At 35.8% G+C, this 69,132-nt stretch overlaps 5 protein-coding genes and 1 pseudogene across 18 annotated transcripts; 4 read left to right on the forward strand and 2 right to left on the reverse strand.

The window, feature by feature from the left end:
- Positions 1-13,390: 13,390 nt before the first annotated feature.
- Positions 13,391-16,734, reverse strand: LOC108992423 (probable beta-1,3-galactosyltransferase 14). 2 transcript variants are annotated; one of them, XM_018966982.2, is made up of 7 exons: positions 16,165-16,734; positions 15,594-15,746; positions 15,427-15,509; positions 15,220-15,319; positions 14,672-14,785; positions 14,294-14,436; positions 13,391-13,766 (listed from the first exon to the last, which is right to left on the reverse strand). In XM_018966982.2, the coding sequence occupies exons 1-7, from the start codon at positions 16,503-16,505 to the stop codon at positions 13,681-13,683; spliced, it is 1,020 nt and encodes a 339-aa protein (XP_018822527.1). In that variant the 5' UTR covers positions 16,506-16,734; the 3' UTR covers positions 13,391-13,680. The 2 variants fall into 2 exon arrangements, with proteins under 2 accessions (XP_018822527.1, XP_018822536.1); XM_018966991.2 differs by lacking the exon at positions 13,391-13,766 and adding an exon at positions 13,773-14,171.
- Positions 16,735-22,673: 5,939 nt separating this feature from the next.
- Positions 22,674-26,941, forward strand: LOC108992444 (cold-responsive protein kinase 1-like). 8 transcript variants are annotated; one of them, XM_018967013.2, is made up of 8 exons: positions 22,676-22,910; positions 23,117-23,232; positions 23,479-23,628; positions 24,552-24,667; positions 24,759-24,969; positions 25,047-25,284; positions 25,549-25,699; positions 26,349-26,941. In XM_018967013.2, the coding sequence occupies exons 3-8, from the start codon at positions 23,556-23,558 to the stop codon at positions 26,742-26,744; spliced, it is 1,185 nt and encodes a 394-aa protein (XP_018822558.2). In that variant the 5' UTR covers positions 22,676-22,910; positions 23,117-23,232; positions 23,479-23,555; the 3' UTR covers positions 26,745-26,941. The 8 variants fall into 8 exon arrangements, with proteins under 8 accessions (XP_018822594.2, XP_035550155.1, XP_018822558.2 ...); XM_018967005.2 differs by having other exon boundaries at positions 23,507-23,628; XM_018967022.2 differs by having other exon boundaries at positions 23,117-23,209.
- Positions 26,942-28,550: 1,609 nt separating this feature from the next.
- LOC108992477 lies at positions 28,551-31,563 on the forward strand (annotated as a pseudogene).
- Positions 31,564-32,920: 1,357 nt separating this feature from the next.
- Positions 32,921-42,310, forward strand: LOC109018383 (UBP1-associated protein 2C-like). 6 transcript variants are annotated; one of them, XM_019000535.2, is made up of 3 exons: positions 32,921-34,347; positions 35,423-35,464; positions 35,571-35,820. In XM_019000535.2, the coding sequence occupies exon 1, from the start codon at positions 33,042-33,044 to the stop codon at positions 34,344-34,346; it is 1,305 nt and encodes a 434-aa protein (XP_018856080.1). In that variant the 5' UTR covers positions 32,921-33,041; the 3' UTR covers position 34,347; positions 35,423-35,464; positions 35,571-35,820. The 6 variants fall into 6 exon arrangements, with proteins under 6 accessions (XP_018856080.1, XP_018856081.1, XP_035549940.1 ...); XM_019000536.2 differs by having other exon boundaries at positions 35,428-35,464; XM_035694047.1 differs by lacking the exons at positions 35,423-35,464; positions 35,571-35,820 and adding an exon at positions 42,238-42,310.
- A 4,715-nt stretch (positions 42,311-47,025) lies between these two features.
- On the forward strand, positions 47,026-51,053 carry LOC108992489 (malate dehydrogenase, mitochondrial-like). The gene is made up of 7 exons (XM_018967084.2): positions 47,026-47,395; positions 47,924-48,097; positions 48,419-48,587; positions 48,968-49,029; positions 49,205-49,326; positions 49,786-49,903; positions 50,490-51,053. The coding sequence occupies exons 1-7, from the start codon at positions 47,132-47,134 to the stop codon at positions 50,628-50,630; spliced, it is 1,050 nt and encodes a 349-aa protein (XP_018822629.1). The 5' UTR covers positions 47,026-47,131; the 3' UTR covers positions 50,631-51,053.
- An 8,627-nt stretch (positions 51,054-59,680) lies between these two features.
- LOC118349440 (zinc finger BED domain-containing protein RICESLEEPER 2-like) lies at positions 59,681-61,313 on the reverse strand. The gene is made up of 3 exons (XM_035693875.1): positions 60,650-61,313; positions 59,812-60,306; positions 59,681-59,724 (listed from the first exon to the last, which is right to left on the reverse strand). Exons 1-3 carry the CDS (start codon positions 61,311-61,313, stop codon positions 59,681-59,683), a joined length of 1,203 nt encoding a protein of 400 aa, XP_035549768.1.
- Positions 61,314-69,132: the final 7,819 nt, after the last annotated feature.

Below are 69,132 nucleotides of genomic sequence, written 5' to 3' on the forward strand. Positions count from 1 at the left end.
TATGTATGTCAATACATTGTATTTACTGCTTTCCTTTACTTTCTGATGTGTTCTATTTCGAGTGTCTTGTTAATCTGATGTGCTGGCTTGATCTCTACCGTTGGAACTGTTAATCAGATTCACTTGATGCACGTGAGAGGAGCTCGTGACTTCTTTAGACGGTGCTAACCCTAGTCCTTTGGATCTTGACACGTGGCTGAATCTGTTGCAAGATATATATATATATCTCTTTTGCCTTGTAACCCTAGAGTGAATTTTTATTCTTGGTTGACGGCTGGTTTCGAGAGAGAGTGAGAGCAGAGAGAAGGGTGAGTTAGGGTTTGCTTCTGGGAAGAAATCTGTGCGATTTCTTGGGTTTCCAGTGAGGGCATTGTAACTCTAATGTACTGAGGCTTCTCTGTGAAGTACTGTTCATCAATAAAGATCTCTGTGGCTTTTCTGAGGCCATTCCTGCCGTGGACATAGACCATTAGGGTCGAACCACGTATATCGGTGTGTTATTTCCTTTATCTCTATATTTTCTTCATTCTTGCTCACTGATTATGATTATTGATATGTTTATGTGTATATTGTGATATATTAGCAAACTGTACAGAAAAGGTGGTGTTGATGTTTCTTCGGTTGTGATCATTATCAAACTGCGATCCTTGTGATTTTATTATCTTCTGTTTGGGTGAATAAAACTGGTTGTTTTATCATAAAAGAAACAAAACCTTTTATCACAAAATATTGAGTTTATTCGTTATAAATAAATTCTTTTATAACATTTTATAACAATTGGTATTAAGAGCTCGGTTCATGGGGACTATGAGGTTTGATATAGAAAAGTTCACTGGGGATAATGATTTTGGCCTATGGAGAATAAAAATGAGAGCACTGCTAGTCCAGCATGGACTGCAGGATGCTCTCCTTGGTGAGAAACAGAAGGGCTCTTCCTCGAAAGAGGAAGAAAAGGGGGTTGTTCACAAGGACATCCTCCAGAAAGCCCACAGTGCTCTTATACTCTCTCTTGGGGACAAAGTTCTAAGAGAGGTGGCAAGTGAGAGCACTGCTGCGGGTATATGGCTAAAATTGAAAAATTTGTACATGACTAAATCCCTTGCAAACAGACTGCACAAGAAAACCAAACTGTACACTTTTAAAATGATTTCTGGAACTTCAATTGGGCAACATCTTGATGAGTTTAACAGAATTATTTTAGACCTTGCTAATATAGATATTAAGGTGGAGGATGAGGATCAGGCTATTCTCTTGATGAGTTCTTTAGACTCATCTTACCTAAACCTAAAAGAAACCATGATGTATGGTAGAGATTCCTTGACTCTTGATGAAGTACAATCTGTACTGCATACTAGAGAACTTCAAAACAGAGGTGATACCAAACAGAGTCATGGGGAAGGTTTATCTATTAGAGGCATAACTGAAAAGAGAGAAAAGAAGGGCAAGAATGAGAACAAGAAATTCAGGTCTAAGTCAAAGGGAAAACAATTTAAATGTTTTCACTGCCATAAAGAATGGCACTTTAAAAAGGATTGCCCTGATAGAAAAACAAATCTATGGAATAAAACTAAAGAGGCAGGGGATGCCTCTGTAGTTTTAGAAGGGTATGAAAGTGCTGACGTTCTCACTGTTAGTGAGGTTGATTCTAAAACAGAGTGGATTATGGACTCTGGTTGCTCTTTTCATATGTGTCCAATCAGGGATTGGTTTGAGTCATTCTCTGATTTAGATGGGGGACATGTAATTCTAGGAAACAATAAATCCTGTAAAGTCATGGGAATAGGGTCTATTATACTTAAAATGCATGATGGGATGGAACAAGTGTTGAGGGAGGTCAGATTCATTCCTGAGTTAAAGAGAAATTTAATTTCTCTTGGTATGCTTGATTTGGCTGGATATACCTTCAAATCTGAGTCTGGGACTCTTAGAGTTACAAAAGGTTCCTTAGTTATTATGAAAGGGGTTATTAAAAATGGCTTGTATACACTTCTTGGAAAAAAACAGTAGTTGGAGAAGCATCTCCAACTCAGAACATAGTTGAGAATAGAGCTGTGTTATGGCATAGGAGACTTGGGCATGTGAGTCAAGGGGGACTGTTAGAACTACAAAAACAGGGTTTACTTAGTGATCAAAACCTAGGGAACTTACCTTTCTGTGAAGATTGTATCTATGGAAAGGCTAAGAGGGTTAGTTTTAAGTCAGCTACACACAACACTAAGCAAACCCTTGACTATGTTCATTCTGACCTATGGGGACCTGCAAGGGTGAAATCACACAGTGGAGGGAGCTACTTCCTCTCCTTGGTTGATGATTATTCTAGAAGGGTCTGGATTTTTATCCTCAAAAATAAGAGTGACACTTTTGAAAAATTCAAGGAGTGGAAGACTCTAGTGGAAAACCAAGTAGGTAGAAAACTCAAGATCCTGAGAACTGACAATGGGCTTGAGTTTCTGTCCAATGAGTTCAACATGTATTGTCAAAGGGAATGAATTCTTAGGCATAAAACTGTGAGAGAAACCCCTCAACAGAACGGTTTAGCTGAAAGGATGAATAGGACCATTTTAGAAAGGGTAAGATGTATGTTGTCAAATTCAGGGCTGCCCAAAACTTTCTGGGCAGAAGCTGCCACTACTGTTGTTCACCTTATAAATAAATGTCCTTCATCTGCTATAGGTTTCAAAACTCCACATGAGTTGTGGTTTGGGAAACCTCCCAGCTATGACTATCTAAGAATTTTTGGATGTGTTGCCTATGCACACTCAAAAACTGACAAACTGGAACCTAGGGCCCTTAAGTGTATCTTCATAGGATATCCTGAAGGTGTAAAGGGTTATAAACTCTGGGTAGAAGGACCAGGTAGGTATAAATGCATTGTGAGTAGAGATGTGACTTTTAATGAGTCTCAGATGGCTCGGGTTCAGGAGGACAATGCAGACCTAGAGGTGGATAAAATCTCAAAGGGGTCTCAGATTGAGGTGGAGCATCTTGATGCCCAATCTGAACCTGGAACAGGGAAAAATAATGACCCTGATGGAGGAGACTCAGGGGACATTGATCAAGGTGGTGATAACTCTTACAACCTAGTTAGAGATAGGCAAAAGAGAGTCATCAAACCACCTATAAGATATGGGCAGGCAGAAACTCACTATGTTTGCTCTTACAGTAGCTGATGAAGTGATTTATCAGGAACCTAAAAGTTATAAAGAAGCAGTAACTAGTAAAGATTCTGCTAAATGGATTCTTGCTATGCATGAGGAAATGGAATCTCTTAACAAAAACAAAACCTGGGTTTTAGTGCCTAAACCTAAAGGGGTTAAACTTGTTGGATCCAAATGGATCTATAAAAGAAAGGAAAGCATATCAGGGATAGAGGGGACCAGGTTTAAAGCTAGGCTTGTAGCAAAGCGGTTCACACAGAGAGAAGGGATTGATTTTAATGAAATCTTCTCCCCTGTGGTTAAACATAGCTCCATTAGGCTATTGCTAGCCTATACAGCTTCAGAAAATTTACATCTAGAACAGTTAGATGTTAAAACTGCTTTTCTGCATGGAGAACTTGAAGAAGAAATTTATATGCAGCCTCCTGAAGGTTTTGCAAATAAAATTAATATTGATCAAGTGTGTCTCCTTAAAAAATATTTATATGGCCTTAAACAATCACCTAGGCAGTGGTATAAAAGATTTGACACACACATGATTAATAATAATTTTAAAAGAAGCTGCTATGACAGTTGTGTTTATTACAAGGAAGAAAATGGAACTTTTGTTTATCTTCTATTGTATGTTGATGACATGTTGATAGCTTGTAAAGACACTGTGTTAATTGAACAAGTTAAAATTATGCTTAAAGCAGAATTTGAAATGAAAGATCTGGGTCCTGCTAGAAAAATTTTAGGGATGGAAATTGAAAGAGACAGAAGTGCTGGAATGCTATACTTGTCTCAAAGAAATTACATCTCTAAAATCTTGAATAGATTTGGTATGGAACATGTGAAACCTGTAAGTACACCTTTAGGACAGCATTTTAAACTGTCTTTAGATCAGGCTCCTAAAACAGATCATGATATTAATTTTATGAAACAAATTCCCTATGCAAGCATGGTGGGAAGTATCATGTATGCAATGGTCTGCTCTAGACCTGATTTGACCTATGCTGTGAGTGTAGTTAGCAGATTCAAGGGAAATCCTGGAAAACCACATTGGCAGGCCATTAAATGGGTACTTAGGTACCTTGCTGGTTCTTCTGGTATGTGCCTCAGTTTCGGGAATGATGTTAAAGAGGGTTCTGAAATCACTGGTTTTGTAGACTCTGACTTTGCTGGCAGTATAGACACTAGAAAGTCTTTAACTGGTTATGTCTTTACTGCTTTTGGGGGAGCTATTAGCTGGAAATCACACTTACAATCTGTGGTAGCTTTGTCCACCACAGAAGCTGAATATATTGTTTTGACAGAAGCTATTAAAGAGGCTAGATGGTTAAAGGGTATTGCAAGTGAGTTAAATATTTTCAATGGTAACATTACAATCCACTGTGACAATCAAAGCACACTGCATTTAGCTAAAAACCAAGTCTTTCATGAAAGGTCCAAGCATATTGATGTAAGACTTCATTTTGTAAGGGATGTTATAGAATCAAAAATAGTTGGTGTGGAAAAGGTTCCAACCGAAGATAATTCTTCAGATATGATGACCAAATCTGTTCCCTGTTCTAAGTTCAGACACTGTCTGAACTTAATTGGTATGAAGTCAAGAGTCTGTTCCCATTAGGGGAAAACTGCAGGAATGTGCCAATGATGAGAGTCAATTTTTTTTTATATGGGGCAAATACATGTTTTGCCAAGGTGGAGATTTGTAATATGTATGTCAATACATTGTATTTACTGCTTTCCTTTACTTTCTGATGTGTTCTATTTCGAGTGTCTTGTTAATCTGATGTGCTGGCTTGATCTCTACCGTTGGAACTGTTAATCAGATTCACTTGATGCACGTGAGAGGAGCTCGTGACTTCTTTAGACGGTGCTAACCCTAGTCCTTTGGATCTTGACACGTGGCTGAATCTGTTGCAAGATATATATATATCTCTTTTGCCTTGTAACCCTAGAGTGAATTTTATTCTTGGTTGACGGCTGGTTTCGAGAGAGAGTGAGAGCAGAGAGAAGGGTGAGTTAGGGTTTGCTTCTGGGAAGAAATCTGTGCGATTTCTTGGGTTTCCAGTGAGGGCATTGTAACTCTAATGTACTGAGGCTTCTCTGTGAAGTACTGTTCATCAATAAAGATCTCTGTGACTTTTCTGAGGCCATTCCTGCCGTGGACGTAGACCATTAGGGTCGAACCACGTATATCGGTGTGTTATTTCCTTTATCTCTATATTTTCTTCATTCTTGCTCACTGATTATGATTCTTGATATGTTTATGTGCATATTGTGATATATTAGCAAACTGTACAGAAAATGTGGTGTTGATGTTTCTTCGGTTGTGATCATTATCAAACTGCGATCCTTGTGATTTTATTATCTTCTGTTTGGGTGAATAAAACTGGTTGTTTTATCATAAAAGAAACAGAACCTTTTATCACAAAATATTGAGTTTATTCGTTATAAATAAATTCTTTTATAACATTTTATAACACTCCTTATATCTTAAGTTTGGATTTATAAAATCTTTCATTTTATCTTATTTTATTTTATTTTATTATTATAATTTTATTAAATTTTTATATAAAATATAAAAAATAATTTAATTTTTTTAATTTTTTAAATAATAATAATATTAAAAATAATATTTTATTAATATTTTATTTAATTTTTAATTTTAATTTAAAATCACCTCATTTTATCTTACTGTCTAAACTAATTCTGATAATATTTATATTTTAAATTATTAATAATCATGATAAATTTTATAATAAATAATTTGATATTTAATATTTAAATGACATGTGGTATTTAATATTTAAATTAAAAAAAAACAGTTTGCTGACTAATATATGATACTTGGAACATGGAAATTATTACAATTTAAAAAGGTTTTTTTTTAATACATTTAAAAGGGGGCTTTCGAACTCTAAATTTTTATTTTAAAGATTGAAAATTATATCAATCCGATCACATGATTTTAACAATTTAAAAAGGTCATGGATAGTGTAGGTTGGTTTAAGAAATAAAATAATATGTAGCGGTAATTAATATTTTTGAGAATTTTCAGGACAATGTTTTTCATGTGTACAGCATTAATTAGTAATGGATGCATCTGGATCCAATATGTTGTATAGCTTGTTGTCGACATGTTCTTGGAGTTAATTGGAGGTTGTCATGTGCCGCCTTCTTTGTTCTTTTGGTGTTGTATTTGTACATCTTCTTTATTGCAATTAAATCCATTCATCTACCCTTGAAAAAACAAGCAATCGTCTGAATCTGAATCATTTTAAGAATTTACAAAATAAATATAATGATTGCACCCCAAGAAAAAAAATTATTAAGCTTGCCTGTGTTTGAGACCAAATCAAACATACATCACGAGGCAAAAACAATAAACAAACTTAGGAGCTTAGGATAATTAATACATTATTATAAGTTAATAATACCTATAATTAATCAGTAATTTTGTGTGCAACCAAACCCTTAATTCTAACGATGAAAAATGATTAAATGCTTTGATTTTTTTTTTCCCAGTTATCATGTTCTAAGCACATATCTACATGCACAGAGCAGCATATCGAGATGATTGGTGTTGTACTTCGGGAAAAAAAACGTATCACATCGTATTATTTAATTTCTTTATTGCTTGCTTGTAGCTGACGTTCAGCATCGTTGATTCTCCAAGGAAAATATTAATAAATATATGGAAATAAGAAGACCAACTTCATGATCCTTATTGAGTTGAGCAGGACTTTTCTTGAAACCCAATTTTCAGTAAATAATTCAATTTTTTTAAATTTTTATACAAAATAAAAAACTCTCGCATCACTATTCAAATTGGGTTTCAAGATAAGTACTGCTCAATCAATAAGGATCATGTTAATAGTTCCTAATATGAAGGCTCACGGCCTGCATCTTAATTGGCTGCCGATCACTTAATTCATTATGCGAAAAATCTGGTTGGTTAATTTCCTGGTGTATGTATAATTAATAGTATGATAAATTAGATACTTACCAGGAAAAAAAAAAGTATAGTAATTCAGTATGAGATATTAATGGGTTCCAGAATTATTTTTCCTCAAAGCATTTTAATCTTCTAGGGGAAGCTTCACTGTACTACCCACAGAGATGCATCCTGTAGGGGCTTTTCTCATGTCTAATATATTTTCGTACATAAATACATGTAGGATATATATATATGTCATGAGAAATTATATTTGTATTTTTGAAACTCACGTTAAAACAAAAAGTTATATATATATATATATATAAATATAGCCGGCCACCAACTTTGGAATATTGGGTTCACTTCACCCACCCCAGCCATCACTAAATTTTTATGAGGGGCCTTTATATTTTTATACAAGCTGTATCAGAATTAGGTGCTCTTGTAGTTGTTGCCCTTGATGACACTTTGTACAGTCAGAACCATGTAATCATGCCTTTGGATTATGAATCTCTAAATTTTTATATGAATTTTATAAGTGTAAGAGGTAGATGAATACCTCTTGCAATTTGTATTAAACTTCAAAGTTATTCAAGAGATCCATACAGATAATAATGATAAATGAGACAATACAATATTACAATACAATTAATTTCCTTATAGTGTAGTATTTGCAATTTCCAAGGATCTGAGTTCCCACGAGGGATCAAGTGACAAGGAAGTGTAGCGGCAACTAAGAACGTCTCGGACTTTGGAACCTCAAGAGTACTGTTACATATATAAACCCTAAGGAGCTTTATTGCTACCTCATAATCATGGGGGTCAGAATTTGCATGTTCATCGCATGAGAGTAATGTTTTACAAAGAAGGGATGAAGAGATGGATTTTCGTCATGGTCAGTCAAAAGCTTGTTTATCTACATTTTTCTGCACCTTACTTTATTGGCAAAATGCAGATCCAACCCTATAAAGTTTAACTTTGTGTTGCGAGTTCTGGGCCATACTAATTGAAATTGTCGTGGAAACTGGCAGTGCAGAGCCAAAAAAGGAGCTCAATACCGCATCTGTGCCTCTCTCTCTCTCTCTCTCAAGAATAATGTTTGTGGATAAGGGACTTCGTCCTAGAGTAGCAAGGGCACGTGATGGTCTTGTGGGGGAAGGACTTTGGCAGAGTGGAATCCTTTTCTAGAACTCTGTCTCTGTCCAACTGGGATTCCCATTTCTCATCTCCTATCCACCTTTTTTTTTTATTATTATTATTGAAATTAGGCCTTATCATTGCGCTGTTTCTGGAAGTTCTATAAATTTTTCAATGTCCAATTGATTGCTAAGCACTACTATCATGCCATGCTCTAGTTTTCCTTTCAATTATATTGACACGAAAGCTTCTTCTGCAAAATGTTGACTTTGTGTTACCATTTGCAAGCTTCCTGTCCTGTCCACCACATATTCAATATGGGAGAGAATCCACATGGCAATGATAAAAGAATTAGGAACATGTGTTGCACATGTAGGACATAGTAAATGAATTTTTGATCAACGGTGCTGATCAAGTTTTCAAGTAATGATGGCTCTTGTTGCCTAATGGGTACTGCAGAAACCCTCTGGGGGACATACATACATACATAAATTGAGCCATCTCGATCATTATTTAATAGGAACATACAAGAGTGGAAGCATGAATAGTTGTGACTTTACTTAAAAGCACACCAATTTAAATGCATGCATAAAAGAAGATGAAGAAGGTATATAAATTATATGAGGGTGGAGAGAACCTCCGATTTCCAGGAAGCTCGAGTGCCATGTGAGTGATATAATCCAAGACTACTAGAAACCAGAATGTCTACATGTGAGGATCCTCAAGTTGTAAGAGTAAGGATAAAAAAAAGGTTGTATGAGTACGGATCGCATAATTTTAGGAATTTCCAGACACAATGATCGCAAGTGTCAGTCATCAGAACCATTTCAAGGATCAGTTGATATCAGATTGGTTTGTTTCACAAAGAAAGCAAGACATCTCACATTTTAGGCTTTGATATCTCTACACTCGAGCAAAGGAGCGCAGCGCCTCAATGAAAAACAAAATCATATATTTAAGGCTATAGATTATCTCACTTATTTTCAAATATCTTGCATGCTTGGCAAACCAGAAAAAGTTCAAGAAAAAATATGATTATATATATATGTAGACTGGATGACATTACCATAACCAAGGGCACGCACCTTGGATTCCTGCCCTAACAGCGAAAGGGTTTCGATGAGTTCCTCTCATGGCTGCGCTGTTATTTTGTCCTGTGCTTATACGGTTTAGTCATTGTTTTCACTCTTATAAGGTTTCCTTATCTTCTTTGGATCTTTGTCATTTCTTTATTAATCTTTCTTTCAAGAGGTTTTTGCTGAGTTTCTTGACAACCAAACAGCCAAATATATACATATTCCTTCCTTATATATATACAGGGAGATACAAGGAGTCCGGAATGAAGAGTTAAAAAGTGACGCTTCTAGTTTGTACAGCCAATGATGAATGAAGATTAGTAAGGGAAATTCAAATATTAATAGAGTAGAGAAAATCAAAACGAAATACGTATATTCCATTCAAGGCGGTGCACGTTTGGCAGGATCTTTACGTTGACACTTCATTCCATTTTGGTGTTGTAGACCCGTGACGGTGCATGATTTGTGTGAGATTCCTTGCTCATGTGTTGTGGACCTTGGCTGCATATTGCTGTAACTTTCTCAGAAGGTGGTTTATTTTCATTGTATCCATTTCGTATTTTGATCATTTTATATGAACAGCCCGACAACATAATGGCAGGGCCGCTCATCTCTAAGAGAATCGAGAAGAGATGGCGAGTTCCTTAGAAAAATTATGTGAAACGTAAGCGTAACAAAAGAATTTCACAAAAATAAATTTATAAATTGACGTGGCTTATTAGAATATTTTAAATATACTATAGAATAAAATTATTAACTTTACAATCTGACATACCACATTAAACAAAGTCAGTTTGTGAGTTTATTATTGTGTAATCACGTTGTAGTTAAAGTATTTCTCTAACGAAAAACCCACAAAATTTAAAATTTTGCTCAACCTACTGTACACGGTTAGCAAATAAAGCATACCGGCCAGGAACTGCTATTATCAGACTTTGTAATAAGGAACTGGCAGAGTTTATACATCTGTGTCTGCGAAAAACAAGGAGTATATACTCAGTATTTGGTCATTGAAACTTGAAAGAAAAGAGGAGCTCCAAGGGCATCTGATGGCCATTGAGTTAGGAGGTCAAACAATCATATTGGAGACTTCTGCAATTTAAAGTGTGAACAAATTTAGAAAGCCTCCCTCTCTGTGTCGTTGAAATGCTCAAAGTTTTGACCCCTTGCACAGACCATGCATGTAATGAAGTGGAGACCACTAAGATCAGTGGTTCTTTTACAATCACGTTTGTATTTCATTGACTCCCCAGAATCTTATCAATGATGGTTTTAGAAACATCTTACTTTCGGGATTTTATAGCCAGAGGGCATCAGTTGCTTTCTGCAGACACCAAAAACACAAGACCTGAAAATTAGCAAAGCAAATGTAACTAAAAGTAAGTTCGAGAATTGAGTAATCCTCTCTAGACTTCCTGTTCTTATCTTTATTTTCCCCCTCTTGGCATTGTTTGTAGTTTTTATAACAATGCTTATGACAATGGATTACACATTAAAATGGCCCTAATCAATTATAATTTTCAGAAGTGCTGAAGTTTAGTATGGGTTGTATCTGACCCAAGCTCTGCATTTTTGTTGGTATATGTCTGTTTCTCAGAAAATACACAGTACTTGAAGGTCGCTACATTAAAGTCTAGCAACGAACTTTGTGGCTCCGAAGGCAATCTAAATATACAAGGCATCCTCCAACGAACTGGTTTTCCTGTACTGCTCCTAATCTTTGGTCCTTTTTCATGATTTCAGTTCTCAAAACCTTGATCCTCCTCACATTAATGGCTCTCTTTCATTTGGGTTTGTTTTCTTTAGGAAAATCCTAGAAGAAAATGCAGATCCACCCTGACTGCAAAAAAAAAAAAGACTGACTACCTGTTGATCTAATGCATTGGTTCCCAATATAATAGAGTCGAACCTAAAGTGTGTGCTCCAACCTGCATAAGCAAGCTATTATTATCACTATTTATGTATTTTGGATAAGCTTTTTCAGATACTTTATTTGATAATTTCCCAATAGAATTGTGAGAATCTCCTTCACAAACAGTAGACAAGTGTCACATTAGAATTTGAAATGATTTTCGTATGGTCATAATCCTCAGCTGAAAAGCCTCTTGACCCCAACATTTTTCTCCGACAACAATGTTATGTTCCCTAATGATTGGGTAGAAAATATTACTCGATGGGTCCTGCATGATTGCTTATTGATGGACAAATCAAAGGAGCTATAATTATAGAGAGGCCCTTTTTCCCTTGAGCAGCACTCTTTCACTCAACTAGTGCACTAATGATTTGGAAATAACTAGAATATCATTCAGCTCCTTTGGAGTTGAAAACTTCACTTCAACTACATTCTTCTCAAACACTCAAAAGATAAATATTTAAAGATGATTAGCTTTGATTCCAAAGTAGGTCCAATCCTTTTTCGATAACTTTTCATCATGACGATCTGGATTCATTATCCTTTTTCTTTTTTCTTTTTTATCCATGGCATGGATCCCTCACATCTGAACTTGTCCTGAATTTGCTTATTGCCCATCAAACAATCCAAAGAATTTTCATGCAGATTGATCAATTCAGAAGTCACCCACATTCAAAATTTTCTGATACTTCTTGAATTTAGTTACTAGAACCATAGTTGGATCAAAATTCTTGTTACTATTTTAAAGTTTGCAAAACCAGAATAAAAGATAAAAGATAAAACTCATAGGACATGGGTTTTACATGTCTGTTCCAGAAGCTGCCAATTCACAAATCTAATGCAGAGTATGAGACGAAAAAGTGTTTTCCTTTCCCATTCGCTTGGGAAAGCATCAAATGATGATCTTCAATTAAAAACAGCAAGAGAAAAGAGAAAGAAGAGAAAAAAATTATTGTAGCAGTTCCATGTTTTAAATGCATCATGTCTGTTGGGGACCATGAAATGGCGGTTGGGAAGCATAGCAGATATGGATTCTAAGAATGTCAACCGCATGCATCTAACGAGTTTGGGCCTATTACATAAAAATAATTACTGGCAAGCATATCAACCGCATAAATTGGCATATCAGGATATGATGCATATATAGTGAAATAGAAGCATTCATGAACTGTCGGAACATGGGCACCCATAACATGGAAATGAAAATGGATGAGACACGGATTCGCATTTTCACATGGGGCTCAAGCCTCAGAGTAGCCCCTTTCTCTAAACTTCTGAGTCTCATGCTCATCAGTCATCCCAAGGAAAGTGGAGCTGTGTTTGGATTGAGTCCCCCCACAAAAAAAAAAAAAAAAAAAAAGGAACTTGGAACATGTTTGGTTGTGTTTTCAGAAAAATATTAAAAAAAAAAAAAACATTTTCAGAGCATAAAGAAAAGGCACAAAAAAAAAAAAAAATGATAATCTGCTATGGCTTTCGTCTGATCAATCTTCTTATGTGCATTGGCTACTTAGCTCAACTACAAAAAACCCGTAGCATGGTGCTTGAAACATCGAAATAATTTGTTTGCATCTTTTCCATAGTCAATATAATTTTCACCGACCAACTAACAAGCGTTACACTTTACACCTAAAACTAAACACACACACACACACACACACACACACACATTACACCCTCCAATTACCATTGATATCTAACAAAGCCTTTTGGGCTTTTGTTAAAACCTGACGGTTGAGATTGTATTATCTATTTCACAGTTTTTTAACATCTCAAGATTTGGCACTATCACCAATTCCATTGAAGGATAGTTTTTATATTTTTGCGGTCTGTCTAAGATTAGTGGGGCCACATGTGTTAAGGAAAACCTTCTTGTATATAAATAACTGTTGGACTTTCTCAAAAAATAAGAATAAAAATAACTGTTGGTCCAGCCTCATTTAACTATATTTATGTAAGCTATACATCGAAATTGAGAAATATAGTATATCAACTTCTTGAGAACAAAGATTTTTTTTTTTTTTTTTAATGCCGGGAAGCTCTCCAAGGCAAGACCCTTCAGACCCATCCCTATAGAGTAAATCTCGATTCCGTGCACCGCACTCTCGGGAGAACAAAGATAATATTAATCACAACAAAAACAACACTTAAACAGCACAGTATTATGGAAGCTGATGCAAGCTACATAAATTTTAAAAGAATGATATTTGATTTAAATAAATGAGAGTTTACAGGGGTCATCTCATCTCTAATGCTACCTGTCTTCCTACACTATAACTTTGACTCTCACGGAAGATTAGGTCTAAAGCCGTATAGTACAAAATTCTATTTTCTTTTACCATCTAGAAAGGATAGATTACAAAACCAAAGATAAATAAATAAATAAAAAGGTGGAAAGAACAACATCCAGTACCGCAGCAAGACCTTACAGGAGCAAGCAATTCTTCAAACTACCTCCTCAGTTTACGGGTGCTAGTAATCAGATGCCAGAGTTGGGCTCTTTGAGCAGCTTTCCTTTTGATGAAGTTCTAGCAGTTTCTTTTCCGGATTACAGAGCCCTGCATGAAGAGCGATATCATGAATAATATTATCCTCATTCTCGTGAATTCTCTGATGTTTTCTACAGCATGTGAAAATATGAAACTAAGATTGATCTTGCACCAAAGGCTCGTGTCTTTATCATGCACAGATTTGTTGTTACATTATATCAAGAAAAAGGTCACTCAAAACTTTTTCTAATCGTTCTTTGCAATGACTCAAACTTTCTGTAATGATTACTTTTGTTCTTACTACTATTATAACCTATCAACTGCGTGCCAAAGGATAGGTGCCTCAAAAGCGACCAATTTTATCTCCATCAGAATCCAAATCCTCGGTATACTGTTATTTATTATAGTCAGTTAGTCAGCCAGCATCAGGTGGACATGTTTGAGGGATCTACACAAATCATGAAATTTGAGCATCTGCAGTTAAATTTGAAGTGGAAGTGAGGAAATGATATACGCTACAAGAATAAAACCTTGACCTTGGCTTTTCTTCTTCAATAGTAAATTCTATTGTTTATTTGGAAAGGGAGAAAACCAACCTGAACACTTGGGAATATCCCAGACGGCAATAGATGTTTGTGTACACTCTGGTTCACACAGTGCTTTATTGTTCTCGAGGTTGACATTCATTGCAAGCATCCATGCCCCAATTGTAACATCCTCATTGCTGAACATCCTAAAACTGTAACATTGAACAAGATGGAGAAAGCAATATACAAGGTAGAGATTTTTTTTTATCGGTAGACAAAATTTTATTGATCATATACAGGAGCCCAAGTATACGAGACATATACAAGAACAATGCCTAAGCGTGCTACACTAGTTTTTCTTTTCTGAACAATGGTATACAGGAGAACTTTAAGGAATGGGAAAGGCCTGTCATTAAATGGGAGTATCAGAAACTGATCAAAACTTACCTGTTGTTTCTAAGAGCAACCAAGCTCGCAACAACATCGGCAGAGAGTGCATATATGGGGCCATAAGCATGAAGAAAGTACTCCATACCAAGCAAATAGGATAGTGGTTCATACCTGCATTAAGTTAACTGATTTGACAAGATCCATATTTGATAACAAGAAAATAAAAACAAGGTACTAGCAGATGCAGCATGTATAATTTACACAGAAGATGCAAGTTATGTATCATTGCAGATATAGCCTCTTCAATTTAAATCATATAATTTCAAAGGTAGGCTAATACATGCCTAATACAGAAAGCTTGAAGATCTGCATCATTAAGATAATGTCATAAGATTTTTGCGCATCCACTTTCTTATATGCAGCAGCATAATGTAGTTACTATTGCAATTGATCACTCTTGCCCTGTGTGTGTGTGGTATTTCCGTAAATGAGCAGCAAGATATTAGGAGGACAAGAAAGAGGGGTTAACAATCTCCCAGACATGAGGTCAAAATGCAGCCAAATGTAATCAATCATGGACCTCAAATGAAGAAAACAGGACTAACCATTTGAGTTTAGGGTCAGTGAAAACAGGGCCCTTTTTCATGCACCCAATGTACGTCTGAGAATGAGTGCGTTCTCTTGCCAAGAGCAGTGAGAGGCGATCTGAAAATTAATCAAGTGATTAAACAAATGCAGAAAAAATCCATAAAAGAAAATCCCAGAAAAAAAGCATATAAATATATTTAGATAAGCCTTATCAAGCCAGTCACCTGGCCTCAAATATATGTCATCGTCCGCTTTAACATAAAACTCAGAATCAAAAAGTGCATATGCAGCTTTAAAGAAAGCTAACCTGTAATGAAAAAAGAGGATTTTGATTTCACAGTAATCAACTAAAACCATTGGCGATATCCATTATATTATTGTTTGCACTAACGTTTTGTATGGAAGCTTACTATACTCCTCTTCAATATCCAATAGCACGAAATCATCATATTCTTCTACCTCCTTCTTAAGCTCTAACATCTTCGATTTATCATTGGTTCTACCAATGATAAACCTGAAAGCCAAACCAGTTGCTTCTTCTAAGCTGCAAGCCATAATCCAATCCATAAACTGATTAAAATCCTCGGGTAAAAGAATGTTTTCTATCTCACCAAAAGATACGGATATTTATTCATTTATGCTCCTTTCCAATAACATTACAAAAATTAAAATTTGCCTCATAGAAGCACAACAATTTTTTTTTTTTATAAGTATTAATTTTTATTCATAGTGCTACAGCGGATTATTCACTCACTCTAAATAGTCATAGGTCTCTTCAAACTTTGCTGCCCATCCATCCATCATTGCCCCATAATTTTATACCAATAGTTCTAATTTTACTTTTTTGAATTTAAAAAGATCATGGAATTTTTCTGGATTTTAAAACATGTGTCCCTACACCTACAGATGATTTTGAATACTTAAAATTTAAAAATTGATATCAGAGGAATATAAGACAATACCGCTTAAGCCCTTGACGATCGGACGGCATCCAAGTCTGGCGCAAGGACCGCCTTCGACCCACTGATCCGAACCCAGTCTGAATGCCAACGAACCCCATCACCCTGTGCCTCTTCGGATCCCCATCACCAATCCCGTTGTCAATCCTACCGCCACCGCCTCTCTCCCAAACCACTCGGACAGACCCTGGTTCGGCGTTAGAGCATCTGTACGACGCACTACTCGAGCTGAGGATCGCCGCGATGCCAAATACGAACCCGGATATACCGATCAGGAGGCAGGACGCGAGAATGAGGACCCTCGATCTGCGCGGGGACGGCGATGTGCGATGCTGATAAGGCATGCTGGTATTGAGAGAGAGAATAAACCCTAGACTAGAAGAGGTGTAGGTCTAGTTTCATGGCAAAGCAAATGATCGAATCAGTTGTATCGGAGAATTGAAGCTTGGAATCATACTCCGGTTACCGGCAGTGGCAGCTAACAGTATGCATCTTTGGATCCGGATCCTCCGCCCGAAACTTTATTTGGATCGGGTTCGTTCTCGATAATCGACGCTAGATAACCATATATTAAGATAAAAATCTTAAAAATCAAATCAATATATCTCGAAAACGAAAATTAAAATTTTATCTATACTTATTTAACACACATAACCTACTGATGTGTCAGTGTTATTGAAATAGTGAAAATTCTAAAATCTGAATTAAAAATTTGATATTAATGAAACATATATTCAATATGTATAATATTATGAATGTACATATAACACTATTTAAATAAAAAATAAAAATAATCAATATTACATCATTTTTGTACAACAGTTCGGTAAAACATTAATTTTTTAAAAAAACATTTCACCTTTTCTTTTGATTCAATGTGTTTAAATTCAAAAAATATATTTTTATGAAATAATTATAAATAGTTGTAACCTTATCACTTCTCATTTTATTTTTTAAATAAGATATGCATGCAAATAGGATATTTGTTTTGTGCCAAACTTCAAATACTACATATATTTGCTACATACAATTATTTTTACATATTTTTTATACATTTTACTAATGTGAGTGACTGCATCAATTTTTTTAATATACTATTAATCACATCAGTAGAGTGCACAAATAATATACAAAAATGACTGAACATAATTTTTGTTAAAACTACAATATTATCCTCGCAATTTCTTTTTAACAAAATTTCATCAAATTTTTTTATTAAATTATATTAAAATGGTTAATATATTAAAAAAACTACCTAGAATTATCCTAAAAGGTCTAATATAAAATAAGATATTAATTACTGGTTCTATTTGATAGTTTTATTTAATAGTCAGTCCTATTTACCAAAAAGTTGTGCTACACAGAAACTTCACACTCTGCACACCCACTTAAAAACATGTGATTTTATTTTTTTATCCTCATATTCCATATTGAATTTAATATGGAATATGAGGATAAAAAAGTAAAATCACATCAGGGTGTGAGGCTTATGTTTAGAATTTTTCTTTACGAGTAGGTTTTTAAGTGCAGGGTGTGGGGCTTATGTTTAGAATTTTTCTTTACGAAAATGGAACGAGGTAGAACTTGATATACTATTGACTGCTTGGCTTCATGTTTTCCATGTGGCATGAAAAATAATAGTTTAAGGGATTGAAAAATAAAGAGAAAGATGCACATTTGATGCATAGTTTTACCGTCATCCTAGATTTGCATCTTTGCTCACATTTAATTTTAAATTTTGGAAGAGTAAAGTAATAAAAATGTGACCGATTCTGTTTTGGATCGGCGGAAATTCATACCATTAGATCGTTTTAATAGTATCATAAACTCCTGAAAGAAAAGCTTCATCCTCGTAAATTTACTACTTTGATCACATTAAATTTTCACATCCTTGACATGTTTAGTATGAACTTACACGTTTATAAATATATATTTTTTTGTTCATTTTAAAAAATTTAAGTGGGGTCATGTAAAATTAACGTTTTCTTTTTCTTTATCGTGTCCTTCCTTAATAAATATGAAGTGTTAGGACAGATTTGGAGGTAGAATGAGACACAAAATTCTCATCTCATCTCATCTCATCTCATCATTACACATTTTTCAAATCTTCATACAAAATATAATAAATAATTCAAATCTCAATACAATAATAATATTAAAATATAATATTTTAAACATTAAAATAAAATACAAAATTTTCATCTCATCCCCAAACTTACCTTTTAATTTCTAACAATATTTTTCTTTCCGTTGGTTAACGGCTTGTCTTCGTTTAGCCGTTTGTTAGGGCCTTTTAATTTACTTCATTAAGCCCTCATTACATCCTGGACGTTGGCTTTGTCCATTTGTTATATATGTGTGCGTTCATTTGGCCTCTTGGATGTACAGGAGAGATAGAAAATAAAAATCAAAGGAAGCTTACCGTATAGCATTATGAGTGCTTTGAGATATTTTTTTTTTTAAGAATTTTTCATATAAAAGAGATATGTTTTTTTGGTAGAGTTTTGAGTTCAATCATTTATATAGAGTTAGTTCAGACTACACGACGATCGGTTGAACTGTTATATCTTGGAGGAGTCAAGTTAAAAAGAGTTCTGTTGTACCAGTTAATTTGAGACTTTGTACATCGCAGAGGGCTTGAATCTCCTTAAAGATAGCGATATTTTCGTGCCTCAGTCCAAACTAGTTTCGTTTGAATATTAATTTTATTGTAATTTTTATTATATTATTATATATTTCCCTAACATTTTTAAGGAGATTTCAGATTGAGCCTACAATCAAAAAATGCACGGAAAGTGTTGGAGATCTCAATAAACCATTTCAATTTGTTGAAGGATGGTGGGCAGATTCTGTTGCCAATAGGCATATCTGCTATGATAAATGTTTGTTTAAAAATTATACTCCCTTTGAAGTAGAGAAAGAAATTATACTTGGTGATTATAGTAAAACCAAGGTTGTTGGGAGTGGTGAGATTGAATTGAAATTCACCTTTGGGTGTATATTGACGCTTAAAGATATGTTTTATATAGCATATATGAGGAATAATTTGTTGTCAAGTTTTTTACTCAACAAAACGGGTTTCAAATAAACTATTAAATCCGATAATTTTGTTATAATGAAAAATTGAGTTTTTGTGGACACTGACTATGTTTGTGATGATATGTTCAAATTGAATGTTGAGAGTAAAGCATCAAATGTTTTTGTTTACATGCTTTCTTCTTTAGATTTTTGGCATACACGTTTATGTCATATCAATAGTAGATATGTTGTTATCGTGAGTATCTTATGATTAATTCCCAAACTGACAAAGGATTTTAAAAAATGTGAAGTTTGTAGTCAAGCAAAAATAGAACGTTGATTGAGTTGACGAATGCTATGCTTATTGATTCAGGCGTTCCTTCAAAAATTTAGAAAAAATAATTTTTCTGAAGCTAGTTCTTCTACTCCTCTAGAAAGTGTATAAATTTTTGAATTAAGAAGGAGTAAGAGAATTAGAATTGAAAAATATTTTGGTTCCAACTATTATATTTACAATATTGAAGAAAATCCAAAGAATTTACAAGAATCTTTAGCATTACCTAATTCTGTATTTTGGAAAGAGGCCGTGGATGATGAGATGGATTCGCTAATTTCTAACAAAATTTAGAAATTAGATGAATTACCATCGGGTTGCAAATCCATAGGTTGTAAATGGGTCATTAGAAAAAAATTTAGACTAGATGGAATAATTGAAAAATTCAAAGCCAGACTAGTTGCAAAAGGTTTTAAACAAAAAGCTAACCTTGATTTTTTTTGACACTTTTTCTCCATTAGATTATTGATTGTCATTGCAACAATTTATAATTTAAGGATTTATCAAATTGATGTTAAAACAGCTTTTTTAAATGTGAATCTAGATGAAAAAATTTATATGGATCAATCCGAAGGCTTTGTAGAGCCTGGCCAAGGAAGTAAAGTGTGTAAGTTGACAAAATCTCTATTTGGCTTAAAATAGGCCCCTAAATAATGGCATGAGAAATTTGATTCTTGCATGATTGAAGATGGCTAGAAGTCAAATGAAAGTGATAAATGTATTTATCATAAATCTTGAAAAAATTCACATGTTGTTATTAGCCTATATGTTGATGATTTATTGATATTTGGTTCTAATTTGTATGTCATAGATAAAACAAAAAGTATGCTGTAATCATTTTGCTATGAAAGATCTCTGTAGGGCTAATTTTACTTTGGGTATGAAAATTACCAAAACATGTGATGGTATTTTTCTTGATCAATCGCATTACGTAATAATTATTGAAGAAATATAATTATGTTGGATGCAAGCATGTTGTTACTCTTTTTTATTCTAGTGTTCATCTATTTTCTATTAAAAATGATGATGATGTAATTAATCAAGATGAATATGATAGCATGATTGCGAGTTTACGTTATGCGACTGATTGTACTAGACCTAACATTAGTTATGCGGTATGAGTACTTAGTAGATTTACTACCAAGTCTGGAAGAGACCATTGGTATGCAATGGATCGGATAATGAAATATTTATCCAGTATAAAATATTATGGCTTGTCTTATAAAAGGTATCATGTTGTACTTGAAAGTTTTAATGATGTTGATTGGAATATCTTGTCAGGTGATTATCTTTCAACTACTGGTTATATCTTTACCTTGGATGGTGGTTTTATATGTTGGAAGTCTAAAAAACAAACGATTATTGCTAATTCAACCATGAAAAATGGTGCCATAATCTGTTGGCTAATAAAACTCATGTTAACACCTGGATTATTGTGTGTGAGTAATAATTATTTATTTCCCTTAAGTAGTTATAGTTTAAGTTTGAGACTACTACCGACTCTGAAAAAAAAGTTTTTATTTCATTAAGTAAGAATTTAATGCAGAACATTCCTTCATGATGCATAATAATTTTTCTTTTGTCTTAAAATATCTCTTATATATATTTTTTATTATTATTAAAATAAGTGTGAGAAATGTTAGTGCTTTTAATAATATTTTTCTTTCCGTTGGTTTTAGTAGCGGTTGGTTAACGAGCTTAATTGTCTTCATTTAGCCATTTGTTATGGCCTTTTAATTTACTTTATTATTTTTTATCGTTAAGCCCTCATTACATCCTGGACGTTGGCTTTGTCCATTTGTTATATATATATATATATGAAAAATTCTATACATAATATAAAATATAAAACATGAGGATAAAATAGTAAAATTATATATTTTTTAAATAGTATGCAGAGTGTAGAGCTTATGTATAACACAACTCTCTCTATATATATATATATTATGTATGTGTGTTTGTTTGGCCTCTTGGATGTACGAGAGAGAGAGAATAGAAAAATCAAAGGAAGCTTATCGTATATCATTAAGAGTGCTTTGAGATATTTTTTTTTGTTGAGAATTTTCAAGTCAAGAAGTGTTTAATTTGAGACTTTATATACTGCATATGACTTAAATCTCCTTAAAGAGAGATATATTTTCGTATTTCAGTCCAAATTAATTTCATTTTAATATTAATTTTATTATAATTTTTATTATATTATTGTGTATTTCGCTAACATGGAGTCCTATCATCTCTCTATCGTCCACCTTCTCTGCTCCTGTCACTACCCCGCCTCTAACTTTCCACCCTTCTATAGTTTAGACTGAAACACGAAAATATTGCTAACATGGAGTCCTATCACCTACTATCCCACCTCTAACTTTCCACCTTTCTTACTTTGAAACGACCCCAAATGAGGAATGGAAATTATGGAATAGTATATTTAATGGTAATCAAAATAGATCAAAAGTCCATTTCTGAAAACAAAGTCAATGAGTCGTTTTGATACTTGTCAAAAGTGGTTCCAATAGAATTGCTTTTGTCCATAATTCAATTCAATGGTTTCCTTTTCCGAAATGACAATACACTAAATTTCCATGACATTGACGATGGTTCCAATAGAATTGCTACTGTCCATAATTCAATTCAATGGTTTGTCTTTTCGAAATGAAAATACACCAAAGAAAAGAAAATTAAATCCATGCGATGGGACATAAATTTGGCATACCATGTCTTAATAAATAATTAAATTTATTTATACGTATTAATTTAAACTTTTAAAATAAGTAATGATTCCACTTATATCAAAGTAAAAGTTATGAATTCCAATTTAGATTCTATAAAACAAATCAAAACAAGCAAAAAAAAAAAGAGAGAGACAAAGTTCATTACATAGTGTGTAAGCATCCATCCTATCTCCACGACTAGAGCAGCGACAAGGGAATATTGCCTGTAAATTCTTTTGACATTTTTTTTTAGGTGTCGTTTAGATGTTAACTTGAGATAAAATAATATGAAATGAGATGAGACCATCTTATAATCTAAACAGGGTGTAAGGCTCTACTTGACTTTTAGGCAGTCCATTAATTAGTTTAGAAGCAAAGGTTAATGATTTATGGATTAAATTGACAATTTCTTCCCGTTGCCGTTGGTTTTACTTCACATGGAGTAGAAACTTTTCAGCGGTCTATAATTTTGGTCAAGACTGAATTTTGACTCCTATGTATGTTTTGTTCACAAACTCTTATGTTCATGATTCATAAGATTAGAGAGGCAACGTGAAGTTTACTCCTGTCCTTCAGCAAGCCAAGCCATATATGTTTTCCTGAAAAACTAGCCTCCCAATTCTAAAATCACGGCAAGCCCGACCATCTCTCTCGCTCTCAATTACGTTGCTGGAAGGACAGTTACCAAGGTAAGCTTCTTCACTCACAATGAATTCTCAGTGAGTTAACCTTCTCTGTTTGTTAAGCGAGAAAGTGCCCTTTTAGCAGTTTCCTTTTCGTTTTTCCCTTTGAGATATGAGAAATGGAGTAAGATAATACAATATAAAATTCCCCTTCTATTTTGTTGTTTTCTTTCCAAAGATTTAGAATTTGAGTTTTCCTTCGTTTTTCTCAGCAACCAAACAAGTGATCGTTTATGGTCATTCTTATTCTGTTTCCTGCTTCTTTCTGTTCATTGCGACATGCCGACATCTAAACCCTTATGCTGGTATCTACTTTGTGCCGGTCTTTGTAAGTTCCTCATGTTTGATAAGCTATTATGGGTGTGTCATGATTTAGATCACATGATTCACATATAGTTTGCTGGATTTAGTTACTGTTACGAAGGGTGCAATCCAGGGTTAAAGTAGAGGAAAACCTTCTTCGAGTTCAGTTGCCGACTCATGATCAAAATAAAGCATCTCTCTCTCCCCTCTCTCTCTCTAGATGAATCAAAGAAATTGAAATGATATGTAGTTATTATGGGCTTGGTGACAGGTTTGCTTTCAATCGTTTACCTTAACAGGGCTGGGGTTTGATTGACTGTGAGCATTGATAAACACAAGAAGTTGGTGATGAATTGTTTCTCTTTCTGTTCTAGTAAAAAAGGGGCTTCCTCGGGTAAACAAGCAATTGAAGGTGATGGAGGTACATGTTTTAACTACTTTATTCTTTTATCAACTTAGATTCGAAAACAACTAAAAGGCCACCATAGCGAGCTACTATGAAGATACTCTATTTGCACTATCCTCCAATTACCTGTAGAAAACTTAACGTCATAACAATCCCAAACCCTCAACAGGATCATGTAACTTGTGTTCCTTATTGGACCTGGATTTTGGCTGTCTAGTAGGTTTGGAATTGCAGCTTTGATTTTTACTTCAAATAATTCTTGCTGGGATACTGGATGAATAGGATTATGTTTTTTGGTTTTTTCTTGTTTTATGCCTTAATGTACCTTGTTAATGAAGAGATTTTTGTGTAATTTGTTAAAAAAAAACACCTTCCTCTCTCCCAGGGGGAAGTTAAGGGGTTGTTTGGAAGATGGGATGGTTTCATCTCATCTCATCCCATCACATCTTATCTCATTTCATTTTCTTCCCAAACATCATTCAAACACTTTTCAATTTCAAATTTTCAAATTTTTTATCTAATCATTACAATTTTCCTAAACATCCAAGCAAAATATAAAAAATAATTCAACTTTTTCAAATCACAAAACAAAATTAATATTAAAAAATTATATTATAACAATATTTAGTTTTATAATACTTTTTTATTCAATTTTTTCTCTCTCCTTTCTCAAAACCCCATAAAACATCATAACTCAAACCATGTCACTACTATTCACAAACTATTTACAAATTTCTCATCTCATCTCATTCCCCAAGCATCATCTAAGCCTTCCTTTTAAATGCTTAAAAATCTATATTTCTTATACCATGTATGTGAGATTGTAACCATCTTTTGTGTTCTTTGGAGCATGAGAATAGATTTACTCAAAACAGACACCTGTTGGACATCCTACCAATTCTTGTATGCTAAAGCTTCTTTTGTTTCCATGTCTACAGAGCTTTCAAGCATCAAGAATATTAACTTGTACACTTACAAGGAATTGCGGGTTGCAACCGATAATTTCAGTCTAGCAAATAAAATCGGGGAGGGAGGATTCGGTTTGGTTTATAAGGTGATTGCACAGTGTATATTTCTATATAGTTTAAGGAATACTTGGTCATCCACTTCATTATTTCCTTTCCAAAATTATTGTAATTGAACAGGGAAGGCTAAAAAATGGTCGTGTGGCTGCTATAAAGGTATTGTCAGCTGGCTCAAAGCAAGGGGTGCGAGAGTTCTTGACAGAAATAAAGGTGATCTCAGAAGTAGAGCACGAGAACCTGGTCAAGCTGTATGGTTGCTGTGTGGAAGGAAACCATAGGATTTTGGTATATGGCTATCTCGAGAATAACAGCCTTGCAAAAACACTTCTTGGTAATTCAATTGTTTATTCTTTGTAGGAATCCATTAATTGTACATGTTATGACTTAGTCTCCCTTTCTACTTTTTAGGTGGAGGCCACAGTAGCATCCAATTCAGTTGGCAAACACGGCATACAATTTGTGTTGGTGTTGCTCGAGGGCTTGCATATCTTCATGGAGACGTCCACCCTCATGTTATTCATAGAGACATCAAAGCGAGTAATGTTCTCCTTGATAAAGACCTAACGCCCAAAATTTCAGATTTTGGTCTTGCAAAGTTCATTCCACCTAACCTGACCCATATTAGTACACATGTAGCTGGAACAGCGTGAGTATGTTGATTGGAGTTCTAAACTCTTCATGTTCAATTTCACATTCTGCCTCAACTATATATTGCTTGGCTATGCCAACCTACCTATGAGAAATTGTTGACATAAAAAGGTTTTTTTACTCGTTCAACCCTCAAAACAAGTTATTTGTTTCAAAGTGGCAAGTTTTTTTTCTTGGATTTCTCTCTTCGTCTCTCACCAAATTTATCCACTTTCATTAGATGATGTTTATAAGATCAAGTGGCCTTGTTTGGTTTCTTTAGAGGTTATCTGGCACCTGAATATGCAATGCGTGGTCAAGTGACAAGGAAATCGGATGTTTATAGCTTTGGTGTTCTGCTCTTAGAAATTGTTAGTGGGAGGTGCAACACAAACAGGCGGTTACCAACTGAAGAACAATATCTACTGGAAAGGGTAAGGACTTGAGTTTTTTTTTTTTTTTTTCCTCCCAATATAAAGAAGTCTTAAAGGATAAATTGATAGCCTTATCAATAAGATCTGTCTAATAGGAGTGTTGGATGAGGACCCGCTCTATCAACTATTCCTTTAGTGTTTTTAAGAATGAACTTGTTCTTTGGTAAGTTTATATTGTTTTACCTAGTAGTGGAAGTTCTAAATGGAAGTTTTATGCAATGCCTTCATTAGGGTAAGTCCAAAAGGGTTGGAAACCAATTCATATCCTTTTGTGTCACTAAAAGTTGTTTCAAAACTATAGAAAGCAATTATAGTTACTCTTGAGCTCTCTGTTAGGTATCTAGATTACTGTTGGTCTTCAAGTTGCTGTCAGTTAAACAGGAAATGGGGCATCATGATTAAGTGTTAGCTCATTGTGTCATGACTAAGAGGACAAATCAGGAAAGGCACCATTTGTTGCCAAGGAAGGAAGGGTAAATAATGGTTTAATTGGTTTCATATCTTCCAAGTTCTAGTGGAAAGCACCGTTTTGATCGATTAATTTATTAGGAAAATTACCACGCATATGGGAGAAGGAAGTAAAGGGAACAAGAATATGAGGCAGTGTTGAGAACATGCCCAACTTATTAAAGACAGAGCTATATTGCAGGCATGGGAACTGCATAAGAAGGGGGAGCTGCCGAGATTGGTGGACACATCACTGAATGAGGAGTCCAACGTTGAGGAGGCTTGCAGCTTTCTGAAGATTGGTCTTCTTTGCACCCAAGACATGCCAAAGCTCCGACCATCCATGTCCACTGTTGTGAGAATGCTACTGGGCGAAATACATGTAAATGATGAGGAGATAACAAAACCAGGCATACTTTCTCAGTTCTTGGATTCAGAAGACATCAGAGGCCAGGAATATAAGGCCAAAATGAAGAATACATCTTGTGCAACATCTTCACGTTTAGGGAAGCTGGATAATTCATCTTCATCATCAGAAGACATGACTGCCTCTGTTGCTACTATGACCTTCGCTTCAATATATGACCGAAGCAAATAAGTAGAGTAGAAGTTTTGTTAGGCATTGTTTGGAAAGCGCTTTCAGGCTTCTTGTCTTGATTTAGTTTGAGCTAAAATCATTATAAATGTTGCTTTCTAAACAAATTAAAGTACTTTCAAAGTGCCAACTAAGCAAATTTCTTCATGTGACTTCCAGTTGGGTAAATCTAACATCAACTACATTATTTTCCTTCTTTATTTCTGAGCAACTGAAGTGGTCTAGGGGCAAGTGTTTGTTACATTGGCATTAATTATGAAATGCAGAGTGATAGGGATCATGGGTATGGAAGTATTCAGAACAATTATTTTTTTAATCATCCCCATAGAAATTGAGTAAAAGGATGCAAAGAACTCAAATTTGGCATTATTTTTTTTCTCGTGAATATAAATCCGAGTAAAATAATGAATCACCATCGCTTGGAAATTTTTGTTCTCTAGGAATGATTTGGTATTAATGGAGCTTGTATGATTATTTTAAGATGGGTATTTATCTTTGCACTTGCATGTTTGTAAATTTCATGCAATTGAATCATCTCGTGAAGGCAGTAGATATAGTCCTATCGAATGTTTGATTTTAATTGTCAAATTGTTTCACAATGATAATCATAAAAAATTGAATTTTATGGAATGATCCTATTGAAGATTTGTATGGAGTTAGGAAGCCTTGTACAGAAATGAGGAACCTGGTTAGCTGCTTGAGTTATGGAAGATGAGCTAAGTGTGGCCGGTATAACCTACAGTTCTGAAAGCAGACATAATTGTGCAAGCGCAAGAACTATAAGCATAATGTAATATAACAAACGATAAGATGGAAAATAAATTAATGTAACCACAATAGTAAGCACTGTGAAAGACAATTATACAAATATCACCAAATGTGATGTCTATTCTTACATTTTAGCATACATATTGAACATTTTTGGCATTAGGATCAAGAGTTTTTGATAAAGGGTGGCTCTACAGCCACCGTTGGGAGCTCCCGCTGGGGGCTCCTGCTAGTTCATTTTTTTTTTTTTACATGTTTTTTTAACACTTTTAAATATATTTTAAAAAAAAATCACAACATTATTAAAAAATACTTACTTAATCACTAAGGAAAAAAAAAAAAACCCAACGATTGCCCCCAGCAGGAGCTACCTGCGGTAAGAGAGCTTTTTCTTTTTGATAAAGAAAAATTATTCTCATCAGCTACTATTCACCACCCCACACCCCACACTTTATGAAAAACACCCGCATGCCCTATGAAAAAGCTATAGATGTGGGATGTGAGAGTGAATAGTAGCTGATGTATAACATTACTCTTTGATAAAACATTAATTGTTCTTCCAGTTCTAATGGTAAACTTCACTATTTTATTGGTGAGCAGAGGGGAAAAGCTTGGATGTTGTTTTCTTGTTCTCAAATCGTTTTATGTCATTGTAGAAAGTGATGAAGTTTCCTGGAATAACTTGTATGTTTAATTAAGCCCGAGGGCCTATGTCCCATGGAAAGCACTTAAGTTGCTGCAATCTTTTTTACATCCATCCAATACTCTTTAGATATTATGGCAAGAAAAATTTTAGACATAAGCTCCACACTCCTACACACTATTTAAAAATATATGATTTTAGTCTTTTACCCTTATATTTCATATTGAATTAAAATTAAAATTATATATTTTTAAGTGGTATGTAGGAGTGTGAGACTTCTGTATAGCACAGCTCGGATGGTAATTATTTCCTCATTACTAAGGTTTCTTTATTACTCTTCCATTCATACTTAGACTAAAGTGGAGTGCACTCTGAAGAGTATAAAGTTTCTTCAAAGTAAGATAAGAAAAGAAGGCTCAAGACACCTGCCCAGGTTATGGCTTTGGAAAATTTTTATAATGGTATGCCACTGCACTTACCATATCTTATCTCATGATTCTGGCTTTATTTATTTTTCCTAAAGGAGATTTCTTTAATTTCTCTTAGAGCACAAGTATCCTACGGAAGAAATGAAGTCCCAGCTTGCAGAGCAGATAGGATTGACATAAAAGCAAATATCTGGATGGTTTTGCCACAGGAGGTTAAAAGACAAAAATCTTTGAGAGATGAAGCTTGTCCTAGTGGACGATAAGATCATTCAAGTGGTGTTGTTCAAGATCGCGGCAGCGGGCTTGGACAGGATTCATGTGGCATCACAAAACATGGTGATTACAGGAACGTTGATCCTAGGGAAGTCGAAAGTCGAAGGATCTCTCGCAATGATTATCGACCTGCAGGTTTCACCTATGAGCATAGGAGTCATTATACAGGAATTGTTAGTTGCACACACAACACATCTTCAGAAAGTAGTTCATCTTCACAAGACAGGTTGTTTTCCCAAGCTGAGGATCCAGATGATAGGGAAGATTCTAGATACCTAACACACAATGGCATCATTACGCCTATAAACACAAATAGTGCAAATATCAAGGGATATAAGCCATCAGGATACTTAAAAGTAAAGGGTGAAATTGAAAATGCTGCTATCACTGCTGTTAAGATGCAATTGGGGGGTCGTTATCGAGAGGATGGTCCACCGCTTGGTGTGGAATTTCACCCAGTTCCTCCTGGTGCATTTGAGTCTCCATTTCGGAATCCAATTTGTGGTAAGTTGTGATGCATGTATTTCTGTATGAGAAAAAAACTCCTAATGAAGTTTTTAGGCAACTGATCCTGTAAGAGTAGAAGTTCTTAATGTTGTTAGATCTTGCTTCTTAATGTTATAGGTCTTGTGCAGTTTTCATAATTTCTTTCGTGTGCCTGGGAAAAGATTATTGGTATTTTTTTTCTTATTTCAATTCAATGTAGTTTTTGTCTGTAGGCAAATGATAATTGGGCAAGCAAGAAGAAGAAAAAAGTACTAGAAAAAATGAAATCTTGCAATACAAAATGAAAAAAAGAGAGCACTCTATACCCAATAATGAAACCCAACATCAACGCTAAATTGCTCCATTTCCGTGACTCAAGAAGACCTTGATGTCTTTAGAAACCCATTTGTACTCAAACTGCGCTGTCCTCCCTCAAATATCATGCACCTGGTCCTCCCTTGCTCTCCTCCATACCATAAAATACTCAAATGGGTACTTGAACAAACTCAAATAATGCATGAACATCCAAATAACGAGGAATGTTTTCCTTTGATATGAAATACCCAGAAAACAGAAAGAAAGAGCCCATTAGCCCTGAAATCACCGAGGTATGATGAAGTTTGGCACTAGAGCACTAAAGCAAGCTACAAAAGAATTAGACATCAAGAGAACCATCCAAACCACCAGAGAGAAATAATGGAATCCATAGATCTCCCTCCTTAAACCAACAAGCCAATACATTGGGGTTGTGTAGAGAAGACCAACCATTAAAAGGAAAGGGAGAAAGACGAGAGTGTTTGAGATCACATAAGAAGATACTCTATAAGATCTACATGAAGTCTCATTCATCAAAATTCTTCTCTCTTCCAAGAAAATTGGTAGGCCTTCGGTTGTGGAAGATATCATGAAGGTGAGGCTGAAGGCAAAAAACCCAATTCTGGTTTGTAAGGCCACTTGCCCTTACTCATTGCCAACACTCAAATATTGTCTCCATTACAAATCCGGCTACTAAGGCTTGTATCAGTATAACTCTCATGGCAAGGAGTTGCTTGGTTCTGACTATGTTCTTGCAAAATCCCTGTCCTATACTAGAACCTCCTTAAATCAAGCCTTTTGGATGAACAAGAGCTTTGCTTCTTCATCTTTAGAGTATTCTTTCTTCCTTATTTGATGATCTTCATTCTTGTTTTCTTGGTCATTTGTTTCTTCAGATCTACTTCAGTTGCTGCGAGTCTCTGAGGTTTTAATGACAACGCTTTCTATGACCTCAATAGCGAATTCAAGCACATTAACATGTGGTGGAATGAAATGTCAACCTAAACCTCACTTCTAGAAGGCTCAATGATCCGTTATGCATGACAAATCCATTTGCAAGCAAAACAATGCGATCAAACAATCCGTTTCCAGATGAACCTAACATTGACTGAGCAGGGTTGGTGTTGGTTGCCTCACCATCTTCGTCACACTAATATACGGAACAATTCTTGAATTTTTATATTTTTTTTCAGACCGGCCCAACCCAATTGTTTCGCAGTCGTTTTTGTTTGAGAAACACTAAGGGTCGGATGCAGTGTTGAGTGGAGATTTACACCATCCAATGATATTGTGACATGTATATTTTCTACGAAGGAAAAAATAGAACCGACTGTAGGTAAGGGTCTCCCATACACCTCCCCCTTCACACACACACACACACACACACACACACTCTCTCTCTCTCTCTCTCTCTCTCTCTCTCCTTAAACCGATCGCGTGATTTTAGTCCCTCTCTCTCTCTCTCTCGGGTGTTTTTCTATAGAACTTGAAAAATTACATATGGTGTTGTAAGATTTAACAGAGCTACGAAAAATAATATTGGGAATTATTTGAACTGCAAAACAAGGACTATAGGAATTCAGAGTGCATTTTTCAGCAAGAATTACAAAAATACAGGGTGGGCAATGATTTGGTTAGAGATAAGTACCAGAGAAAAAGCAGGGGAATGGGTATACAGGAAGCGACCTCATTAAACATGGCAAGAAGTTCAACACAATATGGAAATCAAAAGTACCCATAGTTCTAGAGGCGTGCCACCGTAGAAAGTAGCGTGGGCGATGAACTATCGCTGAAAATGCTTAGGATTCTAGCATTAGCCACCCCAAGAAGCAAGAGAAGGGAAGCAATGCGGAGCACACTCACGCAGTCAGCTTGAGGAAAGAGAGAGAGAGAGAGAGACGGGAGGAGGTGTATGGGAAAACCTTATACGCAGTCGATTCTATCTTTTCTTTGTTGAAAGCGTACGTGTCACAATATCGTTGGATGGTGTAAATCTCCACTTAACACTGCATCTTGTTTGAAGTTTTTCCCTTTTTGTTTATGTAGATGACTCTTATGATATAATTTGAAGCCGCAAGTTAAAAAAGTTTCCCAACTATTTTCAAGAGAATGCGCATATTAAAATTGTCCCTTTGATCAAATTCCATTAATTCATAACAGAAATTGCTGACTTGGATCTTATTAGCCCCATCATAATAAGTCATACACAAAGACTACATAGTTTACTTTAAAATAAAACTTAAAAAAAAAATATAAACTCAACATAACACGTAAGAATAAATACTACAACATAAAATTAATACAAAATTATGAAAGTTAAACAAAAAATCTTCTTTATCTGAAAATAAAAAATCATAAAAATGAGAAATCACAAACTAAGTTTCTTTTGAAAAAAAGTAAATTAATTTCTTGTATACAAGAGTGGGCGGTGGGCCACTGCATCCGACCCTTTTGGCCCTTACTTGGGAAGAATTGGAGTCGTGCGGGTGAATGCCTACACGCATTTGGGCGCTAGGGGATGGGACTTGGACTAGGCCCAAGCCTATCCAAGGTTTATCTCGTTTGCCTGACCCAAATTATATATATAAACTAATGTTTTTAACAAAATATCATTCTTTTAAATAAAACTCTTCAAAACATTGTCGTCTTACATTATGTTTTTTTGTAAAATTCTCACTCCTCTCTCTCTCTCTTCCTCCATATCGACGTTGGCCTTGGACACCAACCCTGGGTCTCTCTCTCTCTGGGTTGGTTTTAGTTTTTGTTTTTCAATGGGTTTTGGGGGTGGAGAGTTTTGTTTCGATATGGGTGGGCGGGAGGACGATTGTAGGAGTCAATCCGCCCTCTAGCATTCAAATGGGGGGCACTCGCTCATAGGGGTGGGGTTGAGGCTTGGGGGCCCAACTCTCTCTCTACTATTTATAGTTTGGAGCTCAATAAATATAACATTTTAAGAAAAAAAATCTACAAGCAATCATATATGTTAGCCATTAGTTACAAGTTCACATTTTTTCCCTATTAATCCACCGTTTCATCATTTCATACTAAATTCTTAGTAGAGGAACTCAATTTTTTGGCTAATTGTTTAAAAAAGAGAAGGAAAAGTAGTAGTAGCCAGTAGGATGACTATGTACTTTATAATTTTTGAAACTTTGGATAGGACGCGTAAAAAAAAATAAATCTAACAACAAGTGGACCTAACACATTTTACAGCACCTCTTTCTACAACGGCCCAACCCAATCTCGAACCTTATAATAACAACAACTTACCCCCACACGTAAATGCCGTGTTACCTCACAGCCCTCACTCAGCCTACAGTTGTTTTTAGGGTTAGGGTTTAGCCTCAGTCCGGAGATTCTTCTTCCGCTGCTTCACTCTCTCATCCAATGGACCCAACAAAGAAACGTAAGCTGGAAGAGAACGGCGTCTCCGCCGAAATCGATCCGTCTCTCTCGATACTGACCCCGGAAGACGTCCGAAAAATCGTCGACCGTATCGACAAGGACAAGCTCATCAATATCGTGGCGGCCGCCGCGGTCCGCCACTTGGACGTCCTAGAAGGCGTCCGAGCCCTCGCCGATTCCGACGTCTCACAGCGCAAGCTCTTCGTCCGCGGCCTCGGCTGGGACACCAACACGGATGGCCTCCGCAGCCTTTTCTCCTCCTACGGCGAGATCGAGGAGGCCGTCGTCATTCTCGACAAGCAGACCGGCAAGTCCAAGGGCTATGGCTTCGTCACTTTCAAGCACGTTGACGGCGCTCTCCTCGCTCTCAAGGAGCCCAGCAAGCGGATCGATGGTCGCGTGACCGTTACGCAGCTCGCCGCGGCGGGGAACTCTGGTAACAACGCGAACGCGAACGCCGCCGATGTAACGATGCGGAAAATCTACGTATGGGAGGTGCCGCACGAAATGTCTCCGGATAAGCTGTTGTCCCACTTCAGTTCATACGGGGAGATCGAAGAGGGGCCTTTGGGGTTCGACAGGTTCACTGGGAAGTCGAAGGGCTTCGCGCTGTTTGTGTATAAGACGGCCGAGGGGGCGCAGGCGGCCTTGTCCAATCCGGTGAAGATGATAGACGGGAGGCAGTTGAATTGTAAATTGGCGAACGTGGATGGGAAGAAAGGGAAGCAAGGGGGGCCGCCCGGCCAGGGCGGGCCTGATGGGGCTCAGGGCCCGATTTCAGGTACTGGGAATGACGGGATGGGGATGGGTATGGGAATGGGTATGACGCAGGGTTCGATTCCAGGGTCGCAGTACGGCGGACCAGGATCAATCGGCACGTATGGAGCGTATACTGGTGCGCCACCTATGGGGAATCATCCATTGAACTCGTCCTCGTTGGGTGGACCGGGGTTATCGGCTGTTAATAACCAGGCTCCGTCGTCTTTTGGTGGGACTGCTGGGTATGGCGCTGGACTGGGTGGGCCGTATGGTGGGTATGGCGGCATTGGTGGGACTAGTGGGGGATTGGGCGGTGCTGCTGCTGTGGGTGGATCCTCTGCGTTGTATAGATTGGCGCCAAGTTCGGTGGGAATGCCCTCTGGTGGGTATCCGGAGAGTGCGCATTATGGCCTCTCGTCATCGGCTGGGTATCCAAGTCAGCTCCTCCAGCCAGCGGGTAACTCCCCGGTGCCAAGGGTTCCGCCTGGTGGTGGAGCAATGTACCCTAATGTACCGCCTTATTTTTGAGGTAATTTATTATCTGTTACTTGGTTCTTTCCTGTTTTTACTATCTGCTGTGCTGGTATTCATATGTGTTTTGAATGACTTGGTGCCATGCTTTGTTTTTTGCCTGATTTCTTTTTATATTATTGCGTCTTGTGACTTGTAATGGGTGTTTGCGTGCTTTGCATTTTGTTTGTGGGTTTTTGTATGTTCTGGTTTGTTTATTGGGATTTCGTTGTGAGTGTATGTGTGTCGCTTTAGTGTCTTTGTGCTTTTGTTTGTTTTCTATACTTTTGGAAAGCTCGCCATTAGTCAAAATGTCATTTTGGTATTAATTATCTGTTATAATATTGGAGTGATGAGGCATTTTTTAATATTGATGTATGTGATTATGTCTGTTATGATTGTTTTTGACTTTGTATGCGTTCTTGCAATCTTTTTTGGGTGATGATTAATTATATTTGCTCATTTATAAATGCAATCTAATCTGCATGTTCAAAATGATGGTGGTGTGTAATGAAGATGTTTAGGCAGCTTATTGGGCTTTTGGATAACGATGTACTGCAAATTGCATGGAGGAATTGAGTTTTCATCTTGCTTTGTGCGTGTAATACTGCCCATTTAAAATGTGCCTTAATAAATTTGCATATATTAGGGCGAGGGCAAGCAGGGTCAATGTTGGGTGGGCGGACTGGGTCAACGGGTTTTCTATCAGCCATAGTGCTGTGTTTAATAAGTATCCATTATTGTCATGGCACATGCACAAATGTGAATGGCAACTTTCTTGGCATGTTCATAAAACCTTTTGAATAATTACACTTTCTGGTTCTAATTATGTGTTGATACAAATGAATCTAATTATGGATATCTGTTCTTTTGCTGATAACTTGGTGCTAACTTATCATGTTTTTTTTCTTTTTAAATTTCCAGTTATACACCTGATGCGCTTCCCTTATTTTTCCGGCATCATGAATGATTTATTACATGCCTTTTTTTTTTTTTTAAAATTTTATGATTCCTGATGCTTTGTTTGCCTGGTACTTTTCTTTAAGATGTCATGAACTCTGTATCACCCCATCTTTGTTTTTGTCTGTGGTTAGGAAAGACATATGAGCCGTTTCTTTTACTGGTGGCCCAAGAAGGTATAATATTTGTTTTTTGTTCACTTTGAGTTAGAATGTAATGATCCCTGCTTGGCATGATGGATGTGGAATCATGTATTGAGTTGTCAATGAATGTTTGGTTCAGGTGTATGACAGCTTATTCGGCGCTGATGCTTTATGTGGTTCTGGTGTTTCGTGATTGCAGAGTTTGATGAATGTATTAGCTGTTCGTTCCTTTACAGCCTCTTCATCTGCACCTTTTGTATTGTGGTTATTTTCTGAGTGTTTGTAGTAAAAGCATCCGAGTTAGACTAGTTATGTACTTCTATCAGGAAGCATTGTCTGGGTTTTTTAATTAATGATATAGTTTTAGTAATATACTGAAATTATGCTTTGTCCTCCTTGTCCTTATAATACTTATATCTTCAATCAGGCCTCCTTTTTCTATGAATAACATTTCTTGATTACCTATAAAAAGTACTTATATCTTCAATTAGGCTCTACAATGCTTATAAATCCTACTAAAATATGTTTTAATGGATGCATTGTGTGTATATGATGATAACATATAAATAAAACACGTGTGGTGTGTTTCGTTGTGAAGAAGTCTGCGGATGAAGGTCCTACTATCTGTTTTGATGAATAGGATCTGTTGTATGGTAGTGATCTTCCTCGTGGGGATTTCAGTGCTCCTTCTACAAGCTGTTTTGGCCGTACTATATTGAACGATGGTGTCTGCTGTCTCTCTTGGGGTTTTTCTTTTATCTCTGCAACTATCCTTGAAGTGCTTTTTTTTTTTTCCCCTTCTTATTTACATTGCTTTTGGTGGAATACAGTTTGTTTGGGTCTGTCTACCCTTTAGTTGTTGTTCGATCATCTTGTGGGATCTGCTAGCTCATTATATATGACAGTGGTTAGTAGTTCTATGCACTTGTGCTATTGATTGTAAAGTTATACCATGCTAGATGAAGGTTGCCTGTTTCTGTGACCTTTTTATTGGATTTATCAATCATTGATTGTCCAACGTGGGGATAGTTGATGCTTGTTAAGTGAATGTTGTGACCTGATAAGAGTCTAGTTTTACGAATTGGTTCTGTGATTACCTAGACCAGTCTTGTGATTTGGTTCTGGATAGCATTGTGATTTCGGGCCTCGAGTCAACTCTTCCTCGAATTAATCTGCTTTGACATGCATGCTTATTGACTTGTGGTCTGAGCAGTGGCAAATTGATTTTAACTTTGTGACTAGACCTGTCTGTTCCATTTATTTTTATCACATTTTGTTTTTGCGTGAATCCTCCTCTCCTTTTGTACATGTAAATAGTTTTGACTTAGGGCTGTAATCTAGCCGAGCCGAGCTGGTCTTTGGCTAACCAAGCTCGGCTCGACTCAAAAAACTTGAGTTTGAGATTTTTATTTATCCTTTGTCTTTGCTCTACTCAATAAGCTAAACTCCCAACTCGAATTCGAGCTTGGCTCGAGTTGTTTATTTATTTATTTATTTTTTGAATATGATTTAATAATTAATAAATTAGATAAATAAAAATATAATATTGAATTTGTACAACTAACAAGTAGAACCTCTATTGAATTATAAGATTTTAAAAATTTATAAATAATTAATATGTAGCTAATTGATATTTATCCATTATAGCAATATATTACATGCCTACATAAATTATTAATACATACACAAAATATGATAGCATTTATCTATTTTATATATAGTTCTCACATGCTAGTATATGAAATTATTAAATATTATGAACTAATTATTGTACAAATTATAAAATATAACTATGAAGCATATTCAATATATATGCACAAGTAATTAGGTTACATATCATATATTTAATTATAAATGTGATATGCTTATATTATTAGCTAATACATGTGTATATGTATATATTTATCATTATATAACTTATCAATATATAAATGAGCTAGCTTTAATTGAGTCGAGCTACAGAGTTGATTCGAGCATAAATGAGCCTTAGTCGAGTCGAGTCGAGTTTAGTTGAGTATGTGTTATTTATTAATCGAGCGGGTATCTGCTTTCACAGTCGAGTTTTTTTTTCACGAGTCGAGTTCGATTTGAGTTTAATCAGGCGTGCACCAAGCGGGCTATCAAACAGACTAATTTATTTAAAGCCTAGTTTTGAGTAGGGTGCTACCTGCACCCCCTGGACCAGCCCCCGCAGAGAGTAATTTGGGCCACCCCTTTCTCTAGATGTCAAGGGCAAATTGGCCCCTCACCCATTGCCCACCCACGGCAAAAAACCCAAAACCAACTCAGACGACAAGAGGGAGATTGTGATGATGACCGGTTGAGCGTGAAGGCGACGGGGTGACTGGACGAGAAGTTTAAACTGTGAGAGGAAAGAAGGGGGGAGGGTGCTTTTAAACCGACAAAACCCTATTATAAAGTGATGTCAAAAATAATTGTTATATATATTTTTGCGGGTTGGATAGGAGAAATCCCGGGCGGGCTTGGTCATGGCCCGTCCCCCAACAACCTAGCCGCACACTATTCATTTGAGGTCAAAAGGAGGAGCACTTTGCCTTCCAACTAAGTGACATTACCAAGATACTTATTACGCGCCAGAATGGAGCCTAGTGACATATACCTGGATTTGCACTATGACTTTCTTTTGATTAACTTATACATTGTTCTGGCCGGTGGGAGTCACATACATGGATTTTTATTTCCTAGTGGTTGGTCCGAAGGTTCTTGCATTAGTGAGTTTCTATATTGAATTTGTCTTAGTTTGGATTTCAAGTAGTTGCCAAGTTTGGATTATCTTCCATTTGTGTCGCACTCTTGAAATCTGTTTTCTATAACTTGCTGAGGTCATTGGCAGAGGAAGTATTGGCTGTGCTATTCATACATGATCTCACAGTACTGAACCATGCTAACCATATGCTAGAAACTTTCTGTTCATACCAAAAACCATATAATGGTTGCATAATGACTTTTTCCCACCTTTGTTATTTTTCTTATTAAAAAAACAACCCTCTCCTTGTAGTTGGCTGACCCAATTGGTAAAGTTGTATGGAACATACTTAAATATAAATTTGTAGTTGGTTCCAATTCCCACCTTTTCTTGGTGCTTAAGATTTTGAGCTCTCATAACCTGCCTCGGGCCAAAACTTGGCTGAGTTACTAACATTTTGCAAGTCATGAACTGATTTTGTCAAGAGAGACCACGACTGAGGTGCTTCTTAGAGTAATGGTGTGATTTTGCCCTCTCCCCCGTTTGTTTTTGTTTTCTAACGGAAGTGAGATTGTATAACGCTGCTGTCTTACGTTCAAGAATTTGTTACTGTTTATGCTTTTATTATTTAACAGGTAGAGGAGAATCATTACCCCATCGAATTTGTTTCCGTTGTGCTAATTGTTATTGAATATCTGAACTTGTTGACCCCTATTATATGCGTATTTGACCTTGGTGAAAATAAACACCTCATCCATAATCTTCGTTAATTTTATTTTTGCAAAAGAAATACCTAATAGACTGAACTTGCTTAGTATTTCATGGTAGATATCATTGTGTTTAAATTCTATAGGGCATTGCCGGGGTATACCATGGCAATCTGTGACATGGAACGTGTTGACACAAAAGTAGATTTTGTTTCTTACATTTTTTAGTCTTTTTTATAAGTTTTGCGTTTCTTAGTTATTTCTTCCATTTCTTGTTCTTCTGTTTGGTGTGTCAATGTGTCGGTCTTTTGGGCGGGGGTGTGAGGCAAACAAGAGAGGCTTGGGTGCCCGTGGAGTCTGTCCTGGCAATTGATCAGAGACGAGGCTGGATGGATGACCGAATATCTATTGCTAGAAAATGGAGAAAGTTTCTTCGAATGATTTTATTGAAGTTTCTTCGAATGAAGCTTGCAAAGCTGCAAGTCCCTAGAACCAACAAGAGTGACTGCAGTCGGAACATGTGCCCACGCATGCCGTTTAGGTAGACCATTGATTACACATGTATTGAAACGGACATCTGCTATTTTTTGCTTATTCAACAAAACCCTTTTAGATAAAGTTTACATCAATAAAGGCCGTAGAGTTTTGAGCGTAGATGCAGCATTCCAAGAATCATTACCCATCCGAAAGCCCGACCGCAAAAAGGGTATATGCCTAGTGATAGTTACGTTTTACAGTTTTATTTTTTTATTTTTTAAATTTTTTCCTTGTCAATAATGTCACCACCTCTGTTTTTGTTTTTGTTTTTGTAAAATCGTTACGATAATGTAGGGGGATTCTGCACTTTTGTATTATTATTATTTTTTATTTTTTATTTTTTATATTCATAATAATAACAGAATGATTGAAATGGATAGGCTAACTTATTAGTTACTGTACTTTTGGCAAGAAAACTGGTAACTGTAAATATTACCGCTAAATATTATAAGATCCACATGATAACTCTGTTAAAAAAAAGTGTTGCTTGATTCGATCAGATACATGCAGTTAATTAGTAGCAAAGGGAATAGCATCTGGAGTAGGGCTGCACGGATATATAATTATGCATAATATTATAGATACAAAATGTCAGTTCATTTTATCAGTATTTTTTTATTTTTTATTTTTTATTTTTAACTATTTTGATTGACACACCAAATTATATAAATAAAACTATAACGGCAAATAACATTTTACCAATGATATTTAAGTTTCGTACGAATAAATAATGAAATGGATTAGGAGAAAACGAAAAAAAAAGGGGACGGAAATGACGCCGTCCTAATCCACCTTCCGAGTTTGACTTGATGTCTACTTCTCTCAGAGTTACTAACCCGCTCTATAACTGTAAAAAAAACCTGATCTACGGAACTCATCACTCACCAGTCCTTGCTAAAAAAAAAAAAAAAAAAGAGCTTTATTAAGTTAGCTGGCTGCACTCACCGCCGATCACTGGCTGCAACAGGCTACCGGTAATCGGCTCCTCCATTCTCTTTATAATCTTCTTTACGTTTTCTGCGCTGAATTTATTAGGTTTTTTTTTTTGTTCCCTCTCAGTTCGCAGGGTTTATGCTTTAATATATACTGTTAAATTATGCTGTGATTAAGTCCGTGGAAATTTGAAGTGATATATTGATTTTTTTTATCGTTCATGTTAAGAACTCTTTGGAAACACAGCGAAACTTGGGTACAAGCCTGGAGCCTCGAGTTTTAAGTTATCTGTATACGCATATATACGTGTATGTCTGTATGTATATCTGATTGTATGTATGTATGCATGTGTATTCACGCACGTACCATGTGTTTTATATGGTATTTATTTTCACTTCTTAACTCTGGGTTTTTATGCTGATGGGATCACAGTGTGCTTTAGGCGTTGGGATTAATTTGATTTGACTATGAGGGAATATGTGATTATAATTAATTTCCGAGATTCCAAAATCCCATGCTTTGTAAATGGGTACCAAATTGGCAACTTGAGTTCTAGGCGAAGCTTGAAAATTATTTTGAAAGTATTTACTGCTCATGGGTTCGACCCCTATCTGGCGGGTCGGTTTTTTCGAGCTTTTCTCACCCTTTAATTTCTGTTTACCTGTAAAAAAAAGAACGTTAAGTACTGCTCATGCTCACAGCTTTAATCGTGAAAAAAGTAAAACTTGAGTACGTAAATATATTGCCTGCCTACTGCCAAAAGTCAGGTTGGTTGTTACCTGGTGAATTTTTGCAAGTTTGAAACTTCTTTATGAGGGTTGATCGGTCGATTTGAATCTTGATATAACAAGGATTTGAATGTAAAACAAGAGAGGTTTTTTATTGCATACTTCCACTTTGGCTTTGAAATGCTATTTTATACAGAAAAGGGGGGATTTTTCCTGAAGAATCTCTCTTCCAAGAATTTTGATGTCAGTGCTCCATCGTTTGATGATGGAAAAGAGAGTATATTATCTTTTTAAGTGTTTTTCTTATCGTTCTTAGCTTGTTCTGATTGCCTTCCGCACTTGTTATTTTTTTGTCTGCTTCTTGCCCGTTTTATGAGCTGATATCATGATGTCTCTTTTTCTGAAATCCACAACCAATTCTTCGAGATTTATTGCGGAAGTATATGTTGCCTTTGATATGCACTTTCTGCTGTATATTAATACTATATGCTGCGTACCGTCGGGTGCATCAGATTTTTAACGTGGGTTTGCTCCTGTTTAATTAATTGTGCGATATACACTCTGCATTCCTTTTAATACTGCTTCACTTATATTGGTGCAAATAACTTATAATGGTCCATTTTTTTTCTGCTGCTTCCCTTATCAAAAGAAATTGGTTTCCGCTGCTTCCATTATTGCTAGCATCTTGGCCTTAGCTCCACGGAAAAAATATACCAACTGTTAAAATGCAGAAGAAATGAAATTTAGATCAAAACTGTTTCTACAGATGATAAGTACTGAAAAAAGGACGAGGAGAGGAACCCACACTCTAGGATCTCCGTAAAAAACTTTTATTTATTCCGTTAGTTGGCCTTTGTATGACTCCTTTCCACCTAATTATATTTTGAACATATTGCACTAGATTAGTCGTAAATGCCTATTTCTGCATCTGAATCTGGAAAATCTTCTTGTTCTGCACATCTTTTTTCGGTTTTTAAAAAATGTTCTATTTAAGTTGTCGTTTTATGGGAGACGAACTTCCATACAGTTTATCTGAGCAGTGATATTGGTCTTATAACTAGCATTCTAAACATTTGTCATGCGAGTCTTGACAAAAGTTTATTTGAAAGTCTGCACCTAAGGTTTATCATCATGGAATAAGAATAATTCCTTGGACCTCTTACGAGCTTTAACATATCTACAACATTGTTCCAGAATCATCATGGATCTGGAACATAAACGTATAACCTGGGTCGGAAGTTTTTTCCGGAAGCTTGATGATATGTGCCAAGAGGTGGATAATATTGTGAGCCAGGTATCTTTAATTTTATATGCTCTGTCCATAAAATCTTCCCTTTCTTTTTTAGTGCCCATTAATTGAACCTATCATAATACAGGCATTTGTTTCCCATTTTCACTGAATATTGTTGGGCAGGCATGTTTGTGAGAAAGTATACTCTTTGTTAGAGACGCATGATCTGTTTCAACTGATCTTAACAAAAGAAAAGGATTGAATTGAGGGCAATCTTCAAAGTTAAATTGCAGCTAAGTTTTTTACTTCAGTAGACATTTCCTCTCATAAACTTGATTTTCTGTGTAGGATGCAATAAATTATGTTGAAAACCAGTTGCACAGTATGGGTGGCAGTGTGAAGAAGTTCTGTTCTGATGTTGTCGAAGATGTACTTCCTCCTTTAGTGGATCCCATAAAGCGTGAAGCACAAGCTGTGGTTCTGAAAAGCAATGCTGCAATCAGCACCTATTTGCAGTCAATGATAGGTGATGAGAAAAAACATGGAGAGGCTGTCATGAAGCAGTCACATGCGGAGCCCAATGCAGATGATCATGTCAAGAACCTGCTGCCAGTAAATCAAATTATTCCAACTTCTGTACATTCCCTTGAGGAGGCAGAGACTGTCTCGCCTCTGCAAAAGGTTGTTGATATTTTGATGGATGAAGACCCAAATGTGAATGCTGAAGAAAACGCCACTGAGGAGTCCACCACTGAGGTGTTGGAGTTGTTTTCTCCAGGTGATAAAGAACCCTTTGATGCATCATTGTCCGGTGAGTTCAATGTAAGTAGTCATGAAAATTCATCTAGAGTCCTCTCTGAGGTTTCACCTGCATCCTTCATTTCATTGTGTGGAGTTCCAATCCCCCCCAAAAAGGGGAACAATTACCGATAGAGCTATCACCGATGTCAGTGAGAGTGTTTCTGATGTCTCGAATATTATTCCTTCTAAATTACCTTTTTCAGTCGTATCTGTTGAGGAAATTATTGCAGAGATGAGACTCATGTTCCCTGGAAGTTCCCTGTTAGCGGAGTCTTGTAATAATCCTGGGGATTGTATTTGTCATAGTTTCAACAAGCTCCACTCTTCTACACCAACCCCAATTATCTCCTCTGAGAACGAGGCGCGTGAGCCAGGGCTTGCTTCCTCCAGCAGTGTCCTACCATCAGATTCCATTGGTTGGTACTTTTCCTTCTTACATTGCAAGTTGTTTTTTTTATTTCCCATTACAGTTGGAATCACTTAATATTTTGGCAGAGGAAGACACTTCCAGTTCTAAGAAAATTCTCTCTGACTGAATCATCTGGAAATAGGCATATTCACATCTGGGAGTCTTCTCAAGGTGAGACTTTGATGTGCTCTTTTCCTTCCCTCACCCCTTCCGTTAGTTGGGTTTATTTTTTCTCGGTTGTTTTTTTTATCGGTAAGTCACACATGCCTGTGTGTGACCTTACCTTTCATCCCATTCTCATGGGAGGAGTTGGTGCCATTTGAGCAAGAGCTCATAAGCCTTTTCTTTTCTTTTTTTTTTTTTTTATAAAGAGGACGGAACTCCAATTTTATTGATTGTCCTCACTTGTGGCGGAGGGAAACCATGGTTACAAGTACGACACCTGTAATTTACATAAGCGCTAAATCTAAGAAAAAAAAACCCAAGCATCAAAATCAGTATAACCATATAGAGTACACGGCCTTAAATAAGATACATAACCTACATTCGAACAAGCCAAAGAGGGGCACCTGCAAAAAGCCAAGTACACAAGACAAAAAGAGACGCAAATAACGTGAGAGCAACGAGAGACAAGTAAATAACGCAAAACAAACCTGGCACGAAGTTTATGATATCCTCAGGTAGGGCATACTCAACTTGTCCATGCGGAGAAGACCCCTCACCCGGCTAGGCAGCATGTGAATATCAGCCCAATCAGAGTTCAAACCTTCCGCCCACACTTAGCTAGAAAGTCAGCCACAACATTACCTTCACGAAAAATGTGATTCACTGTATACTCCAGGCTATTAAGATGTTCTTGTAAATCCTCCCAGAAGTCTTCTAAATACCAAATGGGGCACTTATTCTTTACAATCCAATTAACCACCAGTTGAGAGTCCGTCTCTATTTGAACACGATAAAATCCAAGCGCGTGACATCTACGAACACCTTCCAATAAGCTTCTGAGTTCAGCAAAATTGTTGGTACCCAAACCCAAGGGAACAGAATAAGCCAGGAGTAATCTACCATCCTCATCCCGAATAACATCCCCAGCGCCAGAGGTGCCAGAGTTCCCGAAACTACTACCATCGGTATTGAGTTTTACCCAACCTTGACGGGGCCGGTGCCATTTTACCACCCGGACCCTCTTGGGCTTAGGGAATAAAACTGGGATATCTAGTTTGTTCAAAATATCCATGTCCTGGGCGGAGAGGGAAAACACTTTCATGATCTGGTCCATGGTGTGCTGGAGTCAAAGTTTAATAGCGTGCCAAACCAACTCTTTTGAATGAGCTTTATCTTCATACTGGGTTTTACAACGCCTCTCCCAAAGTTTTCAAGAAATAATAGAGGGCAGAAGGCCAAAGATGATTCCCTAAGCCTTTTTGCTGATGCTATGTGGTTGTTTTAATTATAAATCTAATGATGGTGTTAATGATTGCTGAAGGAACTGATAATATGGAAATTATAGCCGATGATCCCTGCATCTATGATGTGTTTTGGTGTCAACTGATCCTTTATACTAATAAAGGTTTTACAGGACATTCATATGACATGAACAATGATATTAATGATCCGGGCATGGAAACCATTGAATTGCGTGATGAGGTGAGTCTCGATGAAAGCTGTGTCATCGTAGAACCTAGTGAACTTTATACTCTCTCTCGCCGAACCCGCAAACTCAGATCATTCAGGGTACTCTCTTCTCTCTCCTTGTCTTTTTTTTTTTTTGTTTTTTAAATTTCATCATGAAAGTTCGGCAACGGATTCTTCTTTTTAATCCTCTGAACCCCCCCCCCCCAAAAAAAAAAAAAAAAAATCAGAAAATGATTCAAGATGCATTTGCTTCAAAAAAGAGAGTGGCACAGGAATATGAACTGCTAGCTTTTTGGCATGGAGAGGTCGATATGGGCTCTAGCAAAATCAGATCGGAATCTATCCCTGCCAATCCCTTGGATATGAACAATTTGCAAGTAAAGCAGGAATGCGATTCCGACTGGGAGCTTCTGTAGGTAAACAAGAAACTTGTGCATATAGCTGCCATTGGACTGCTTAGAGGGCCCCCTCCTGGACTTGCTTATGAACGTGTTGGAGATTGCCCACATTGCGTAAATAATCATTGTGGAAGTTCCATCTTCAGTTGGAGACTGGCCACTGTGCGGATAGTTATGATGAGTGTTTTAGCTCTTAAAGATTGAATGGTAAAATCTCCATTAGTAATTCTACCCTTTTGCTAATAAATAATAAGAAAGACATCAGTAATGGCGGATGTTGCTCTTATTGTTACTAGAAATGTTCTTATCTCTTTAAAGCTTGTCATTAGAATCCAAATGCACGGGATTCTTAAGAGTATTAGTAGTGGATTCAATAAAGTTTGTCCAAATTTAGCTACAAAATTCACTGTTATAAATTTAGCTAATTATTTTTCAACAATACCAAATAGTTATTATATTAAAATATTTATTTTAATTTTAATTTTAATTTAAATATTTATTCGAAAAGTACACATTAAATTTTTAACGTTGATATTAGATGTTAAAAGAAAAAATTGGCATCAATTAATCATAATATTGCAGAATTAGAACTTGAAGCACTCTAATAAAATGATGCCACATCATTGAAATGATGACTGATGGAGACTAACCGTCTTCTATGGTTGAGTTTGGGATTTGGGTGCTTTTGAGACGAAGAAGTGAGCTAGAGCAAAATGAATAGCACGTGAGAGAGAATTTTTTATGTTAAAATAATACTTGGTTAGCAACTTGGACTCAACATATTTGGTTAGTAAAAATGATCAAAGTTAAAAATACTGTAGTTTTGTTGAGTCCATTACAATGAATTTTTTTGCAATTTAACTAAATTTTGGCCAAAATATAATTTTGTAGAGTCTAATATTTTGGCCAAAATCAGAGTAACTTGAAAAATCTGATTCTTTGTTCTTAATCATATACTCTGATTTTACATATTTCAAGTTACAGCTATAACATTTATTTAAAGTTAACCTCATCAATTGGAAATTAAAATATATATGGTATTTTAATCTATTATTTTTTCCCTTGCCAAAAAATACATCATCGCGACCAAGCTTTGTGTAGGGGTCTAACTTTGATCAGATGTGCCGACCAAACTAAATTATACCATGGACGAAAAGGTTTGTTTTGTATTTGTGAAAATATTTATTTTAATATTTTATTAAGTAATGTTATAAAAATAGTCTATTTGTTGTATCATATCATTTTTATTTAAAGTTTTGTTACACAACTTTCACTACACTTCATATTTTATATATTTTTTAAATTTTTTAAATTTTTTTAAATTTTTTTGAGTTTATTTTTTTAAATTATTTTAAATTTTATTTTTTATTTATATAATAAATATTTGATAAAAGAAAAAAATAATAAAAATTAAAAAAAATATAAAACGTAGAATATGAAAAAATTACGAAGATTTATTCTTTTATTTATATATTTTCTTTTTAACCAAAAAAAAAAACCAGCGCAAGGACGGACTCCTCGAGAGACTCAAATAGTGAAATCCCACTTCACTTCCTAAGCCATCGTTTCCTCATCTTCAACTCTCTCTCTCTCTCTCTCTCTCTCTTGTGAAAAATGAGGCCTTCGATGTTCAGATCCGTACAATCTGCCATAGCCAGAAGCAGCGCAAGCTCCTCTTCTCGCATCCCATGCCGTAACTACTCCGTCGATTCCGGTCCCGAGCGCAAGGTCGCCGTACTTGGCGCCGCCGGCGGGATCGGGCAGCCCCTGGCTTTGCTAATGAAGATGAACCCTCTCGTCTCCAAGCTCGCCCTCTACGATATCGCCGGTACCCCAGGTGTAGCCGCTGATGTCAGCCACATCAACACCAGATCCGAGGTCTACACACGCACACTTATCTCTCTATCTGGCTTTCATCGATGTTTGTCGTTGATTTGACTATGATATTTGTTTTCATTTCCGGGGCTCATCCTTGTCGGGTTTGATCAGACTTTGCATTTGTGTTTTCGTGTGTGAGAGAGTATTTGGAAATAGGCCTCCCATGTATTTCATGTAAAACTATATTCTAACTTGGGCTGGTATTGACAGTTGTGGGGAGAATTAACGGTAGAGCCACTGTATTTGTAGAAGGATACATGGAGGTGTCCATGTACATCTGCCTCTGTCGATTTTCTTTCTTTCCTTTTTTCTGTTCAACTCAATGAATTTTTCCTTATTGTTAGCCACGCAGAAGGGAAGAGAAAAACCTGATTTGACTATCAATTTTTTATCAATTGTTGACTATTTGATTCTTTCGGTTTCCACCTCCTTTTAATTTTGGATTGATTGTGTATATAAGTATTTATACTTTATAGACTATGGCACTAGGTCTATCTCAATGAGTTTATCTATGTGCCTTTGGTTTAGGTGGCTGGGTACGCGGGTGAAGATCAGCTGGGTAAAGCTTTGGAGGGATCGGATGTTGTTATCATCCCGGCCGGTGTGCCCAGAAAGCCTGGTATGACCCGTGACGATCTCTTCAATATTAATGCAGGCATCGTCAAATCTCTCTGCACTGCCATCGCAAAGTACTGCCCTAACGTGAGTCTCTGTATATATTCTCTGCTCTTTTCAATTTATTTTTCAAAATTTGGTATTTGGCTTTGAAAATAATTGCTTTCAATTGACTCTTCGAAAAGAGACGGAAACCTGTTCATATTTGGCACTCAACATCTTAAAAAATCAACACTTTTTATGATGCAACATTAAGTAAATATTATGTAGATCCTGGCGCCTTTTGTGTTCTAGAAGGCATTGAAATATCCTGCATGGTAAATTTTTTCTATTTATTGTTTTCTCTGTTGTGGGCTTCTGATGACATGTTTTTTCCACGATTGTTTGGTGAATGTTTTGTGGGATCAGGCTCTAGTTAACATGATAAGCAATCCTGTGAACTCAACGGTTCCTATTGCTGCTGAGATTTTCAAGAAAGCAGGAACATATGATGAGAAGAGGTTGTTTGGTGTGACTACCCTTGATGTGGTTAGGGCTAAGACATTCTATGCTGGAAAGGCAAACCTGAATGTTGCAGGTATGTCAATGGCCTACTACTGGAAATAGTCCTTTTAGTTTGTAGTAACTCTATGTTTGGTTTCTAAAATAATACATATCAATGAAAGGATGACTAATTTACAGTGTATTTTCTTTCTGGTTTTGTAAAGAATTGGAACACAATCGAACAAGGCAAGATACTTTTATAGGCTCAGATGCTTATATAAAGCTCGGATGAATTGAGAATTTCATTTTCTAGTGGGTCTTAAACATGATATTTGATATTTAATAGTTGAGTTCTGGCTCTTAATTTCTTGTCTTTCAATTTTTTTCCCTACTCGCAAAGGTGCCACAATGTTCAAGGAAAAGCCATTGTAGACAATTTTCAGGTTGAAATGAGTTTTGTGCATTTGTTTGCAGAGGTTAATGTACCAGTTGTTGGTGGCCATGCTGGTATAACCATTCTCCCACTATTTTCTCAAGTAATTCTTTTGCCCCTCAACCTCTATCATGATCTCTCATATTGAGCTGTATCTCATTGAATATAATATAATATTGCTTTCCTACTCATAAAAAAGTATTGTTTTTACGTAAAATATAGTTCACTTCCCTCTTGTTGATGAGGACTTGGCTAATTCAGAGATGTATGTTTGATAGGCCACACCCAAAGCAAATTTTTCAGATGAAGATATCAAGGCTCTTACAAAGAGAACTCAGGATGGAGGCACTGAAGTTGTGGAAGCAAAGGCTGGAAAGGGATCTGCAACCTTGTCAATGGCGTAAGTAGGCATTTTCTGTTGATACATTAATACTCAGGATTATTTCTCAAACACACCATGAGATTCCTCCTTGGAAATTATGGCCACTCGACTTTTTACATTAATGTGAAGGGAATATATTGATACATGAAATATTGACAGAAACTGTGTCAGTTTCAATTCTCAGATCATATCATTTTGGATGTCAATTACTATGGATGAATACTTTTGGAACACGTTCATATAAATCTTTTTCATGGGTCAATGGATGCAAGAATTTGGATTCTGGTTCTAGGATCTGTATCCTATGAGATTTTTTACTTCAATTGGCCAGAATATATGCAATATGTCCTACTTTTCTTTCCCAATCTTTTCGTTGTTTCCTGATTTTGTAATTCCATCACATATACCTGTTATTTTTGTTGTATTGGAGAGATAAAAGGAAACTCTTTTTCTGAACTAATTGCCCGTTTCTTGTAGCTATGCTGGAGCCTTATTTGCTGATGCTTGCCTGAAGGGACTTAATGGGGTTCCAGATGTAGTGGAATGTTCATTTGTTCAATCAACAGTCACTGAGCTTCCTTTCTTTGCTTCTAAGGTGATTGGCCCGAACTCATTTGATGATTTTTGCAGAAAGATCTTTGCTTAATATGTCGCACACTTGTCATGAGTTATTTTGACCTTTGATTTCTAACTTATGTTGCTTGTTAGTGCAATAGTGCTGTTCATGGTTGATTAGATTATTAATGCTGTGATCATTTTTTTTTTTTTGCGTATATAGTTCTTGTATTTGTATCGGGCTTTGCCTAATTTTTGATCATTAAATTTTGTTTACTTGTCATTTTTTTTTTTTTGGGGTTGGTAATAATCAGTGTGTTGGTTGAATTGTAGACTCGAAACAGATTCATTTTACTTGGAAAAAAGTTACAAAAGCCACCACTTTCGAATGATATCAACTTCTGAGGACTGAGCTGCTGCCTGATTATGATCTCCCACCTTTTATTGAGTTATGAAGATCCCGCGTTTTGTTTGTTGGAAATCAGTCATGCCACATGAATGGCTGATAAGTCATTCACATGTACATTTTTGGCCAGCATACTGTTTGTATCTTGGGCTAGTTGACAATGGAAATCATATTCTTGCTTTACTGGTCATAAGTACTAAAACCGTTTTCCATTTTGCAGGTGCGGCTTGGAAAGAACGGTGTGGAAGAGGTTCTGGAGCTGGGACACCTCTCTGACTATGAAAAAGAAAACTTAAAAGCCCTGAAACCTGAACTCGAGGCATCTATCGAGAAGGGAATCAAGTTTGCCAGCCAGAGTTAGATGTGTAAATATTTTATGGCTGGCGTGGTCTCTCTGCCCACTCTTGAGAGAGACACCTAAATTTTGCCCTTTCGTTTTCGTTACCAATGTTTTATTTGTTGGTCCAAGTGGCACCGGCCTTGCTGTTATGCCAGGCATTTTATAAAGCAAAGATTCCGCAATAATTCCCAGTGGCATGTTAAGGGAGAGATAGCTTTGAACTTTATACGATTAGGTGGGCGTGATTTATTTCATCCATATCATTTTATAAAATCATTCTGTAATTCGCAGTGATTATTAACATTTTTGGTTTCCGGAGTATGTTAGAAATGGTACTGGCACTGGCCTGTAACTTGTTAAAAACAAGCAAATTCTGGAACTATTCCAGCCCTGTGAGTTGTATCAGTTAGCCGGTTGAACTTGCTCTTGGATTCTTCTTGGTTTCGGGACTGTCTAGTGTCTACCGGGAAATGCCAAAATCTGTCAATAACTCTCACTCACGGGGTGGTATATAAATTGCAAATCTGTATGGTATCAGTTTGATTAATTTTCTGATAAAAATACTTTCTGTAATTTGGAAAGGGATAAGGTTTAGATTTTTTAGAATTCGAATCCTATAGAGTGTGAGAGAAATATACAAAAATTAGTTCTATAGCATTAATGACTACTCAATAAATGTAAGATTAATTTTATGTGTCTATTTCTATTAATTTCACTCTAGATCTTAGAGTTCTAATGAAAACTTTAGAGAACACAAATCGGATATAATATGTAGACTTACTGTTGTATTTATTGTTGAGGCCTACATTGCCCCTGAGTAGCATTTAATAAAGTGGCTTTTATATTTATCTCTTTTCGAATTGTAGAAACTGTTTGATTAAAAAAGAACGAAGAAAACCTAATAACATAAAGTATTTTAAGCGTAGCTAATACCTATAAATTAAATATGGAAACACATTCCATCGACCAATTTGGTGCCTCTTACTCGTCTTGTGGCCGTGAACATTTGCTACACAAAATGGTTTCCTGTTCATTGTAACATACATTTAATCTTATCATACAAAATGGTTGGAGAGCAGAACTGTGGTAGGAGGCAAACAATGAAGGAACCACCAAGTTCATGTAGGTCATAGTCATACACCTTAAATATTCCGAACAGTAAAGCTGGCATTTCATATCGCAGCTGTAAACCAAAAGCACCTTCAATGGTTCTCCTACACCGGACAATATATGCTATCACAAAATCAGAGAAAGAATTGTACAGTTGCGTATCAACTTGCATCTGCCATCTTATAATAATATTATTATTACCATCAGTTGCTCTGACCGAGTAATGTTATATACAATTATGAAGTGTGTAAATATTATGTAAGTCGCTTTGAAAAAGAATGAAATATACTATTAAAAATTAATTTCTTTTTATATGGATCCCGTATTTATTATTTTTTTTAAATGATTGCCGACGCTTGCACACTCACAACTGCATCTATTATTTTGATAATACTTCCAACCTCAACTTGATCCTTTGAATTCAAGCTCGTGTTTTGCACACGATTAAACTGACGTGTGGATTATATTTGTGTAATATTTAATTAAATATAATATAATATAAAGTTAAAGATTCGAACTCAATATCTCTATTATGATGTTATGTAAAATCACTATCTATCTCTATTATATTCTTAACACTGTAAAGAAATTATCACCCAAAAATTTCGAGCAAAATAGCAGACTATCTAATTATTATAATTTTTTTAAATTTTCACAAAAAAAAAAATTAAAAACAATTTAACATTTTTAAATCCTAAAATAAAAAATATATTCTAATACTATTTTATTTAATTTTTAATTTTGATCTCAACTAATCTCATCTCATCTACAAAATCAAACTAGGCGTATTTACAAACTGAAGAGGATCCAGAATTGCCATTCACAAAATTTGTCTCGATACTTCTTTTGTAGATTATGTTCCGATAATTAATTTTGGTTGAATGTCATCCTTAGCATTTCCATATGGATCATATATACTTACATGGTATTAGTAATGAATCTTATAATTACACCAACATAATTAAAAAATAATTTGAGTAGTACATATTAAAAATTTAATAATGGAATATTCACTTGCGAAATGGAATAAAATCGTCGACATTGAAGAGGATATATCGATGTGCCTGAGTCAATGACTTCATATCAAGATGAATATCAACAACCTCCCCCTATAATCATCAGGGTTTCTAGATGGTCTATTAAATACTGTTTATGCGGATTCCAAATAACGAGAACAAAACGTCAACAATTCCTCCAATAAGTACCCTTCGAAAATGGAGCCTTCCGGTGCAGCTTTGTTACGTACATGAAATTTAAGTCGATGTAAATACCTAACATGATAACAAATCTAGTATCATTTTCAAAGAAATTGTGCCATAATTGTGTACAAATCATTAATATTAGATATACTAATTATAACATACCTCTCTACAGGATACATCCATCGATAATGAACTGGCCCACCAAGCTTGCGTTCAGCAACTAAATGCACAATCAAATGCACCATAATCGTGAAGAATCTAGGTGGAAAGATAATCTCCAATTGGCACAGTATGTAGGGTATTTTAGATTCTAATCGGTTTAAATCTTCTACTCGCAACGTCTTGGAACAAATTCCCCTAAAGAATACAGACCAGTCTATTAATGATTCTACAACCTTCTTGGATATAGACTTGCGCAATGCAATTGATAGCAATCGATGCATTAGTATATGACCATCATGACTCTTCATACCCTCTATAGTACGTTTTTGAGGTTTAACACAACGTGAAACGTTTGAGGCATAACCATCTGGCATCTTTACATTTTTAACAATCCTTAATAAATCATATATCTCCACGTTACTCATTGTGAAAGAAGCTAGAGGTAAATATGTATTATCAGAAGCTTTGGGAATAGGATGAAACTCTGGTCGCAAACCCATCTCTTTCAAGTTAAGGCGTGCCTGCAAATTATCTTTTGATTTACTATCAATGTTCAACAATGTGCCAATTATATTATCAACAGCGTTCTTCTCTATGTGCATTACATCAAGATTGTGTCATAACAAATTTCCTTTCCAATATGGTAAGTTAAAGAAAATACTACGCTTCTTCCATACGAATTGCATGACAAGATCGTGTTCACTAGTCCTTTTTCTTTTCTGCATATCAGCAACATATTCAACATTATCTAATTGTCTCATAATGTCATCTCCATTTGGCACAATAGGTGGGATGATTAATTTTTTTCGTACCATCAAATGCACTAGCTTGCTTTCTCCATTTATGATCCATCGATAAGAATCTTCTATGTCCCATATATGAATTTTTTTCCATGTTTTAACTACTTAGACCACGTATTATCCATACAACAAGGACACACAAATTGAGCTTTCGTACTCCATCCAAACAAATTATCATATGCAGGAAAATCATTGATTGTCCACATCAAGACTGTACGCATCGTAAACATTCTTTTAGAGTAGGCATCGTAGGTCGGTGATCTGACCTCCCATAATTCATTCAGTTCTGTTATTAAAAGCTCGAGGTACACATCTATTTTCATAAAGGGTGAAGATGGGCCTGGGATTATCAATAATAACATGAAAGTTGATCGTTTCATGCATATCCAAAGAGGCAAATTATAAGGTATGATCATAACTGGCCAAATACTGTGAAAAATGCTCATGTTACCAAAAAGATTAAATCCTTTCGCGGCTAATCCAAGTCTAACATTGCATGGGTCAGATGCAAAATCATTGTGTTGTGAGTCAAACGTCTTCCAAGCCATCCCATTGGCCGGATGTTGTAATACATCATCATTTGTTCGACCTTTAGCATGCCACTTCATGTGTGAAGCAATTTTCGATGACATAAAAAGTCTTTGCAATCTTGACTTCAAAGGAAACCAACACAAAATCTTTGCTGGGCTTCTTTTATTCCTTCCATTTATATCAGTATTTTGCTTCCATTTTGAAGTTTGGCAAAACATACATGTTTCTCTATTTTCATTATTCTTCCAAAACAACATACAACCATTAGGACATACTAGGATTTTTACGCATTCAAGCCCTAAGTCACTCATGTACTTTTTAGCCTCATATATATTTTTAGGTAACGATGCTACCGATGGAAGTAACTCATTTAGAAATTCAAGAAGCTCTGAAAAGATATTGTTACTCCATCCGCCTAAACATTTCATATTCCACAAACGTACAATAACACTCAACCTACTATGTTTTGTACACCCTTCATATAATAGTTCATCGGCATCTTTCAACATGTTATAAAAATTTTGAACACCCTCATTGGGACCTTGAGAATTTTCATCTACCGCTTCAGCTTCCACACCCATTTCAAACCCACCTCCAACCACTCCAGGTACAAACATAGGAAAAATATCTTGCAACATTGTATGCATCTCACTAGGTCCTTCTTGGCTTTGCTCATCATTGATGGGCGTATTAGTACTAACATTAGGCATCGAATTTACATTCTCACCATGAGAGTGCCAAATTATGTAACCCTGACAAATTCCATAGTAAATCAAGTGGTCGTGCACCATATCGACCTTGAAATACTTAGACAAGCAATACTTTTTACATGGGCAACAGATTAGCCCATCAATACCCATGTTGTCACTTGCAAACTTTAAAAACTCATTAACACCATCAATATATTCTTTTGTATTTCGACGCATTATCATCCAACTGGTCTTATTCATATTGCTATTGAGTCAAATGATAGTGTAGTTGGGAAATTAAGAAATAAAGTTATATTAGGATTAAGATAGACATATTGTGAAAAAAGAAAGTGAATTGGGATTGACAAAATTATTAACTGTAACTGATCTAGCTAGAAGACCTACAATATATACTATTTGTATCGAAGGGAATTATTGCAAATGAATCATAGCATCTCAGGAAAAGTGTGCGCATCACAACGACAAAGGCCCACATAAATGATAGGCTGATCTTAGCATCAAGCCCAATCAAAATAAACAAGGTCCATAATTAAATGAAGCCCAACCAAAACAACACGTTGGGAATGATTATGCGGCTTATAATTCACAGAGCATATATGTAATATCATGCATTTTTTGTTTATGCATCATGCAATTTTTGTATTTGTTCCGTGCGTATATGTGCTTCACATAGCATATTTTCCTATTTTTCTTGATTTATTTTCTTTCAATTTTTTGGTATACTTAAATATTTTTTAAAAAAGAAAAAAATTCACAACATCATTAAAGAATAATTCCTTAATCACTAAGTTAAAAATAAATAAATAAATAAACTTGAATTAATATGTTTCTGTTTCGTGTACGTAGCACATGAGGTTGCGCGGCAGAGGCTTACCGCAAGGAGCACGAGCGGCGGTAGGTGAATTTCGACGGCGGTGTGGCTGGGAGTGGCAGTAGCGCACTATGGGGGTGAGAGAGAAAGAGAGTGATGAGAGAGAGAGACAGAGAGAGAGATAAAATTGGTGGGAGAAAGAGAGAGAGAGACGGAGAGGAGACCGTGGCTCACCAAGAGGAACATGGCGGCTTGGGGGTGGCGTGAAGGTGACCGGTGATGATCTCTGTGCAAGTGGCAATGGCGTGGAGGAGGCTGGCGGCGTGGGGTGACTGGTTTGTGTCTCACAATACTGTGGAAGACACACTCTGTTTTTCGGTGAATGAAATAGAGGAGGGGTGTTGGGCAGTTCTGGGGTGGCGTGGGTCTATAGTGGTGCTATGTAGAGGCCATGGTGCAACTGGGCCAGAGTTTGGATGTGGGTGACGGCTGGAAAGCAGGATTCGACCGAGACGTTGTTTGTAGTATAGGGTGGCTCACAGTGGGGCTTGGGCAGTGCTTGACGCTCACTGCAACTCAAGCGGCTGCAGGTGTAACTTAGGTTGAAGGTGATTTACGGGGAGGGTATTGTGTGTGTGATACTCATGTAACGGAAGGGAAAAAAAAAGATTTATAAAAACCCTAGAGAAACAAATGGAAGAGATGTATGCATGAATGTGGAGACATACATGGCATGGAGTCCGATCCTTAGTTCCCATGGCTTGGACTTTTTGAGTCTATTTCAAGTGTTTGAGCCTACGTCTAGAATATTGTATAGAATTAACAAATGGATTGGTTTGTTACCACATACCATAATCTATTCAGCTTGTCCGAAATTTTCTAAATCTAGTATTTAATAAATATTAATAGACCTCGACTCAAATTCTAAACTAATCAAATCTCGTCTTGTAAATTTTTCGGGCCAATTCCAACATAAAACGATCTCATTTAGTCCCTTAAATAACTTTATAACCTAATGATCAAGCCTAATAAAAATTCATATCCCGTCGTAATAAAATTTTTGGGTCTGTGGCCTATTCAAAATCTACCCAATAAATATCAAATAGATTTCTCATATATAATACCTTAGAAAAAAAATTATAGATCAGGGTATCCGGGTAGTCAAGTTGGAGTTATGTTGCTTAATTGCTTAGTTCTCCAGGTATCCGGGTAGTCAAGTTTATGAAAATAAACTCTAAATTTTGAACGTAAATAAACATAAAAATATTTGCTAAAACATGTTCATGAAGATAAACATTAAAATCTGAACATAAATAATTTAAAAGAAACTAAATAAAAATAAAAATTAAACTACTCACAGGACGTAAATATATGCAAAAACTGGTGGTAGATTTCTTCTCTTCGTTAATCTGTCCGCTAGCATCTGGTATTTTATATAGTGCTTGAAAAGCTTGATATTTGGGCTTCTTTTTTTTTTTTCCTTCACATAGGTTAGCCTTCATATATCTTCTTCCTAATTTCATGCACGAGTAATGTAAACACGGAGAAAATGAGATATTTTTACTAACATTTATGCAAATGTCGATAAATGTATATTTAACTACAAGCTTGAAAGCGAAACATCAATAAATGTCCATTTTTTGGCATTTGTATAAATGTTAGTAATATAAACGCCACTAAATTCTCTATACTTTACTGACGTCTATGTAAATGCCAACAAATGTATATTTAATTACCAGCGTGAAAATTAAATGTAAATAAATTACTATTTTTTGGCATATCTATAAGCGTCTCTAATATAAACGCCGCTAAAACCTCTCTACTTTATTGACGTTTATGCAAATGCCGACAAATATATATTTAATTAACGGCGTAAAAATGAAAAGTCGACAAATTTTTATTTTTTCGGCATATATATAAGCGCAGCTAATATAAACGCGGCTAAATCCTCTCTACTTTAGCGATGTTTATGCAAATGCTGGCAAATGTATATTTAATTATTGGCATAAAAATGAAACATCGATAAATTTTTATTTTTTCGATATATCTTGTTCCAGCATATCTATAAGCACTGGTAATATAAACGCCGCTAAATCATCTATAATTTGCCAACGTTTGCATAAATCATCTATATTTTGTTGGTATTTATGTAAACCCCGACAAAGGTATATTTAAGTACCCGCATATAAGCATATGCGCCGCTAATTATCGGCACATAAATAATACATCGGCAAATTAATCACTATTGTTGCCGGCATTTACCTAAATGCCGACAAATGGCCCTTTTTTTTAAGTATATATGTGTGTGTGATGCCACGAATTGGTGAACAACGATAGAAGTGACCGATGATATTCCTAGGAGTGGCACTTGGAACCGGTCGGGTGTGTAATCTTGATTTACACCAGCCATTAAACAGCTGCCACATGCAAATTTCAGCTACATTGAGAATAGAACAACATTCAGCAGATCAAATACTCACAGCCTGAAGATCAAATACGTCAAGCTATGTTGGAACTTGAAGCACTTGAATCAGCTGATTTCACATTGTCAAGCTGCAGAATAATCAAAAGGGGGTTATCATTAGGCTTGCCTTTCCAAAGCTAATTTCCCATTAGGGCTGAGCACCGATTGGTTCGGAGTCGGAGGGCCCATCCTCCGACTCCGACTCCGACTTTGTCGGAGGTCGAATCCGACCTCCGACTCCGACTCCGACTTGTCGGAGCGGAGTCGGATTTTTTTATTTTATTTTTTTGTCTTTTTTAACTTCATATTTGACCCACTTTTTTAAAAAAAATATATAATTTGTGGGCTTTCAAATTTCAACTTTCTCAATATTACAATCTAAACTAAATAGAAGACCTGGACATGCATGCAATATCAATCTAATGTTATCATTATACTAAAAGAACATGCAAACAAAAACCTGCATTACAAAAGTTTCGAATGGCCAAACTTACTGATATCCACATCATCCATTATCCATATCCTCATATCCACATCCAACTAAATATTAATCACTACAATAAACATCCACATATCACACCTACCATCTATCATCCACATCTATTATAATAATAGATACTTACACTACTACAATAACATGCATCAAAAATTAAAAAAAAAAAGTCCTATTTTTACATGTACTTCCATCATCTAGATTCTAGATTCCATATCCTGATATCCACATCATTCTAACAAAAAAGAAATCCAAAATGTTCTAAGAGCCAACCAAAATAAATGTTCCAACAACATTTAAATATTTAATTACAAACTTTCAAATGCACCAAAATAAAATAAATTACAAGCTTCCAAATTACAATATTCTAAATGCCCAACAAATGAATCAAAATATATTAAATGTTACAAATTTCCAAATGTTCTAACTTCCAACTTTCAAGTTGTGCCTGAAAAAAAAATGAAAATATTAGTAAGAAAAACAACCCAACTTTAATATCATATGAAAAATAAATTTAAACAAACATAAAAAGCATGTATATTATATCTTTTTAGGAAGATGCAAAATCTTACATAGTTGTAATATTCTCAAAAAGCCTATTAGGAGGAATGGATCCATTTAGTTTTTTTGAACTAAGGTCTCGGAAACTTAAATAAATATGGACCAATGGTATAAACAAAGTAGAAGTAGATAGCATAGTTGTCTTTGAAAAGTAAACAGAATTTAGCATGAAGCATCTAGTATTTTGGATAGTAGCTCAAACCTCAAAGGCTCAATATGTCAAATTGTCAATCATCTTCACGAAGTAAGTTGGCCATACCAGTGATTAATTCTACATTAAGATGTTAAAGTATAAGAGGTTAGTATCAGAAAATGTCAAAATCAACATATATAACAACTTAAAAAAATCTCTAAATACCTGAGTCTAACTTATAACTCTCTGCATCATCAATGGCATCCGTATAATTTTGACTCAAGCATATAGGAGTTGATTTCAACCAGTTTTGCGTGCACACAAGAGCTTCGACAGTTCTAGGAGCCAAAGAACTCTTAAATGGATCCAGGACACGGCTTCCTGTGCTAAATGCCGACTCAGATGCAACGGTGGTGATCGGAATGGCCAAGATATCTCTTGCCATTAGGGCAAGAACTAGATATTTGCTTGAGTTGACTTTCCACCATACCAAAATTTCAAAATTCCCCGTAGGAATCTCAACATCCTCCAACAAATACCGCTCTAGTTCAGACTTACAATCCATCAAGGATGCTGATTTTTTATCTTTATGGAATTCGAACAAAAAGTCCATGGGATCATCATCATTACCGGTACCACTATTACTCCCCATTGATGCACTAGCCTCACCACTCCGACTCCAATTTGACTTAGACCCAGTTACGCTGCCACCACAAAACCCTACATATTGTTCATATAAATATTCCATATCTCTCTTGAGGAGTACAACAAACTCCTCACCCCTCTCATCCCCCAATGTTTTGTTGAACCAATATGCTTGAGCAACTAATTTGTACCGTGGATCAAGAATGGCAGCAACAAACAACAATCGATTTATTTTTTCAAGATCACCCCAATATTTATTATATTTTGTCTTCATTCTCAAAGCCATTGAACTCAAGCGTCGATTACTATTGGTACAAAAAACATTCAAATTTTTATGAATATTAATGAGCTCTTGGACATACAAATTTGATGTAACATATAGTGTACTAGAAATACGCATGGTGACATTATAAAATACATGAAGAAACTTCGAAAAGTGACATTATGGTCATCCCAATCATCTTCGAAAAGTTTCTTATGGTCTCCCAATCATCAGCCTCAGGAGCTCCTAGACCCTTTTTCCCATGCCCATCCTCAGATAAATAAACTCTTGAGTAGGGATCCTCATCAAGCAAAAGTTGGAAGGCTTTTTGATACTTCTCAGCCACGTCCAACATAAGAAAAGTCGAGTTCCATCTAGTAGGCACGTCGAGACACAAGAAACTAGAACATGGCACTTTTGACCTATCAACACAAGACTTGAAAGTGGCAAGTCTTTGGGGAGAAGACTTCACATACTTAATCAGATTTCTGACTCTTATGATCGAGTCATCAACATCTTTCAAACCTTCACTCACAACAAGGTTTAAGATGTGTGCCGTACACCTCATGTGAATAAACTCGTGAGCTGCAACACAATCCTCACTTCCTATTTCCCTTGTTCTCAACCAATCAATAGCAGAGTCGTTAGAGGTAGCATTGTCCACCGTAATTGTGAGGATTTTATCAATGCCCCAATCAAGCATACACTCCTCCAACTCCCTCCCAATCGTTGCCCCCTTGTGGTCGCTAATCCGAACGAATGAAATGATCCGCTTCTGCAACTTCCAATCACCATCAATAAAGTGAGCGGTCACACACATGTAATTAATATTTTGGATAGAAGTCCAAGTGTCAGTGGTCAGGCACACTCTTTGTTTGGTGGTCAAAAACATTTTCTTCAAGCTATCTTTCTCTTTCAAAAATAGCCTCATACAGTCACGCATTACGATAAATCGAGAAGGAATTAGAAACCTAGGATCAAGGGATTTAGTGTATTCCTGAAACCCTTGGCCCTCAACAACCCTAAAGGGTAACTCATCCACTATCACCATCCTAGCAAGGGCTGCCCGGATTTTTTTCTCATTGTACTTGGTCATCCCTAAGGTTCTTCTCCCCTTGGCCTTCAATTCTTGCTTCCGGGACCAAGAATGTTTGAGTGTTGTCCAACTTACTCTTACGGTTTTTGGGACAAAGTTGGATGTGTGTTTTCATGGCCGAAGTGCCTTGCCTTTTGGGATGGCATTTCCATTGCCTCCCACAATGGTTACAAGTAGCTATAGGCTCTTCAGGATCACAATCGGGCACTCTTGTGAAGTGGACCCATACTAAAGACCTATTCTTAGGAACTCTACTACTAGGTGGAGGGCGAGGGTTAGAACAGAAGGCACTAGGAGTGCCTACCGAAGATTCTATTGGTCCGGTGGACTCTTCAACCATGGGACAAGGAGCATCAATAGGCTGTTCAGGGATGCCAGGAGAAGATGCAGCTGTGGATGTAGAAGTGTTTCTGCCTTCTATATTCATGATTTAAGAACTAACATACAACAAACAAACAAAATAATACGGTTAAGACAATCACTAAAACAGCCAAACACAGCCCCAAAAGCATAATACAAACTCATTAACTCAACTTGTGGATGTTTTACAATCACTAAAACATAAATATATTTGAGAAAATATATACTCATCTAAAACAGAAAAATAGAAAAAAAAATCAGACCCAACATTCAACAACATGAACGAAAACACCACTGGCACTAAAACAACATCAAAAATTACATATAAAAATTACATATAAAATTACTAAACCACTGACAGCAAGATGTTGTTTGCCTAATACAAATAAAACCATCATTTATAGAGTGAAATTAAACACATCAAAATCAGAATCGTTGCAATCTCTTTAGCTTTCCATGTTCAAATCCTTCTACATCAGACTATTCGTACAGCTAGGAATGAATTATAGAACCAACAAAAATCAATATTATCAACCTCAAAGATTCGAAAAAATCAACATTATCAACCTCAAAAATTTGATTAAAGAACAAAGATGGATTTGGGTAACCTACCAAGAGGAGCTGCGGCCTGCGTGAGAGGAGGGTTGCGCGAGACGGCGAGAGAGGGGCTCTGCGAGAGGGCCGTGCGAGGGAGACGCTGCGCGAGAGAGGGGTTGTGCCTGCGCGAGAGAGGGGTTGCGCGAGAGAGGGGTTCTGCGATAGGGCTGCGCGAGGGACGGGCTTCGCGAGAGGGAGGAGTTTTGCGAGAGGGAGGAGTTGTGCGAGAGAGCTGCACCGGCTGCGGCGCTGCGCGAGAGAGAGGGCGATTGGCGAGAGAACCGAGAGGGCTGTGGCGCTGCGAGAGAGAGAGGGTGCGAGTTCGAAGTTGGAACCCGTAGGCTGCACTGCAGACCTAAATTCAATACCCTCCCAGGTATCCAACGGCGCCGTTTTTGCTGTAATGAATAGGTTTTTTTTTTAAAAAAATTTTATAATGAATAGTTACTATAGTAATATACTAATATACATTATATACTAATTAATATGAATCTATTTTATATTATATATATATATGAAGATTCATAAAAAAATATATGATATATATTATTATATATGAATATTAGTTATACTAATAGTTATATTAGTATTAGACTATTAGTTATTATTAATACTATATATTATACTAATAGTGATATTAATACTATATAATATATATAGTTATAGTTATAGTCATTTAGTATAACTATATTAGTATAAGTTATAGTGATTTAGTATAATTATGATACTACAAGTTATAACTATAGTCTATATTAGTATTAGAATTAGTTGTAGTGATTAGAATAATTATATATTAATATTTGCTATAATGATTTTAATTTAGTATAACTATATAATAGTATTAGTATATTAGTATTAGTATTAATATTAGTTATACTAGTAGTGATATTAGTTATATTAATAGTTATATTAGTATTAGACTATTAGTTATTATTAATACTATATATTATACTAATAGTGATATTAATACTATATAATATATATAGTTATAGTTATAACTATAACTATATTAGTATAAGTTATAGTGATTTAGTATAATTATGATACTACAAGTTATAACTATAGTCTATATTAGTATTAGAATTAGTTGTAGTGATTAGAATGATTTTAATTTAGTATAACTATATAATAGTATTAGTATATTAGTATTAGTATTAATATTAGTTATACTAGTAGTGATATTAGTTATACTAGTAGTGATATTATTAATTTAGTATAACTATATAATAGTATTAGTATATTAGTATTATACTGACTATATCACTGATTGTATTAGACTATTAGTACACTTAATGTCTAATACTAGTATATTACTATAGTTAATAACTTAATAGTATCATATAGTAATATAGTATTAGTAATTGTCAAATTGATACTACATTAATTTATATAGTCATTTATATATAGGCTTAAAGTGGTTTACTAATTTATATATAGTAATTAATACTATTAGACTATTAGTAATTTATATGAATAATACTTTAGTTATTATACATTAGTATTATATGTTATTATAAATTTATAGATTAGTGTTTATACATTAGTATTACAATATTACATGTCGATGTCATTATTCATCTTAGTGTTTATAGTATATTATATATACATTAGTTATTAGTATTATATGCTATTATATTTATACATTAGTAATTTAGTGTTACATGGTAGTAATATTGTAAATTTGTAATAGTATGATATTTACATATAGTCATATACTAAACTATTATTAGTCAATTTAGTCTATATATTATAGTATAAATATATTATTTAACTAGTATATTATTGAGTTTAACTAACTATATAAGATATAGTTGTATAAAATTTAAATAATTAATATATAGAAAAACACATATTTTATAAAATATGTATAAAATCGGAGGCGGAGGCGGAGGGCGACGTCGGAGGCGGATTCGGAGGCGGAGGCGGAGGATCGGAGTCGGATCGGAGCGGAGTCGGAGTCGGATCTTCAATGGATCCGACTCCGACTCCGACTCCGACTTCCAAGAAGAAAAAACCTCCGACTCCGACTCCGACAAGTTGGAGCCGGAGCGGAGCCGGATTCGGAGTCGGATTGTCGGATTTTTGCTCAGCCCTATTTCCCATTCATGCTCTTCAAGAAACCGATCTCAAGAGATGAAAGGTAATTGATACCCACAAGTCCCATTGCCCTCTCAAGAGATGAAAGGATCGATTGTGTAATCCAGAGCAAACCACCCATGACCTTGCTTTCCATTTACATCATGGCTTTCCATTTACATCGTAGGTCTTTTGCCCCTTTGGATATACAAGGGCTATATTGGTTGAATTATCAAGCCTAATATCAGAGAGGCTGTGCCATTTGATTAGCAAATGAGCTCGACTCAGGAAACAGCCCCGAGAACCTGCCTCGGGCTATTAAGTGGTTGTTTACCTGCAATCAAGTATAGCATCACATAATCTATCTTTCAATGTACTGAAATAAAAGATTAAATCTATTGCCAGTGATGAATTTGAGCTTCTAAAATAAATTTCTTCAATTGGAAAAGTACTTCCTTTGAAAGAAATTCGGATATTAGAACTTACTACTTCGATCCCATTCATACAAAATTATCCATCCTTTCTTCTTTCTTAAAATTAGAATGTACCTTTCTTTTCAATATAGCTCCAAAAACATATAAACTTTAATTAGTAAAAAAATAATATTTACCATTTAATGTCAGCCATTTCTGTGATGGTGGAGCCACTTCAGATTTCTTCCCTAAAGTTGAATGGATCAACAAAGAACTTTCCAAGTCATAGAGAACTTGCAGCAAACAACTTATCTCCACTAGTTTCTTTTATCTCCTTGAAACTTGTAGCAAATAGAGAACTTTCAAAGAATCGCTTCGTGGGAGAGGAGAATCGGGAGGGGAGAGGAGAGGAAGAGCAGAGAATCGGGAGGAGAGAGAGGAGAGGGATAGAGTTGATTGCATGAGGTAAGATCCATTGGAAGAAAAATACATTTCATACATGTTGCAATCCTATTGGCTGGTGTGCAAATAGGTGTTACACCCGACCCATTTTGAGCTTTTCCCTATTCCTAGTCTAGTGATCTAGTACTCTAGCTTTCCACAAATTCATACGAGTCCAATCGAAGCCCACGTATGGGAGTCGCTGGCCATGAAACAAATAAAGCATATGCGACGCTGAAAGGCAGGTACATCGATCTAGCTAGTATCCCATGTAATATTCCTAATTCGTGCAGGCCAGGCTCTTCATGCACCTCTAATTTTGCAGCCGAGCGCCTTATAAATAAGATTTATATATCGCCCCAGCGTCGATTAATTCTCACCACACACACACACACACACACGTACATGAAGGGAGATGGCTTAAACAAATTTCGAAATTAGTAGGCCAGTCGATCGAGCTCATTGGTCTATATCAACATATCTTTGGGTCCCTAAGATCAGCTTCTTTTGGCAAGTAATCAAAATTCTTGGACCATACTGCAAGCAGATGTTGACACTGTATGAACTCTTATAATTTGGACCATATATATATAATCATCGGCGGTGATCATGATAACTAGGAAATGTGCAGAGAGATCAGTTTTGCTTGTGCGGCATGCGAAATGAGTCGTCTTCTTGACTCTTCCAATCAATACCAAATGAAAGCAAAAGGGCTGAAAGCAGTCGAACATCGATCATTTGCTAAGCACTGATCATCATCTCACATCTTGTCACAAGTGATCACATAAACGTATGCTAGCTAACTATATATGAATCGGAATCATGCATATATATTCCATATTCTGCTCCTCCACGATCGAGCACGTTTACATCCTTTACATGATTAGAGCTATAATTCTTCTGGAAAAAAAAAAGAGTCGTGCTTTATATATCATGACTAGAGGCTAGAGCTATAATTGATCTTGATCATGAACACGCGCGGTAGTAATTCCAGTTTTCACATTTTCCTGAACTACGTCATAATTCAGTCCCCCGGAGAGATCCATAACATATCTTGTTAGTCATGCATTAGCATATATAAAACCGGCGATCGACATGCAGTAAGCTGTCGCCACTCGGTGTATCTATCAGTGATTGCAGCCATGCACGCACAATGCAACATACCCATCTATATATGATAATTATCGAATCCAGCATGCAATTGCTCCAAGCAGTGACATTTCAGATCATGATATCATGTTTCTCTGGTACTCTTTTTAAGTGTTACTGGCATATTGGACGTACAAAGCCCTTACAATCGATCGATGTTGTCCGAAAGTAGCAATTTTAGGCACACTTTCGGATATTTCATCACCACACCGCGCCCACACACTTGCACGTTTCTCTCTCTCTGTGATTAAGTGAGAAAACTAGAGTTGTTTTTTTTAGGACAAGTGGGGATACTCCATCACATTTCCAGTAGATACGCACCCAATTAAAAGTGCGTCAATCATGTGATGTTGACGCGATGATCTAATAACATAGACCAAGTTAACGGTAAAGGGTTCATTTGTTTCCCCGTAAAATGGGGCAGAAAATGGCTTATCCATTCGCAATAAAACGTAATGGCCTGAGAACTAAATTATTGTTTCCTTTAACACGTTACAATCTGCTCTCTTAACATTTTTCTTGCACATGATCTGTTTTTCATATCTCTCTTCCCCATTAGCGTCACATGATGCAGCCTAGCTGCATGCATGTCCTATATACCCAGCCACCGAATTCAGCAGACTCTCTCTCTCTCTCTCTCTCTCTCTTCTCTCTCTCGTTGACAAACATTATTGACAAGAGAATTCTGTTGACACTAACTCGATTGGTTTGGATCTTGATTTTGATCATGATCAAGAGGTGTCGAAAGGAAAGCAAGCCATCCAGGTTCTTCCAATGTAATTTCATCAGATCAACTAATTCCGACAGGGAAAAATAAAATAAAAATAAACGTAAAATTAAAAAAGAAAAAGACACTGTTGTCAATAAATTATGCTAGTGTAGTACTTATGATAAGTTGTCCGAAAAGCTTGGGAAAATTACATATAATATCAGCAATTAATTAGCTAGAAAACTTAGTAAGACTTTTTGCATGAAATGACTTTTTATGAAGATCATATGATGAAGATGGAAGGTTTGATGAAGTTTTGATATATGAAGATGGGCTGTAAAGACATTAATTTATTGCTGCATGTGGCTGCTAATGCTAGCTAACGTTCGAAAGCTTTAATTTTCAGAACTTCTTTGTGGTCCGCATGCAATTAATTAATTCTCTTTTTTGACGGTTCAAAATGAGTGATCCCAAAAGTCAACTACGTACATTAAACTTTATTAATTTTTACGATGATCTTAAACTATAGACATAATATTTTTAAATGGGGTTTGGAAAGAATTTAATGCAAATCAAGACGGATTGACGTTTGCTGGTAGTAGTTTAAGATGAACGTAGAAGTACATGAATTGAATACTGATCAGATCCAGAGCATCAGACATTAATTAGAAATATATATATATATATATATACATATATATATATATAATTCATATTATATATCGTACAGGTCGGTTTGGAATATATATGGCTACAATAATCCCTACATGTATTAATCATACAACTTCACAGATTGCAACATTACACCAATGGAGCAATATATTCCAAAGGACAAAAACCGCGCGCATTGATTGCAACATCAACATCATTAACACGCGTGAACAAGAATGTGCCCCACCAGCAGCTAGCTGGATAACTATGATCATATATATATATATATATATTGGTCAAAAACTATAGAAATAAAAATAAAATCACCGGAAATTGCCAGGCTGTTTTTGAACTTTAATGTTGGTGCTGTAACGTCGATCGTCGATGTCTGATCAGGATGGAAATTATTACCTTGGATCGAACTCATCATGAATTGACGACCACGTGCGCGCCAAGAGTTTTTCTTTGATACAACTCATGTACTATATATAATAACATTCTCTTTATTAATTTGAGTACTCCTGAGGTTGTAGGGTAAAAGAAAATATTAATTTATAAAAGAATTTTGATTTTTGAATTTCTTTTATAACTATAATGATCAGTTTTACTGCAATATTAACATGTACATATAGATCATGTGCAATTCCATATATATGCATGCTTTATATATATATATATATATATATATATATGGGAGTACGTACTCTTTAGTTGTTTTCCTAACAATTAATTAATGCCCATGCCATGCCATGCCTTACAAAACCGTGCGTGATCATGGGAATTTCTCATTCACGTACGCATGTTGTTATTCTCCAATATTGTGAATTATTCCACTTTTAGGGTGAGTTTGGATGTTAAAGTGAGTTGAGTTGAGTTGAGTTGAGTTGAGATGATAAAATATTGTTAGAATATTATTTTTTAATATTATTATTATTTTAGAATTTGAAAAAGTTGAATTGTTTATTATATTTTGTATTAGAATTTGAAAAAATTATAATAATGAATTGAGATGAGTTGAGAGTATTTTATAATCCAAACGCAGCGATTGTTTTCAAAATAGGTTAATTCACTTAAATATATATATATATATATAATATTATGGATTTTATCAAAATTACGTGAGTCTACATTAAAATAAAATAAAAAA

This window comes from Juglans regia, chromosome 9, assembly GCF_001411555.2.
Source record: "Juglans regia cultivar Chandler chromosome 9, Walnut 2.0, whole genome shotgun sequence".
Taxonomy (NCBI): domain Eukaryota; kingdom Viridiplantae; phylum Streptophyta; class Magnoliopsida; order Fagales; family Juglandaceae; genus Juglans; species Juglans regia.

What these genes read in the sequence shown, in the direction of transcription:
- LOC108992423 (XM_018966982.2), bottom strand. Translation starts at nt 16,505, where the DNA reads ATGCCTTATCAGCATCGCACATCGCCGTCCCCGCGCAGATCGAGGGTC. An exon ending in GATCGTCAAGGGCTTAAGCG is followed by an intron (nt 15,747 to 16,164) that starts GTATTGTCTTAT and finishes TATGGCTTGCAG; the next exon opens with CTTAGAAGAAGCAACTGGTT. An exon ending in GGATATTCCCAAGTGTTCAG is followed by an intron (nt 13,767 to 14,293) that starts GTTGGTTTTCTC and finishes CTCTTCATGCAG; the next exon opens with GGCTCTGTAATCCGGAAAAG.
- LOC108992444 (XM_018967013.2), top strand. Translation starts at nt 23,556, where the DNA reads ATGAATTGTTTCTCTTTCTGTTCTAGTAAAAAAGGGGCTTCCTCGGGT. An exon ending in CCTTGCAAAAACACTTCTTG is followed by an intron (nt 24,970 to 25,046) that starts GTAATTCAATTG and finishes TCTACTTTTTAG; the next exon opens with GTGGAGGCCACAGTAGCATC. An exon ending in AACAATATCTACTGGAAAGG is followed by an intron (nt 25,700 to 26,348) that starts GTAAGGACTTGA and finishes GCTATATTGCAG; the next exon opens with GCATGGGAACTGCATAAGAA.
- LOC109018383 (XM_035694047.1), top strand. Translation starts at nt 33,042, where the DNA reads ATGGACCCAACAAAGAAACGTAAGCTGGAAGAGAACGGCGTCTCCGCC.
- LOC108992489 (XM_018967084.2), top strand. Translation starts at nt 47,132, where the DNA reads ATGAGGCCTTCGATGTTCAGATCCGTACAATCTGCCATAGCCAGAAGC. An exon ending in GGCAAACCTGAATGTTGCAG is followed by an intron (nt 48,588 to 48,967) that starts GTATGTCAATGG and finishes ATTTGTTTGCAG; the next exon opens with AGGTTAATGTACCAGTTGTT. An exon ending in TTCCTTTCTTTGCTTCTAAG is followed by an intron (nt 49,904 to 50,489) that starts GTGATTGGCCCG and finishes TCCATTTTGCAG; the next exon opens with GTGCGGCTTGGAAAGAACGG.
- LOC118349440 (XM_035693875.1), bottom strand. Translation starts at nt 61,313, where the DNA reads ATGTGTGTGACCGCTCACTTTATTGATGGTGATTGGAAGTTGCAGAAG. An exon ending in ACTTTTCGAAGTTTCTTCAT is followed by an intron (nt 60,307 to 60,649) that starts GTATTTTATAAT and finishes AACAATATGTAG; the next exon opens with GGTTTTGTGGTGGCAGCGTA. An exon ending in GAGTTATAAGTTAGACTCAG is followed by an intron (nt 59,725 to 59,811) that starts GTATTTAGAGAT and finishes ATCTTAATGTAG; the next exon opens with AATTAATCACTGGTATGGCC.